This window comes from Sorex fumeus, unplaced genomic scaffold, assembly GCF_029834395.1.
Source record: "Sorex fumeus unplaced genomic scaffold, SorFum_2.1 ptg000129l, whole genome shotgun sequence".
Classification (NCBI taxonomy): domain Eukaryota; kingdom Metazoa; phylum Chordata; class Mammalia; order Eulipotyphla; family Soricidae; genus Sorex; species Sorex fumeus.
Genome location: NW_026606186.1, coordinates 1,549,626 through 1,621,714, shown reverse-complemented (window position 1 = coordinate 1,621,714; position 72,089 = coordinate 1,549,626). Strand labels below are relative to the sequence as shown.

The 72,089-nt window shown below is 39.7% G+C and overlaps 2 protein-coding genes and 1 pseudogene across 7 annotated transcripts; 2 read left to right on the top strand and 1 right to left on the bottom strand.

The window, feature by feature from the left end:
• Nucleotides 1–17,215: 17,215 nt before the first annotated feature.
• Nucleotides 17,216–26,687, bottom strand: CLDND1 (claudin domain containing 1). Of its 6 annotated transcripts, none has more exons than XM_056138534.1 (6): nucleotides 26,577–26,676; nucleotides 25,333–25,383; nucleotides 24,836–25,124; nucleotides 22,284–22,394; nucleotides 18,769–18,906; nucleotides 17,216–18,601 (listed from the first exon to the last, which is right to left on the bottom strand). In XM_056138534.1, exons 3-6 carry the CDS (start codon nucleotides 25,104–25,106, stop codon nucleotides 18,381–18,383), a joined length of 741 nt encoding a protein of 246 aa, XP_055994509.1. In that variant the 5' UTR covers nucleotides 25,107–25,124; nucleotides 25,333–25,383; nucleotides 26,577–26,676; the 3' UTR covers nucleotides 17,216–18,380. The 6 variants fall into 6 exon arrangements, with proteins under 6 accessions (XP_055994509.1, XP_055994505.1, XP_055994507.1 ...); XM_056138530.1 differs by having other exon boundaries at nucleotides 25,333–25,376; XM_056138532.1 differs by having other exon boundaries at nucleotides 25,333–25,398; nucleotides 26,577–26,659.
• A 1,634-nt stretch (nucleotides 26,688–28,321) lies between these two features.
• LOC130045707 (COX assembly mitochondrial protein 2 homolog) lies at nucleotides 28,322–29,532 on the top strand (annotated as a pseudogene).
• Nucleotides 29,533–39,420: 9,888 nt separating this feature from the next.
• On the top strand, nucleotides 39,421–40,515 carry GPR15 (G protein-coupled receptor 15). The gene has a single exon (XM_056138716.1). It carries the CDS (start codon nucleotides 39,421–39,423, stop codon nucleotides 40,513–40,515), a length of 1,095 nt encoding a protein of 364 aa, XP_055994691.1.
• Nucleotides 40,516–72,089: the final 31,574 nt, after the last annotated feature.

The window sequence follows — 72,089 nt, the reverse complement described above, 5'->3', positions numbered from 1 at the left end:
GCTGTGTCACCAGGATGACTCAGCAGCATGGCGCCTTGGACCTATCAGGTACAGCTTGACTGTGACTTTTCTCTGAGATTAAGATTGGTCGTGGAGCCTGGCCCTTTATAATGTGGAGGTGGTGTAGGTGGGTGTACCACTGGGCTCTCAAGCAGGGTGGGGTTTTGGCCTGGCCCATCCCAACAAAGCTCCAGTGATCCAGGTCTGGTGATCAGGTCTATCAGGTTCACCACAGTTTTAGTTTTTCTCCTCTAGCACAGCAGATAGGGCATTTGTCTTGCACACGGTCAACCCGGGTTCGATTCCTCCACCCCTTTCAGAGAATCCCGCAAGCTACCGAGAGTATCCGGCCCTCACAGCAGAGCCTGGTAAGCTCCCCTTGGTGTATTCACATGCCACAAACAGTAACAAGTCTCACAATGGAGACTTACTGGTGCCCGCTCGAGCAAATGGATGAACAATGAGACGACAGTGCTACAATCCCTCTCAATGTTCAGATTAGTATCTGTCTTCCTGCCATTCTCCTAAAGTCTTTTTACTCATTTAACAACACTTGTGTCTCAATATTTGCTTCGTGTATCTCTCATGCACTTCTTGGGTGTTAAGTCATGTTTTCCTCACTGATATCAAGGTTTTGCATAAGTTTGAGCTACACCCCTTACTCCTGATACTGACTTGGGTGGTCCTATCGTTCCAAAAATTCATGATTTTTTTCTAAGTCCTCCAGCTTGTCAGTGTGCATAGTAACCTCGTTATCTTTTGGATTTATGTTTTAACTTTCATTTCATTTCTGATCTGATTAGTTTGGATTTTCTCTACTTTTTTCCTTATTAGTCTCATTTATTCTTTCAAATACCAGCACCTGGTTTCATCTAACCTTTGCATTATTCTCTTGATTTCTATATCACTTATTTCTACTAAAATGTTTATTACTTCCTTTTACTTTCAGATTCATTTGTTGTACTTTTCTAGTTTTCAAAATGCGAGCATAGGTTGTTTGAGTTTTTTCTTCTTTCCAAATGCACACCTGGATTACTATCCCCCTTAGATATGCTTTCTATATGTCACATAAATTCTGATAGTTTATGTCATCTTCATTCTGTTCACTTCAAGTAATTTTGTTATTTATTCTTTTATTTCCTCTTTGATACATTAGCTATTTGGAAACTAATAATATATCGATTAGTTCTCAAGTGATAGAGCTTTTCCTGGCATTTTTATACTTAACTACTGACCAGTATGACAATAGTTGGAAATTATCATTTTCCACAGAAACTGAGTGTTGAAAATAGATAGATAACCTTTGGGGCAAACCATAATTCCCCAAAGGAGAGAGAGAGGGGGGAGGGGAAGTGGCTGCCATAGAGGTAGGAAGAGTGTAGGAAGCAGGACATTGGTGATGGAAAATGTATACTGGTGAAGGGACGTGTTCAAATATTATATGGCTGAAACCCAATCATGAATACCTTTCCTTTTTTTTTTTGAAAGACACGTATTTTATTTTATAATTTTATTTTTTATTTTTTTATTTTATAAAGTAGCATTGTAGAACTGTCCTCCCGTTCATCAATTTGCTCGAGCGGGCACCAGTAACGTCTCCATTGTGAGACTTGTTGTTACTGTTCTGGCATATCGAATATGCCACAGTTAGTTTGCCAGGCTCTGCCATGCAGGTGGGATATTCTTGGTACCTTGCCAGGCCCTCCGAGAGGGACGGAGGAATCAAACCCAGGTCAGCCACGTTCAAGGCAAAACACTCTACCTGCTGTGCTATTGTTCCAGTCCATTTTATAAAGTAGCTCACAAATATTTGATTACATATAATATTCAAATACCATTCCCACCACCATTACACCTTTCCACCACCATATTTTGGGTGTTTCCATCCTGAACCTAATCCTTGCCCCAAACAGAACTGAAATAATATAAAATTTCCCTCTAAGGTTGGTTGCCTCCTACTCTGAATCCCATCAAATATGGTCCGGTACTCTTGGAATATGAGTAGGGTGTGTCCTATGAAGTCCAGGAAAAAGATGAACATCTTTCTAAGTGTGTATCTCGCTATTTCTGTGATTCAATTTAAAAATAAATTAATTTTAAAAAAGAAGAGATGAAAAAATATTTGACCTCATGAAATTGTTGTCTACAAAGATATTTTACTTAACTCCTACTTTTGTGACGTTGAATTGTGTCCCTGCATATAGACTATCCTAAGAATATTCCTTGTGCACTGACAAACAATGTGTATTCAACTTTGGGGAGCAAATGATGGTATATGTGTCTCTTAATCCCAGTATCTGTTCCCAATGATAGGACAGTGATCTTAAAAGTCTCCCACTACTATTTTGTTGCTGGTGATGCTTATTAGCAGTTCTTTATAAACTTTCCCCTCCTTATTCAATGCACATATGTTGATAAGAACTAAGTCCTCTAGATATCTTGATTCCTTAACCAGTATATATTGGGATAGACAGAATGCAATGGAATACCAGTTTAATGAAAATGGATTAAATTGATAAAACTGACAAGGATGACAGACAATAATCTGTGTATATTTACTGAGGCTTCACAGGTAATTTCTTTAGAGATGATTGTTCTTCTCCTTAATCCTTATCATTTCCATTCAATGAATAGACTATAAATTCGATATATCTAATACCAACTCAGTCTGAACTCTGCGATATATATCCATCAAAGAAACCTAATTGATACTAATCAATTCTCCTACTAAATAATAATTTAGTAATCTAAATATGAATTTAGCCTTTTTATCACTTGATCACTTGATCCCCCGTTATTCATCGAATTACTTGAGCGGGTGCCAGTAATGTCTCATTCATCCCTGTTGCGTGCTAGCATTGCCCAACAGCATCTGTTCGTTCTAGAAACATGCAGAGCCTCACACCGATCATTTGGGGTCTTGACGAAGAAGTCTGACCATCTTGTAGGTGGGCGTTCACGCGATCTTTTGACGTCCTGTGGAATTCAGTCAGTAATGGCTCTAGTCCAGCGGTCATCTCTAAACCTCATTACGTGTCCAGCCCATCTGATTTTTGATGCCTTGGCAAATGAGACAGCATCCCTGATTCTTGAGCATTGACGGAGATCAGAACTCCGGATTCTATCTCTCATTTGAGTGAAGCGTGACATTCCAAGCATAGCTCTTTCGATTCCTCTTTGAGAGACCCAAATAGCGTTCTCATCCTGTTTTTGTAGGGCCCAGGTCTCTGAGGCATATGTTAATGCAGGAAGAACAGTAGAATCGAAGAGATGTGCTCAGAGCTGGAGGTTCTTCTTCCTCTTAGCTATTTCTTCAACGCTCTTGAAGGTGTTCCAACTCAGGTGCCAGGTCATTCGTCATGTTTACTTCTCGACCTAGGTATATATAACTGTTGCATTCGGAAACGGTGGTTCCACTGAGAGCGAATGGAGCATCAGGAACGAGGCTGTTTCTCATAAACATTGTCTTCGTAAGATTCAGCTATAGTCCGACCTTTCCACACTCAAGGTCAGAGTCGGTCAGCATTTGTGCTGCTTGGCTGATGTTTGGTGTTATTAGAACGATGCCATCAGCAAAGCGGAGGTGGTGTAGTTGCCGACCATCTATCTTCACTCCCATTTCTTCCCATTCCAGTCGTCGCATGATATTCTCGAGGGTGGCACTGAAGAGTTTTGGTGAAATGGTATCACCCTGCCGAACCCCTCTCTTGACATGGAGCTTTTTTATATTACAATTTAAATAAAGAATTGCTGAGCCTATTAAGACTGGTTTATATTTCTTGTTTCAGTGCTCTACTGAGATTGTAGACTGACATTTCAGTTACTCTAGACATGTTTAAAGCTGGCAATACTATATTTATAATTTTAATTACTGGGGAAATATTACTCCAGTAATACTCAGTCCTATTATTGTTCCCTATTACAAGGTTGAATTCTCAATTCACAAGCTACCCAGAGTTTGGTGGACTAAAAAATATTTATCTTTATATCGATCTACATGCATGTTACTGACCATTCATATAGAGATTATTCTTCAATAATAGTGTGCTAGTCCTCATGTTCTGTCTAAGTATAGTCCAGACAGATTGTTCTGAAATCTGTTTTGATTTTGTTGTATGTCAACTTTATTAGCACCCAATCTCACCATAGTTTCACTGATTCATAAATAATGCTAATTAAACATTGATGAAGCAAAATGTAAGATCTATAACTCATCAACTCTAGAAGTCATACTAAATAATAAAATATTTATTTAACAGGATAATATCATAACCACTATAGTATCTATAAATTCTTCACCTAGGTACCTATCCCAAGAATACTAATTCAAAAAACTGTATATGCACATTTATTAATTGCAGTATTATTTATAATAGTCAAAAATTGGAAACAACTCAAGTGTACAAGGAGAGATGAGATGAATAAAAGAAGTTGTGGCATATTTATATACAGTGGAATATTTCTTGGCTATAAAAAACTGAAGCTGGTTCTGGAGAGATAGTACATTGTTGAGGCCTTGGATTCAGTCAAACCCTGGTTGGATCCTCCACAATACATATGGTCCTATGAGCATCACCAGTAAAGATCCCTGAGTTAGAGCCAGAAGTAAACCCTGAGCACTGCTGAGTGTGGTGACAAAAAAAATAATAAACAAATAAAAGGAAAAATGAAATTTTACTTTATGCTTTATAGCATGGATGTACTGGAGGGTGTAAAAAACTAAACAAAATTAGTCATAAAAAGAGAGTCAATACTGGATGATAGTGATATATAAAGAAAGAAAACAAGGGAATAGACACTTCATATGGGAAAAGAGTCACTGACATGAAGGGAAGGGAAAGGTCCTACGTACTATGATGGAGGGATTTTGGCACTTTGGTGGTGAGTATAGTATGGTAACAAATATTCTAAAATACAAAAGAATTATACATATAAACTATTACAATTACTATCAACAACTAAAAATCAAATAAATAAATTAATAAGCAAAACATATTACTCATTTTTAAAGAAGAATATTGTGGAAAATTAACTTTTGAGCTATATACTCTATTTTTAAATTGTTTTATTGGGCAGAACATTTATAAAGTATGCTGGCGTTATAGTCAATTCCATTTGCTATAAGCAATAGAAAATCATCACTTAACATCATTAATAGATTCTCAGGAATTGTGTTTTAGCAACAAGACATATTGCGAAACCAATTTTACCACAGGCTGATATAAACAAAATGTCAGGTTCTGCAACATATTTCACGTTACAATTACATCCCTCAAATTTCTGAATAAAGATTCAAAACACTTGTAAGATTATGCAATTGTTTGTATTTACTCATTCATTTTCAGCCTATTCACGCTATCAACTGCCAAAACCTATGCAACTCAGGGTACCACAAAGGCACCAAGTCTGGAGAGGACATTCTTGCACCACACTCAAGGATACCACATTCACTCCAACCGGGACCATTTGGACCCATCAGAATCTCTTCTGCTTACCTCTGGTTTGTGGGAGGAGTAAACCACAACACTGAAAAAAACCCACAGACATGAAAAGAACATGCATACTCCACACACACAGAATCCCAGTCAGGATAAGTGGCTGTTCTCTGACCAATTATAACAAAAGAACATTGAAGAAAATGACATTTAGTGCCTGCTGAATGTTATTCTTATATTAATGTGAATTTGTTTCATTTCATTATCATCTCTCTGCATTACTGTATGTTTTGTTTTTGTTGGTGAATCATTATCAATCAATATCAATTCCAAGCATCAGGGACAACAAAAACTTGTTAGTCCTGTTTAAAGTAGCTCCTTTCATAAATGATAGAAAGCCAGATGCTAATGTGGGGAAAAGTATATTATGAAATTCATGGTAATGGGAGAAAGGAGTTATTATATACAGATAACACTCACAGATATGTATTCTTTGATACTCTTGTTAGAAGACGAAATAAATGACATGTAAAGGGAAAGTAAGGTTTGAAAAAATTTCAAAATTTCTATGAAGTGAATTAAACACCAGAACTTTTTGCTTTATCCTTTTTTTTTTTCTTCCTAGAGGCCACATCTTGCAGTGCTGGAACCCATCAGATCTACAACTGATACTACTCAGGGAACCACGTGGTACTGGAGCCCAAATTCAGGACCTTGCAAATGTTAGAATTAGACTCTTAAACTATCCCCTAGGATCCTACAGGAAAATTTTAAAGGGATGATTCCATACGTAGATATTTGTATGCATGCTAATTCTTCATAAAACTAGAGAAGGAGCATGATGAAAGAATTCTCTTTGAAGAAGGGACCACCAAGTAAAGGATGCCTCGGGGACTAACTGAGGATGGAAGATGTGTGCTGAAAGTAGACTATAGACCGAATATGATGGCCACTTAATACCTGCATTGCAGACCACAACACCCTAAAAGAGAGAGAGAGAGAGTAAAAGGGATTGCTCCTGATACAGATGTGTGTATGTGGGGGGGGGGGGGGACGTATGAGGGGTGGGTGGGCGGGAGGGATACTGAGAACATTGGTGGTGGAGAATGGGCACTGGTGGAGGGATGGGTCCTCGATCATTGTATGGCTGAAACATAAGCACGAAAGTTTGTAAGTCTGTAACTATATCTCACAGTAATTCATTAAAAAAAAAAAAGTGCAGTCTCCTGCCCCCGCGCCTGGTTATCCTCACCAGGGCCCTTGGAGGGGAGCAGGTTGAGCTTTCCTCCCCACCCCGACCAGGGTTCCAGCAGCCGAAGACCTCCAGGACCAGCCACCACCATGCTGAGACCACTCTCCGCACACCTGAAGGTATCGGCAGAGGAACAAAGGCAAGCAGGTCCCGGGGCTGAGATCTCCAAGCCTACTCGGATCGGGGCTGAGCATCCTCCACCCAGATCCTCTGAATTTCAGTAGGCAGGGGTCACACCCACCAACTGGCCCCCTGGCGCAGTGTAATCCCATCAACGGCCAAGACTCAGAGACTATAAAAACCAGCTCCCGGACATCTTATTATGACATCTTATTATCTCATTCCTACTTTGGACAAACTGGCAGGCTACCGAATGTAACCTGCCCACACGGCAGAGTCTGGCAAACTCGCCATGGTGTACCCAATATGCCAAATACCAGTAACAATGATGGGTCTCATTCTCCTAAAGAGCCTTGAATATAGCACTTTCTTAAAAATCTCAGGGCTAGGATGAAGGAGACATTACTGGGGCCTGCTCGAGGCAATCGACGAATAACAGGATGGTTGTGATTCGTGATTCGAAAAAAAAAAAGAATTCTCTTTGGCTATGAGAGTCTCATAGAAAGATTAGAGCATCTAAGGAAAGGATTCTAAGCTTGCTGCTGTGTCACCTACACAGAGTGTAGGTCAGCATGTTTTGAACAGATCTGGAACATGAAAGATTATTTAAATTTATTACAATTGAGGACAATGGATCGGGAAAAGTTACTGATCCCCGAAAGATATTTATAAACATCTCATGGGTGTTACCAAATGTTCTTCTGATCACAATATTTCTCTATACAGCATCAATATATTCCAGCATTAGAATTGAGATAAATATGTGCATAGATTTTATCTTTCCTGTCTAATGAACAATAAGAGCATGGATAATGATTGGGATATCTTTCATGAACACAAAGATAAAACTTCACATATCAAATTATGTCTGTTTTTAATTTTATTTTCAATCTTTATTTAAAGGTCATGATTTGCAGTACTGTTAGTAATAAAGTTCCAGGTATACATTGTTCCAATACTACACCCACCAGTGTCGAAGTCCACCACCAGTGTCATTCAACGTCCATCAACATCCAGTGCTGAAGTGTCAGCACTCCTCTATCAATGTCTCAAGGTCTTCTTCTAGCCATCCACTACTCCACCTTAGTACGGTCACTTCTGTAGGCAAACTTTCAGGGTCTGGAGCTACTGGTCATTTGAAATTGTCTTACTATGCTTATTCATATTCTACACACAAGAGATCATTGTGTTACTCTCTCTCTCTCTCTCTCTCTCTCTCTCTCTCTCTCTCTCTCTCTCTCCAGCATGAAGGTTTTCATTGGTGGAAGACCTGAACAGAAATAGTCAAGACAAAAGATGTTTATTATTTCTAACTTGAGAAATGCACATAAGACCAAGACCAGCAAAAAAACATCATCTGTGATATATACTTGTGAGAATGACTGGACAAGTAAAATAAGCATTGGAAAGAGTATGGGGAAATGGTAAATCTTATATACTACTGGGATAAATATACTACTGGAAAAAAAAGAATATTAATCCAGCTATTCAGGGAAACAGTATAGAGATTCTGTAAAACATTAAAAATGGCATTCCATATGATTTGGTCATCCTTACTGCAGAATCCTTTCAGATATTTACTGTAGCATTATTTACATCAACCAAGAGCTGACAACATCCTAAATGTTCACTAACTGATGGACTGATAAAGAAGGCATGGTATGTGTCTATAACTAAATATGATTCAGCAATAAAAAAAATGAAATCCTGCCACTGGGAACAATAGGTATAGATATAAAAGTTCTGCTTAGTGAAATAAGGCAGATGAAGAAATAAAAACACTATATATGTATATATATATATATTTTTTTTTCTTTATGTAGTGAAGGGTAAGGGGAGAAGAGATAGATGAGAAGCAATAGGGATAAGGGTCAAGGGATTCAAGTACATCGGTGGTGTTAAGGAATGATAGAGCGAAATACCCAAACCACAGAGTCAACAACACTGAAACCACTATATCCAAATGATAATAACCAAACTTAAAAGGTGTCTGTCAAGATGGCCAGCTAGGGTTGGGAGAAGGTGGGGGTGCAGGGGGCAGATTGGAGAGGGAACCTGGGGACTCTGGTGTAGGGAAGCTGACACTGGTGGTGGGATGGGTGATGGAACATTGTAGGTCAAAGACTCAACTATGAAAAACTTTGTAATTCACAGCGCTTTAATAAAACAAAATTTGGAAAAGCTTAAATAAAATCAACTTTTTTCTCCCTATGTATATGGAAAAACAAGCATGAAATAAAAATAAACTTTCAACGATAACACCACCAAGTGATTGTTAGAAGAGAGGTAGAAGGATAGTAAGCTACAGGGGCAGGATAAAGGGGATGTACATGTTGATTTTCAATCATGCACACTTTAAAACTGTGCAAGATTATATAGGTTTGCAATGCAATAATATTTCAATTTTTAAAAATGCACTTCAGAAAAAAATATTCCAAAATCAACAATAGTAAAAAACAGTTAAACATTTTGTGGTATAAAGATTTCAACTAAAAAAAAGACACAGTCACAAAAGTTTAAATAATTGAGTTAAATCGTGCAATGTAGCTTCAAAGAACAAAACCCACTTCCTCTTCTCGTCTGGAGAAGAGAGGAAAAAGTTTTATCTATAAATCTCAAATTTACCTGAAGCATCTATTTCTCTTCAAAGAATTATACTAGCTCTTGTCTAACAATTCTGTTTTTGATAAAATTTCTTGTATACATTTTGCAATGCTTTCTAATTCCAAGTATTATCACTCAAAAAACTAATTTCTTGAGACAATAGTATGAATGGAATGTAGGAGATGTTGGAGAGACATAGAGTAAACAGGTAATCCTGCCACAGAGATGGGGTGGGGTGGGGGGATGGGGTGGGAGGGTTACTGGATCATTGATGGTGGAGAATGGACACTGGTGGAGGGATGGGTACTCGAGCATTGTATAACTGAAACTCAAACACTAAAGTTTGTAAGTCTACAACTGTACCTCACGGTGTTTCACTAATAAAACAAACAAACAAACACTGTCCTCCCGTTGTTCATCGATTTGCTCAAGCAGGCCCAGTAACGACTCCATTTTGAGACTTGTTACTGTGTTTGGCATATTGAATACGTCACAGGTAGCTTGCCAGGCTTTGCCATGTGGGCAAGATACTCTCGGTAGCTTACAGGGCTGAGAGGGGCAGAGGAATCGAACCCGGCTCGGCCGGGCTGGCTGAGTGCAAGGCAAATGCCCTACCATTGTGCTATTGATAAAAATTAAATAAAAATAAATAAATAATTTAAAAATAATAAACAGGCAATAAATTCTAGTAGGGGGATAATATGCCTAATTATCAAGTATATGAGGTAGAAAGTTACAAAAGAAGGGCTGGCTACTCAGCGTCTTATATGAGTTCAGAAGACATAGACAAATGAGATGAGCTTTAAATGAGTCTATAAAGTTTCAAAACTCTGATTTCAAATTATAGATTCAGCTTTGAAAGTATAATTTTAGTGAAACTATACTCTTAGTGAAGTAATATGGGAAGGATTTGAACATGTGAAAAACAGTAGTATAAAGGCAGTGTAACAAGATGCACGGATCTAAGAAATTGCAAGCTATGTACAATTAGCAGTGAATTTCACGAAAGAGAGGCCTGGGCCTGTTGGCCAACTACAAAGCTAAGATGGAGGAGGAATGAGGGATGAGGAAAAAAAAATAAAGAGGGGAACTGAAAACATTGCAAAGGCAGGGCTAGCTAATGTTAGCCAATGAGACTAACTCCAGGCTATTTTAGGTTGTTTTTAAAGCAATGGGGAGGAATCTGACCTTTTTGAGTAACAGGTTGGTGTCATCAAATCATGCTTTTGTCAAAGTGGCAGATACGTACAACAGGTTCCAGAACGAACTGGCAGCAAAAAAAAAAACTAACAGCAAAGCTACTGCCAATATGCAGAGTAGAACAAGAGGTTTAGGGGGAAAATAAAGTATGAGGGTAGAATCAAAAACCCCTGGTAATTGGTTAGTTATATACATACAGAGATATCACAGATGATATCACACATGATGTTGCCCACTGAAAATTTAGCTGATGGGAAAAACATAACTAAAACAAGAACTGAAGAAATAAGAAGATGAATTTAAATCTGGGCATACTACTTTAGATATAATGAAGATACCCAAATAGAACTGCCTTGAAAAGCAATTGGAAATTTAGATCTAGAGCTTAGAAAAGAAAGTGTGGTCCGAGAAAAGGATTTAGTATGAAGTATTTGAACTCTTTTGAAGTTCTTTAAAAGGTGATTTCCTTTCACATCTTTAAATGTTTCTTTAAACCTAGAGCAACCAGAAAAGTACCATTCTGTGTGTGGGAAAGATAGGAGAGTGGTTAGGGTGCTTTCTTGCACACTGTTGACTTGGGTTGGATCCTCAGCACCCCATGTGGCACCCTGATCCCACCAGGAGTGACCCCTGTGTGAAAAGCCAGGAGTAAGCCCTGAACCAGGTGTGTCTTCAAAACAAAGAAAAACTAGTAGCATTTTGAGGCTAATTATAAGTACTCACCTCAAATAATGCACAGTGTTTGGACCTTCACTTATATTCCTGAAATCTGCTGCACTTAAATCCTGAAATCTCACCACTTACAATGATCCATTGAAATAAAATTATACGAAGGTGGTAGGACCTAAGAACAAGTCACAGCTTCCTGCTGTTTCCTAAGTGGCCCTGAATCCAATTTAAACAAGGAAGACCTATTTTTGATGCAACTAATTTTGAATCTCCAGTGTTTAGCAAAATCATTGAAAGATCCAAAATTTCACTCTAGAGCAATCTTGTTTGATAATCACACTAGCTTTACAAAAACCCTTCTACTTCAAATCAAAGGATAACTTAAGAGTCCATGTAATAAAGTCCTATTTTGAAATGACCCTTTCCTAGAAACTAGACCCAACCCTTACCCGATAAGGTAACAGCACCAGCTCCAATTCCAGATGAAGCATAGACACACACACACATAAACCACAATAGCTTCATCTCCCAAGTCACAGACCGGGGCTTCTTAAGCTTTTCATTTGTCTGGTCTTTCATAAGAGATTCAACATGGGGGTGTGGAGCGATAGCACAGCACGTAGGGCGTTTGCCTTGTAAGCGGCCGACCCGGGTTCGATTCCCAGCATCCCATATGGTCCCCTGAACACCACCAGGAGTAATTCCTGAGTGCAGAACCAGGAGTAACCCCTGTGCATCACTGGATGTGGCCCAAAAAGCAAGAGAGAGAGAGAGAGACAGAGACAGAGAGAGACAGAGAGAGAGAGAGATTCAACACGGAAGGTACCAACAGAAACACCTTTTTGTCATTGCATGCCCAGAAACCTGTACTGTTGCTATATTTTTTTTGCAATATGCCCAAATGGGGTCACAACCAGTTTAAGATACTAGAGCCTGAACACATAGGTCAGGTAAAGACTGACTCCCCCACACTCCTGTTTGCTAGTTGTCCTCCAAGTAACTTGCGTTTATTGAGTTCTTATGTTCCAGGATTTCTGTCTTCCTATAGGGCTGGAGCGATAGCAAAGCGGGTAGGGCGTTTGCCTTACAAGCGGCCAACATGGCTGACCCGAGTTCGATTCCTCCGCCCCTCTCGGAGAGCCCGGCAAGCTACCGAGAGTATTCGATATGCCAGACACAGTAACAACAAAGTCTCCAATGGAGACATTACTGGGCCCGCTCGAGCAAATCAATGATCAACGGGAGGGCCTTTACCTTTATTCAATCCTCTGAATAGTCTACTAGTCTACTGAGGCAAGTTCTTGTCCATCCTCAAGCTTTTCTGGCTTAGAGTAATCACTCATGTCTATTTCCTTCTTGGTTCTAACTAAAAGAATAGAAATACAGGGAACTGTTAAGCAGAAAGGAATCAAAGAATTCCCTTCATTTATGAAGGCCTAATCACTGCTAACTCCAGGGTGCATTATTGTACTGAAGAAAGCAGTAAGGAATTGAAGCCAAAAGCACCTCTCTACTATCACCAGTCGATTTTAAATCTTAGGCTCAACAGCAGAATAACTGCAGGCTAACTCTTGCAAAAAATACATGTAGAGTCAGCAGCGGTAAGATGGACAGAGGCTCATCTCATCTCAGAGACCCGTCTGCTGGAAATCGCAGGAGAGAAATGGTTTCTAGAAAGCAGGCACTGTGCCAGGCCTGTTTACTTGACAGAGTACACTGTTTCTAGCAATCTGCCAAGCAGGAAATCCTATTTTTTACTTTTCAAACTTGCTTATTTTTCCAGCATAGCCACCCCCACTGAAATTTCTTAGAAAGGATAAAACACTCCCAGTGACCTGGACATACTCTACACTGAAAATAACAGAATCTTAAGGGCATGAAGTTTTGTGATGCTTTCCAGGCAATTTCAACATGCAGCCTAGACTGAGAGTCATCATTTTGTAAGCCCAGAAACTCTAAGATCCTGTAAAAGCCTTTTCTGAGTGGCTATTTTATGCTCACAATTTATGTAATTCTTAAACTCTATGACACAGGTACAATATCCAGCATTTCACAGATGGGAAAAGCAGGGCTTGGAAAGCTATGTGATAGTCCTGGAATTACAAATTTAGTATGCTATTTATCTTCCAAGCTGAAATTTGAACCACTCTGATGTTTTATGGTACTTTTATCCTCAGATCATTTCAATCCACTAACATGATCCTTTTTTCCAAACAGTCCATTCCAATACTTATTGTTTTCACGATTTTTGTGATTTTTAGAGCCACATCTGGTGAGCTCAGGTATTACTCCGCATTCTCAGGTATTACTCCGCATTCTTTGCTCAGGGATCGGTCACTCCTAGTAGGGGGAGAGGGACCTTGTGGGGTCCCAGGGACTGAGTCTGGATTGGCTGCATGCAAGGCAAGCACCTTATCTGCCATATTCTCTAGCCCAAATACTCCTTTCCTGAAGAGAATGTAAAACTCTTTTTGTGAACTCTTAGGTGGAATACTTTAGTAGAAACTTGGAAAATGTGCCGGGAGCAATAAAAGTCATAGTTAAAAATTGTCAAGCAGCAAAAATCAAATTACCTCCCATTTTTACAGAAACATCTTTTACAGTTTGAGAGAGCCAAATGAAGTATCTTTTGTGACACTATGAAAACTACATAGCACCATCTATGCAGGTAAAGCTAAGACATGTGAAGAGAGGTACCACAGAGATTATGGGAACAAGAGACATGGTATGCTGGTGACCATATAAGTAACAATACAAGCTGGGTAGAGAAAAACAAAGCTGAAAGACAGGGAGAGGCTGCAAGGCTACAGCAGAGGTGAGGTAAAGTTCATATTCTGAGTCACTGAGTCAAATGAAAGGTTATAGGTTAGCCAGTAATTTTTTTATGAAGGTGGGGGTCCTGAGCCACACCCAATAGCACTCAGGTCTTGTACTCAGGGATCACTCCTGGTGGTTTAGGGGACCTTATGGAGTGCCAGGCTTTTAACAGGGTCAGTTGTGTGCCAGACATGTGCCTTACCCACTGTTACCTCAGGCTTATTCCTGGCTCTGTACTGAGATGTTTTAAAAGATGAAGATAAAACCAAAAAAATTATCTTCCTTTCATTTAACATCCTATTCAAGGAACATTTCTGGCAGTAGTCGGGGTAGCTATATGGTGCCAGGAGTCAAATCCAGGTCAGCTGAAGCCAGGCAAGCACCTTATCTATTATCTCTCCGGTCCTCATTTCAGTTTTAATAACCCTCTGCAAAGGTAAAAAGTATAAATTGAATGTTGCTTTCACATGCGTTCCAAGTATGGAGAGGTTCATGTCATATAATGATATTAATTTTACCAGTATAAATTTCAATACTGAGCAAATGACTCATAGCTTCTTCTACAGAGCAAGTAAGCAATCTTTCTTTGTACCTTAATATTTTCACACAGTGAATTTGAAGTACATTGCCATATATAATTCAACCCAAAGGAAAAACATCTCATTCTAATACTGTTGAAATACCTGAGCAACAGGAAGTAAAAAAAAAAACCTATACAGATGATTTCTTGTTTTCTCTTTTCAAGGTATGATTTATTATTCCCTTATGAGCGCAGGGCTCAAAGGTAGACAAAAGGACTCCACCCACCTGTGCCAAGCCAGAGTTGCAAGGAGCTTGCGAAATAACAACTGACATCTCTGAATCTGCACCCATGACCTATGATCTGGGAAATGTCAGGCACTGTTGTAAGTGGAAAAACCTTCATTGCGATGTTGACGTAAATTTGATGATGACAGTTTACCAAAGATGAAAGAAGGGCTTAGAAAGATGGACAGAGCTAGGACTACAAACCAACATGCTTTATAGGCTATTTTTTAGCTTTGAGGAAAAGTTGGCATCAGTTTAAACATAAAAGTTTAAATTTTCACATGCCACTCATACCATGTTATTGTCATTGACAATTACTGGATATGTAAGTTTCAACAGTACTAGTCTGCAGTGTAGTGGTATCTTTGGAACAGAAAAGCAAACTCTCAATTGATTTGTTGTATGCCATGCTACTTTTCACATTTGTGTCTCAATTCACCTGCATGTAATTGATTAACTCTCAATCCCCCAAGACACAATAATCTTCTTCTACCTTGGAACACATTACTATTAAATTCAAAATGCTAGCATATCATGGCCAAGGAAGCAGTGTTATTCGAATAAATAAACTCTTCTAGAATTATTCAACCATTTTTATCCTGTGACTTTATCTTTAATTACTATCCCAAAGCAATTTTGAAATAATTTCTTGCTTGAAAAGATGTAGACCTTTACATCATACAATGGAGGTTAGGAACCATTAAATTTTAAAATATACTTCATAAGTTCCCATAAAATTCATGTCCTAAAGGAATGAAAATATTTTACTTTGAGGGGTTATTTTCAAGTATAAAGTAGAAAAATAATACATTTTATGCTGATTTTGTTTTGGGTTTTTTATTTGGCCTACCACCCTTTTCAGAAACTCCCGCTCCACCTCCTGCCTCCCCCCACCCCATCCTGAAATCTACCTTCTTTAAGCAAATAAAACAGAAAGCACTCAGCCCCTCAACTGCACCCCTGGATTTCAGGACCCCAGGAAAGGAGTTGAAGGGTTATCCTCCACTTTGAGAAAAACTGACTTAATCCAAACCATGATTACATGGTTCGACCTTATTAGTTCATGAGAGAGCTGAAAAAGTTCTCATTGAATGAAAAATGACGTTTTCAAAACAAAACAAAAAAAAAATCTTCCCAGAAGAGGAAGGTCTGCGATGCAGCACACTTAAAATAGCAACCTCAGCACATATTCAGCACCAGGTTTATGATGCACCTTCCTAACAAGGATGCTGCTACTAAAACTGTTTCACAAACATCCAATCATCACAACCACAGGCAGCTGAGGTAACAGAAAACAAAATCACTACTCCTGGAACAAATCAGTGATGTTGGCCAATAATTTAAAAATCCCGTTTGCTGACCCGAGAGACAGTGTAAGGCATATGCCTTGCATGGCGCTGATTCACTCCCCAGTACCACCACACCATCTCCCAAGAATCACTGGGAGCAGTTCTGGAGAAGCCTCCCACCCCACCCCACCCCACCCCCACGACCCCTGGGACAGCTTAGGAAACCCCTGGCACTGTAGGGTCTGATGAGCACTGCATCGTCAGGCCCTCTGCATTGAACCACCAGGTTGGCGGAGAATTACTGGCAAGGGCCCTCAGGATGCATCTAAAACTCCCACCAAAATAAATGATAAACTAAATTCCATTCCTATTGTCTTGTTTGTTTCAAGAGAAAGTGTTGGTAAACAATAAAACTTCAGGAGTTAAGAACAGGTTGAAAACTAAGTGAGTCATTTCATAGGCAATTATATGCTGAGAGGAATAGTGACTTTGTACTACTCAGACACTGACATGATTATTTCCTTAATATTGAACACGTATCCAATCAGTAAGGGACTTTATAAAAAATTAGCCACATCCAGAGTGGTACATAAGAGTGTATGCAGGAACCATCATTGACAGTATTGTAATTCACAGTTCCTCATGTATTTGGCTGAGGCCAGGGCAGCACTGCATTGCATCCTCAGGCCCTTGTGCTGAACCTTTGGCCAGGAGAACTGCCTTGGTGGGGACTTCCCCCTGCCAATCCCCTGCCCCCTCTTTCTCCCCTCAGCACACTTGAAAAGTACAGCCCCATCCAGAGTTTGATTTTAAAACTCTGAAAATATTTCAAAATTCTGAAACTAAAAAGTTATTCTGATTTTCAACTGGGGGCAAGGGGTTCCAGAGTCCCGACTCTAAATATAAGGACAAGTCCACAAAGCAACAAAGCATTTTTCAAAGACAAAATAATCTCCACTCACAATCCTGTACTTCGTTATCCTAAGGTACTAAAGTTAAATGAACTCAATAAACAATATAGATCTCTTTTCATTTTTTATTTTTTAAAAAAGACAGATTTAGGACAGTGTAAGAAATTACTGTTACATTGTTTTAAAATCTGTCAAGTGCTATAGTAATGGAATAAATAAATAAGATTTCTTAAAAGTTCAATGTTTTATAGACGTTTATAAAAAAATGACTGAATTAGAAGACATTAAATAATTTTGATACAACCAGGAATGGATTCAGGCAAGGAAAGGCACATCATTTCACCACAAGAAATAAAGACCATAGTTGGAAGTTACTAACCAGCCAAAGCTTTAGATCTTGTGGTAGTTTTCCTAGCTCTGGAGCGTCATTATAGTGGAACTTTTTTTATGGTATTTAGCTGGAATAAACTGACAACAGTTGGGGAAGTACTCTGTGATCCATTGTACTCTTAAAAAAAGGGTGTTGGGGGTTTGGGGAAGAAGCACAGGGTCTGAAGAAGAAAGGAGAAAAACGCAAAATTATTTCGTGGTACTGAAAATTCAACTAAAATGGAGCTTTAAAAAAAAATGAAAACAAAGTTAATCCTCTTGTCCGGTTGAACTGGAATTCTTGTAATTACAAAATTAAAATTTCAAGTAATCACTGTTTTTTCACTTCCTTTCTTATAGACACAGTGGAGATAAACAGTTACCTTATTCCACTTCTGATGAAGCTACAAGTGAATACTTAAGGAAAAGATTCTTAGATAACTTCCTTATTTAATACAGCTCGAGTCTTTGAAAACAGAATAGCTGTGGCTGACTGGCTATCTATAATAATGAGGTGAACACAAAGTTTTGAACACTAGAAGAGGTTCCCAAAGAAACAAAATGTTGCCAGTTAAACAGATAGTTACATTAGTGAAAAACCTTAACAGACATAGAACATTTGGGTCAATTTCCACTATCAGTTCCTTTCACAACAATATGCCAAGTGTCATCCCATTTCTTTCAGTTTAGACTGAGCCAAGATTAGTTTGCAAGATGGAATCAATCCACATGTAACCATGTCAATTTTAGTCTAAGTAATAAAGGACTCAGTGTATATAAATAAACTGGATTTTCCAGGATAAAAGGGTTCACTCACAAAGTTTTAAAAACAATTTGGGCGGGAGATGAGTGAAAACATGAATATTAAAAAATAAAATAGACAACTGTGAAGCAAGCGGTTTCCTTCTCACGCCACACGATAGGCCTTCATTAACGTGTACTCTTTCCGATTGGTATGGGCGGCCCAGATGAAGAGAGCAGATGCCATAAACTGTAAGGGAGCTGACACACAAGCCAGGTAGAAGGACCATCCAAATTCCCCAGACACATTTTCCGGCAGCACTAGCTTCTGGTGGAGAAGTTCAATTCCAGCAACGTAACAACTAACTGCGCCCAGCGTACAAAGACCTTAAGATGAAGTTTGAAAAACAACAAAACAAAGCTGGGTAAGTATACGGTATGAGCAGTCTATATATTGGCTATAACAGGCAGTCACCTGTGAATATGTAAGAATCAACTCTTTGGTTCTTAAAGAGACAAGCAGACCCAAAAGTGGCCACAATGACAAGACTCACCTGCGAGGAGATGAAGAACGCCTGTGGCAATAGCAGGATACAAACTTCGGCAGATGCAAGCACAAAGTCCGATCAGAGCCCCAAAGAACATCAAACCCAGGCTAACGAAAGGTAAGAGAAACTGGCACCGCCAAAGATCTGGTTTTAAAAAAAAGGAGAGAGAAAAGGAAACGTTACCATGATTTCCAACAGTTTTCCTACAATATGGGAAGAAAGTGGATGATTTTATTAAGCATCCCACTTCAACTTAAAATTAACTTATTAGCAATGTATTAGTGTTTAGTAAACTAAACATCAAACTCTGGATGGGGCTGCACTTTTCAAGTGTGCTGAGGGGAGGAAGAGGGGGCAGGGAATTGACAGGGGGAGGTCCCCACCAAGGCAAATCTCCTGGCCAAAGGTTCAGCACAAAGGCCTGAGGATGCAATGCGATGCTGCCCGGGCCTCAGCCAAATATATGAGGAACTGTGAATTACAATACTGTCAATGATGGTTCCCGTATACACCCTGCGGGCACCACATGCTCCACTCAGACAGTCTGCTACTTCCCTCCACTATGGTCATTGTCACAAGGTCCCCTCCCACAACACCCTCCTTTCCTAAATTGTTTTCCTTCTGGTTTTTGGGCCACACCTGGCAGTGCTCAGGACTTACTCTTTGCTCTGTGCTCAGGGATCTGGAAGGGATCTGGGGACCATATGGAGTGCCAGGAATAGAACCTGGGTCAGTCACATGCAAGGCAAATGCCCTGCCCACTGTATTATCTCTCTGGCTCCCATGTTAAGTTCAGTTCTATAGACCAGTTCTTCAAGTTAGTTGACTTTGACCTTGGTTAGTCCCATGTTGTGTTTCTTTGCATCCCATATATATGACATCATTCTGTATCTGTCCCCCTCTTTAAAAAAAAAAATTCTATTATTGTATTGAATCACCATGAGTTACAAAGTTACAAAAATGCTCATGATTGAGTTTCAGGCATACAATATTCCAATCCTTACCTTCCAGCAATGAATCATTTCCCCCTGCCCCCTTGTCCTGCCTCCATCCCTGTCTTCATATGGAATACTACTCTCCAGTTTCATCCAAATTACATGATTTTATCTTTTCTACACCTAAGCAGTATTTGTGTGTGTATAGATATATATACAACTTATTTTTGGTTTGGGGATCACCTAGATGTGTGCTTGGGGCTTACTTCTAGTGGAGCTCAGGGGACGATATGTGGCACCTGGGATTAAAGCCAGGTTGGTTGGGTGCATTGCATACAAGGCAAACACATTACCCACTATATTTTCTCTCTCTGGCCCCTATAACACAATTTCTTAATCCAAGCAACTGTTCTTAAACAGCTGGGTTGTTTCCAAATCTTGGCTATTGTGAACAGTGCTGCAATGAACAAAGGAGCACAAACAGTCTTTTCAAAGGTTCTGGGGCCCTTCGGGTAGATGCCAGGAAACGGGGGTAGTATGGAAGCTCAAGTCTTAGTTTTCTAGGAAGTCTCCAAATTGTTTTCTAAAGAGACTGAACCAGGTGACCTTTACACCAACTATGGATGAGGGTATTTTTTCTTCACATCCACACCAGCACTGTTTCTGTTCTTTTTAATCTGTGCTGATCTCACTAACGTGAGATAACATCCCATTATTGTTTGAACTGTATTTCCCTGATAAGTGATGGAGAGTTTATCTGTTTATTTTCAATCTATCTCGTGGCCATCTGCATGTCTCCTTGAGAAAGTGTCTGCTCTCCCATTTTTTGATGAGATTCTATAACTTTTTTTGTTGTTGCTATATTTTACAAGTGCTTTATATAGCTTGGATATTAACCCTTTGTCAGATGAGTGGTAGGGAAATATTTCCTCGTATTCTGGGGAGTATCTCTTTAATTCTGGTTAATGAATCTTGAGCACTGTCAAGCCTATTTGATGCAATCCCATTTGTTATCTCTTCTTCTGTTTGCTTCAGTCACTGAAGATGCTAAACTCAATGTCATGAAGAGTGCTGCCTACCTTTCCCTCTAGATTGGGGCTGGTATAGAGGTCTTTTACCCATTTCTGAACTTTCTTGCTTTGGGGCAACAACACAACACTTGCTCAGGGATCATTCCATTGGTGCTTGGGGGACCATTTGCAGCATTGGGGATCAAATCCTGGTGTGTTCAGTTTACTCCTGGCTCTGCATTCAGGAATCACTCCTGGCAGTACTCAGGGAACCACACACGGCACCAAGTTTAAAAATGAGCCAACTGTGCGGAAGTGCCTTATCAGCCATGCTATCTCTCCGGTCCTGGTAGCAACTTTTAATGCTGGTGTTACTTTCCAGAAAAACTGAAGTCTTTTCACTTCCTTCCAAACTGTGGGTAATAAATTCCCTCCTATACACTTGTGATTTAAGACTGCATACCTGCCGTTTATTCACTATTTCCTCTCACGACATGGTCATTCTTCCAGACAAGCTCCAGCAACTCTCTCTATCATTGAACCTAGATCCAAATATGAGTATTTCCTGGGAAACCTGGGCCACTAAGGAACAGGAACACAATTCTACAAATAAAGACTTTCATTTGTTTTTGACATTTACACTCCTGTTACTGCCACCTAAGAAGGAACACTTTTTGGCAGGCCTACCTAATATTCAGTTGACTCAGAGTTAGCAATCAATTTTCTTTCACACTTCCCTGCATCAATTCAGGTTGAAGTGTTTAACTCATATAAAGGAATTTATTACTTATCCCTATTAAATTTACTCTCTATTTAATGGACTCGTTAATAACACCATTGGGGGCACTTAGATTTTGTCATACAATGCATTAGTAGTCTCACAATTTCATATTTGCAATCTGTTTAGTATGCACCTTCTAAAGTATATTAATAGGGATGGCGGGAGGGAAACTCAGGATGTCAATGGTGGGAAATGTGCAATGGTGAAGGGACAGGTGTTGGAACACTGAATGACTAAAACCAAATCATGAACAACTTTGTAACTGTGCATCTCATGGTGATTCATAAAAAAATAAAAGGTAAAGGTAAAGGCCCTCCCGTTGATCGTCGATTTGCTCGAGCGGGCCCAGTAACGTCTCCATTGGAGACTTTGTTGTTACTGTGTCTGGCATATCGAATACTCTCGGTAGCCTGCCAGGCTCTCTGAGAGGGGCGGAGGAATCGAACTCGGGTCGGCCATGTTGGCCGCTTGTAAGGCAAACGCCCTACCACAAAAAATAAAAATAAAATACATTTATTAACAGGACAAAAGTTCATTGGAATATGTGTAGAGATCTTATTTCAAGGTATATTATTTTATTCCCCAAACAGACTTCCAGAAAGGCAAATGAAATTCCACCCTTTTGGGGGCACCAAGAAGATGGTTTAAAAAGCTGGTGGGCCTGGATTCAATCCCTGACACTGGAGAGTCTCCCTGACCACTCCGCCGATACAGCACCAAATTTTTTAAATTTAAAAAAATTTTAAATTCTTCCTTTTCTCTCCCAAAATGTTCTGCTTGGATCAAAGTACTCACAGGTCCGAAGCAAATCAATCCCACTGTTATGGTTTCCAGGATCAACGAACTTCTCCATGAACTGTTCATTCAGTGTGAAACTAACGCATTTTGTGACCATATCAAAGGGCTCTGAAACAAAAATGACAATTCCTTATTTTAAACTGAAAGCACCCAATAAATATCTTTTAGTAATTACTCTCTAAAAGCGATAGCACAGCGGGTAGGGCGTTTGCCTTGCACGCAGCCAACATGGCCGACCCGAGTTCGATTCCTCCGCTCCTCTCGGAGAACCCAGCAAGCTACCGAGAGTATTCGATATGCCAGACACAGTAACAACAAAGTCTCCAATGGAGACGTTACTGGGCCCGCTCGAGCAAATCGATGATCAACGGGAGGGCCTTTACTTTTACTTTACTTAGTAATTACTCTCTAAAATATAAACTGACATAGAAGAATGTTTCCAAGAGAGTCAGCAAACTTTTTGGCCTTAAGACACAGGCAGGATTCATCAATTCAATGGAAGTAAGTAAGTGATTATCAGTGGCTGGTGGGGCTTAATACAGACAAAAGGAAGAAAACAAGTAAAATGATTAAGAATAGATATGTAAGAGGAGGTGGCACTGTAGCACTGTCCTCCGGTTGTTCACCGATTTTTCTCGAGTGGGCACCAGAAACGTCTCCACTGTGAGACCTGCTGTTACTGTTTTTGGCATATCAAATATGCCACAGGGAGCTTGCCAGGCTCTTTCGTGCAGGCGGGATACTCTTGGTAGCTCTCAGAGACGGATAGAGGATAGAACCCGGGTCAGCCGCATGCAAGGCTAACATCCTACCCGCTGTGCTTAAAAATTAAAAAGAACTTTGATCTCTCCACTCAGGTAAGGGCAATGTTATCCTCTAGCTCTCCAGATCATCAAGTTCTAGAGTAAGACATGCATCACTAGGAAATTGAAGAGGCGCTCCCTCCAAAATACAGTTAGAAGCCTGCCTTTGCTTAGTGCTATCACTTTGGTCTGAGTTATAAAAAATTCTCTCACCTGAATTATATAGGAGCCTAATAACTCATCTCCAGGCTTCTACTTAAGCTGGCTTTCAATATACACCAGCATCAACGTACGTAGCCAGATGATCTATCCTTTATAGACACCCCCGCCCCCCCGCCCCGCCACCAAACCCTCACATTCTCCAACCCAAACTCCAATTTATCACATCAAGGATCACTGTCACTGTCCTCCCGTTGTTCATCGATTTGCTCGAGCGGGCCCAGTAACATTGTGAGACTTGTTACTGTGTTTGGCATATCGAATACATCACAGGTAGCTTGCCAGGCTTTGTCGTGCGGGCTCAGCAGCTTGCCAGGCTCTCCGAGAGGGGTGGAGGAATCGAACTCGGGTAGGCCATGTTGGCCGCTTTTAAGGCAAATGCCCTACCTGCTGTGCTATAAAAACCAAAATCCTCACCATTTCTTGAGAGTAGCCCTATCATGTACCCTATTCCCTACTCCCAGGGTAACTGAATTTTTCAAAGCATGTGTCATCTTTTACATATTATAAAATTACTTATTCTACTTAGACTGTTACGGCTTATTGTCTACACTTTTTATTAGAATATTAGCTCCCCAGAAGTACTAATGTTTTGTTTCTAACCTGACTTCTTCCAACCTGGAACAGAGAAGAATGCAATAAATACTTGAGTGATAAATGTTTGGTGAAATTAAAATATGAAATACTCTGATACTTTCATAAGTTGAACTGAACATTTGACAGTGAATTTTAACCAACTTTTTCCTATATCCAAACTTCCTTTCCTCCATACCACTATCCTCTCCAGCAACTATCATCTTTTCGCTACATAGTTCAACTCTGCTGTGCTACAACTGAGCACTGTTCCCACCAAGAGGCCAAAAGAAACAACCACAAACAGAAACAAAGTTTTACCTACAAAGTTTTCCTATGATGTTTTTACTACACAAACATAAACTGCAAAAGTTTTTTTCTACTAAAAAAAAAATGTTCATTTGTAATGCTAAGAATGAACATAAAAGAAACGGGGCAATTTCTTGGGTTTTATTTTTGCACTGCATATTTTAACCTGCAAACTCTGTAAAATTCTTTTAACAGTTCCAACTATGCTCATGCTTCAATTCAGAACTGGTTAAATTATACCCTTAAAGGTGTAGGGGAAAGTGATAATATTTACTTAAACATGTAACACATAAAGACTGTCTACTGATTTTTTTGTACTAAATCTTGACTATCAATCCTTTTATCATTTAAAATCTTCCAATGTACTTTTGTAATTATCTTCTGTGCTAAGATTTAAAAAAAGAAGTTAATGAACAGATAAATAACTACAAAGATTTAAAATAGCTCCTGTGTAATAATTATTCGTCCAATCAATACTGAATACCATGGTAATTAATGGAAATTGGGAAGAGAAAATAGCACTGAGGGAAGGAAAGCAAGCATCCACAAGATGGCTTATACATAACTGGAACTTCATCCTTTATTACTGCATCAATAAAGGACCCAGAACTTTAAAATATCCTTTGGAAGGTGGGCTATACTAACCTGTAGGCTGGGACCTAGTAATACACCGTCTCCACAACCCCAGGGTGCCATTACATCGGAAAAGTGCATCATTGTATGTCTTTTCATCTGTCTCATCACTGTCAAAGTCATCCCACAGGCTTTTGTTCAATTCACTGAAATTTTCTTGAACTGGACCTCGATATTCATATTCATACCAGAAGTCTGTGCCAATGGAGGCTGCCATGTAGATGGTGGAAATGAGGCTAAGTACACAGGCAATTACAAACGCGGTTGCAAAACGGTTATCCATTCTGGCATTCAGACTGCTCTGTTTAAAAAGTCGAAGAAAGGAAGTTAGGCTTCTAGGACAAATCAAGATTATTTTGAAAGAAATATACCACCCTTTATTCCCCCATCCCTTGGCTCTTTAATGTATAATAAGAAATTTAAAAAAAAAAAAAAAGCAAGCACATAGTACTCAAATAAGTTCAAAACAAAACTTATTATCATGAAAGTACTTATGCATGCTCACATACCCAGGATGCTACGGAGACAGAGGTCTTGTTCTCTAGTCTATCACCTGCACACTAAAACAGACAACACTGAAATGGACATACACATTACAGGTACACACAGTAGACATGCCCAGTCAGCAGGGAACCGTGCACGGACTTTTCATTGCAGAAAGAATTCTGACCCAAGCTACTGGGCATTGGAGTGTCCCGGGTCTGAGCGTGACAAAGGCTTAGAAAGTCCATGCAAATCCACCTCCTGACTTTTAAATCTCCCAGGGCAGCTGAAGAGTCCAGAACTATTTGGGACACAGCTCAGGCTCTTTGCTAATTCCCGGTTAAGGTCGTACTAGGTGCACGGGGACCGGCAGAGAGAATAACAACCTATAATAATGCAAGTTAGCAATCCGCCCATCAATCCATGAATGCCCAAACGTCTTCATCCCCTGCTCCAGTCTTCACTACTCACTACTCCCCACTCCCCCGAGCCGCCCCTCCCTCTTTCCTTCTACTTTGGAACCTCCTTGCTACAAACTACACGATCCCTCCAACAACCTCAAAGGGAAAAAAAAAAAAAAAACCTCTGAATTAAAAAAAAAAAAAAGCACTAAAAAAAAAAAGTAAACACACCCAAGGCGTGGACTGGGTTCGGCGGCAGTTGTCAAGGGCCGCAGGAGAATGACTCAAGGCGGATCACGCTGAGTCAAACACTGCCAGTGGAGCCCGTGACCGCACCGAGCACCTTACAAACGCGCCCCAAAAACAGGTTCGCCAACGGGTTGCAGAGTTTGTGAAGAGGGGGAAGTGACTCAGGGACCCGAGCCGGGCGGTTAAGTACCGTGATGGACAGAACTCCCAGTGAAGTTGGGTCTGGATTTGGGTTCCTAGTACCCCCCCTTTCATGATAACTACTTGCAAATGACCTTTAAAAAAAATAAATAAATAAGGGAAGTGGGGTCCGGGGTCCCGACAAAACAGGAGCTGCGCGGCGCTCAGGCCGGACTCCCAGCCCGGTCACGTCCCCGGGCACCGGGAGGTCGGAGGCGCCCGCGGGCCGGGGCGGGGCAGCCTGCGCGGCGGCGGGCGAGGCCCCGGGGGCCCGGGCAGGCCCCTCCCCAGCCCACTCGGCGGAGGGCACGGCCCGGCCGCGCAGCCCCGCCGAGGGCACCCCGCTCCTAACCGCCTGCACCGCCGAGCGGGTACGCGCGGCGACCCCCCCCCCCCGCCCTCCCCGCCGAGTTCCGCCGACGCGGATCCCGCTCACTCACCGCCCATCCTCTTGCTCCCGCAGCTTCCCCCTCCAGCTCAGACCACGGCACCCTCCTCTCCCCGCGCCTCCTCTGACGCACTTCCCTGCAGAGCCCGCCCCCTCCATAACTCCCGCGCCTCCGCCTCCGCCTCCACCCCGGGCCCGGCCGAGGCGCCGCGCCGAGAGGGCTTGTGGGAGTTGTAGGCAGAGCAGAGGGAAAGCTGCGGGACGCGGAGGAGAGCATTGCCCAGCCCGCGCGCGGGGCATTGTGGGGTTTGTAGTCCGGGGCCTCGTGGTGGGGAGGTGAGGGGGGGTGGAAAGCCCGCGCCAACGGGAGCTCCAGGAGATGGGGTCTTCTGTTTGACCAGGGAAAGGGCCAAGCGTCCCCCTGGTTAAGGCGACCTGTCTTCCGTCATCGCTTTGTCATCTAGTATAGCTTATATTGGTCACATTTATAATATACGACTTTATAATTTGTAATATGTATATTATATATTTATATATCTTATATTGGGCTGGAGCGGTAGCACAGAGGTAGGGCGTATTTATATTATATTTATTATAATATATAATATATGGTTTATAATTTATGTATAATATAACATATAAAGTCGGGCAATTTCCCTGTCACGCATCCACATGTCTATGAAATACCTGAATTTCCATGTGGTTATATTTTGAAGGATTAACTTAGGTACTCGCCCACTGGAGAAGATAATCTTTCTGGATTCATTGCTCAGTTTTTACAAATTTGTAAAGGGCAAGCAGTATCTGTTTTGAACAGATGTTCCGAAAAGTTATTTGACCTACTGCCTCCTTTTCGGATTCTGCCCACTTTGGAATCTACTCATGTAGAATTGTATTATTGTTTGCATTTCGTGTGATTTATGGTTTTGGCTGCTTCGTCTTTATGACAAGTGAAAAGTTTTCTGTTGTAGTAAAATTTTCTTTAAAAAAAAAAACGGGGCTGGAGCAATAGCACAGTGGGTAAGGCGTTTGCCTTGCACGTGGCCGACCCAGGTTCAATTCCCAGCATCCCATATGGTCCCCCAAGCACTTCCAGGAGTAATTCCTGAGTGTATGAGCCAGGAGTAACCCCTGTGCAATGCCGGGTGTCACCCAAAAGAAAAAAAAAAACTACAGCTAGAAAAACTGCAGGAGAAATAGTACATGGTTTAAGGAGTGTGCCTTGCACGAGGTGAGATTCCCAGCATTATTTTGGATATGGTTCCTCAAGCTGGCCAGAATCTCAGAGCATAGAGCCAGGAGTAACCCTGAGCACTGTACCCCAAGTGGCCCAGAACCAAGAAAAATATGCATATTTTAATCTTAGAAAATTATTGGGACTGGAGAGATAGTATACTGAGAGGGCACTTGCCTTGCAGGAGGCCAATCCACATTCAGTCCCTGGCATGGCTTATGGTCCTCTGAGCCGGCCAGGAATGATCCCTGCACGCAGAGCCAGTAATGAGCCTTGAGTACAATCAGAAGTGGCCCCCAAAACAAAACAAAAGCAAAAAAGTACTCAATTCTAGTCAATATACCAAATATTTCAAAAAGCATGAATTAAAAAGTAGTAAGAAAAGACAATTTGGGGGAAGCGTTTGACTTAAGCAGATTGGACCTTGGAGGTTTCTGTGTAGGACAGAGGCAGCAAAATGGTTCCGAGTCTTTAGTTATGGTATAGAAATTAAGAGACAGGGCGGGGCCTCTTCCTTATGGTTTTATGGACCCACCATAAAACCATATGAGGTTTATGCAGATATGTATTATTACAAAGACAACTGCCTTAAGAACAGGTTTCTTTAACCCTAACCCATGCCCCAAGCCTGAGGACTTAATCCTGCCACAGAAGAAACTTGGGAACCCCAAGTTGATATTAAAATGTGACTCCACTGACAGATTGAAGGCTGTTTTCTGTTATCTGTTTTCTGTCTGTAGTTACCGTTCCTTCACCAGAATTGAAGAACAGCTGTTTATATCCAGTACATCAGAAAAGTAAGAAGATCGCCAAATATAAATATCCAAACTGTGACTGGATTTCCCTGTGCAATAGCTGATCAGCAAAACTTTGTCAGAGACACTTTCTCTTCAGTAGAGAAAGTAGTGGGGCACACAGGCACTTAATGTGCAATCTGAGTCCTTCGTGTATTTATGCACTATGGATATGTTGCCATTATTTGGCCTTGATTGGAAATCCCCTACCTTCACAATTACCTCTCCAGTAAAGTCACATATATCAGATTAGATTAAAGAGAAGTTTGAAAAAGGAAGCGAAATATGTCTTCTGAATTTACCAATAAGGGAACTGAGTCCAGGGAGGGTCGCAATTTCTCAAACTTAAACCTAGGATGAACTAATGTGCTTTCCAACTAACAATTCATTTTACCTCTTAAAATCTTGGTTTTCTTTTCTTCAAAATATGTATGTTTACAATAGCACTTATCTTACACGATCATCTTGAGGATTAAATGAATAAATACATATAAAATGCCCATGCCACAGTTTGGGGCATAGCTAACAATAACTTAATTATTAGTATTTGCACCTATTTGGTGTGCTATCGCTGATATGACTACTTAAGTAGAGTCAGCATGAAAAACTTTTGACAGTTCCATCCTTGGGCCGGGCCCGGCGAGTCAGCACTGAGCACATCACCCTGGCTTCGCTGTAGGCACCCGGTGGGGCTGCCGTCCAGGTTGTTCTGCTGGGCTCAGTCACCTCTTCCTAAAGGTGCATCCTTGCATCTATCTCCACACTTGCGCACTGAAGAGTGCAACATCTTGATAAACTTGCTTAAGGAATGTCACAAAAATCACAGCTTTCTGAAATTTTTTGGTCATTGCAATGATCTTGGTCAAGAGATGAGAAAATGCTTGAAGAAAGAGTACATGGAAAAGAGGATCAAGAACAGGGAGCATGGTAATGCGATGTGAAAGAGACTATTTAATTCTCCAGAAGATTCTGAAAAATAAATTGTATTTTCACTGAATGCCTTGACTGAGAGAAGACCTTAAAGCCTCTTGGTTGACAGCTGAAAGATTCTTATCTCATTTGGGCTCCAGAACCCTTTGCTTATCCATAGACGCAAACCAAGGAAAGATCCAGAAAAGCCTGGATTCTGACAATGTTGGCAGAGCTTGTGGTTCTCTCCAGCATACCTGACTTCCCACTTCCTCCCATTTCCCTCTATCAGGGAACATTGGAGTAACTTCTCTTCCTCAATAAAATAACTGATTTTAATCATACTCTGTTCTCTCAGACTTTTCTGGAATTAGGGCAGAACAGTCCCATTAAACTTCCCTTTTTGACAATGTGGGGGAAAAAAGTTCCATCCTTCTGCTTGCTGAAAATTAAGTCATTTATAGAGGAAGCTTGCCCTACTCACTTCAGCACGTTTATGAACTGCTGGGCTACTTTTAAAGGAAAGACTTCTCAGCACCAGATTTCAGGCATCTTCTCTTAGGAGAACCTAAAATAGTACCTCAGGCTGAACTCAAAGCCTATGTAAGTCTTCATGACTCAGAAGATGGATGCTTTGGGGAGGACCCGGCAAAAGAGGATGACCATTCTACCCATTAAGTCTACAGAATGCCTGGAAAATACAAGACACATATGATTCATCAGTTGAGCATGAACCTGAAAGTGTCTGCATGTAAGAGCTTGCAAACATCTTGACCTACTAAACACAGAGGATTGGAACTGCTGCAGTACATCCAAGCCCAGAATCACCAAATACATATCATGTATGTGCACATGTAAAGTTTTCTGATTTTCTCTGTATACTTGCTATGTTAATAGGTAAAATAAATTCTTACTAAGTTAACAAAATTAATTTCCTGCTTGTGTTCCTTATCAGTCGTTTGGGAAACAAAAGCTGGCCTATCACATTTTCCACAAATTTTAAAGCTGATTTAAAACCTTGGAGAGATTATAAAAAGCAAAGTTGAATTAGACCCATGGCTTAATTTGGTAAAGATCAATTTAGTTTCATCAGGAAGGTGTTATACTACATTTTAAATAAACCCCAAGGCTGAAAATCTAGATATTTGTTTTTTTGAATTTGGTAATATTTCAATGCTTACAGAAAAATTCTTTGTGCATAAATTTTCTTCAATACCAAATTCCTTTAAACACTTCAATTTTGTTTGTTTGGGGAACACACCAGAAAAGTACCTGAGTTGTGATCACACCTATAACTGTCACCCCAACTCACATGGGAGTTGGGGGCCACTGTACGTGGTGAAATCAAACCTGTCTCCTGCATACAAAATATGCGTTCCAATCCATAGAGCTGTTTCCTTGGCCCTATTTCTATTCTTTACTTGCACAGATTTTAGGGACTAGAATTGTTTAGTAAGATATACCTACATTATGTTTTCTCCCTTACTTTTGTCCTGGAGTCTGAACTTTGGGGTGTGAAAGGAGAAAAATAGAAATACATGCAACCTCTGGGTTCCAGTTGATAATCATCCTCAAAAAAATGTATAAATATTTTGATTTTCTTACACCAATCCAGTATGAACAATTATAAAACTCAATCAAGAACATGGCAAATAGAAAAACGTGTCAAAAGACAGTTCTTTCTTCTTAACAATACAGTTATCGAGTTGCACATATTTTTCAAGGATGGCAAATGGATGAGAAATTTTAATTGCCTTTTATTTTTAAGTAATTTATATGAGTCTTAAGCTTATGACCGAGGGATGGTCCAAGTGTCCTTATTTTACTCTAGTGTCACAAAATATCACTTGAAGCTCTAAAACTCGATGACTCAATTCTTTTTGTTAAAAAAGGTTTAGTTCCCAAATAAGATAATCATAGCTAAACTACTAAAGAGTCATTTAGAAAATCTATTAACCTACAGTTCCAGAAGGAAATGTACAAGAAGATAAGGGTAGAAATGAAAACAGACCAAAAAGAAAAAAAAAACAAACCCAAGTCTACAACATGCAGTCTGATAAGAAAAGGTTGCTATAGCAACATAGCCCTTTGGCTAGACTTCAAAGAAATTTAATTTTTTTCTTTTGCTTTGTGCCACACCCATCTCACTCCTGGCTCACACTCAAGGATAACTTCTGGTGGGGCTCGAAGGACCCTGTGGGGCATCAAGAGCTGAGCCTGGTTTGTCACAGATATGGCAAGTGCCCTACCCACTGTACCATCATTCTGACCCACCAAAAACTTTTATTTTAAGGAAAATTTGTAAATAATTCTTTGAAGTTAGCCAAACAGTAATAAAGCAAACTATACCATTTGTTTAAGCAATATAAGTTAAAATAGTTAGAACTGGAGAGATAGTACAAGTGATAACTTAGCATGCAGCCCCTTCAGCTGGCCTTGTCTCAATCCAGCAACACATATGGCCCGAGCATACTCAGGGATCATTCTTGAGCCAGAAACAGCCTCTGATCACCACTGGGTGTGGTTCAAAACCTCGCTTTCCTCCCACACCCTCCCCGCAAAAAGAATATACAACCTTTAGGAGTTGGAGAGAGAATGCCCAAACTAAGGCACTTAACCTAAGTGCAGCCGTGACTAGTTCTATACTTGGCACCACAGATGGGCCCTTTAGCACCACTGGGAGTGGCCCCAAAACACAGAGGTAGCTTCTTCTTTTCTTTTTTTTTTTTTTTTGTTGAATCACCATGAGATACAGTTACAAAGTTTTTATATTTGAGTTTCAGTCATACAATGATCAAACACCCATCACTCCACCAGTGCACATTTTCCACCACCAATATGCTCAGTATCCCCGCCCACCCCCACCCCCCCAATATCCCACCCGTCCTTCTGTCTCTATGGCAGACAAATTCCCCCACACTCTCTCTCCACTTTGGGGCATTATGGTTTGCAATATAGATACTGAGAGGCAATTACGTTTGGTCCTTTATCTACTTTCAGCACACATCTACATCTCCCATCCTGAACAATTCCTCCAACCATCATTGACTTAGTGATCCCTATGCTAGCTGCCTTCTCCCCCAGCTCAAGAGGCAAGAGCCAGCTTCTAAGCACTGCCAGGAGGTGTTTCTTGAAAAGAAAAATAAAATATGATAAAGTAAAACATTGATTCTAAACCTTAGTGTGTGTAAAAATCACTTGGTGGGGGAGGGCAGGGGACGGAGCTATAATACAGGGGTAAGGCACTTGCCTTGCACCAACTGCCCTGGGTTGGACTTCCGACACTGCATATAGTGGCTGAGCTCTGCCAGGAGTGATCCCTGAGTGCGGGAGTAAGCCCAGAGCACAGTGGGTTTGCACCACCCCAGCCTCCACTCCTCGAGATACGTATTCACTTTGGATGTTTAATTCTGCGGTTCTGAGTTTACTCCAAATGATCGTGATCCAAAGGATCTGAGAAATTTGGAAAGCTGCAACTTAGTAGGTGCCTTAGTAGTAGCCTGACATCCACAGCTGTAAAATAATGGCTTTGAAAAACTCGAACATTTAGAGGTGTGCTTGATTTTATCATATACAAATGTGGATTTATACTGATGCATACCTAGAACCTATGTAATATTATAATAGCACTGCATTGTCATTCCGTTGTTCGTTGATTTGCTCAAGCGGGCACTAGTAACATCTCCATTGTGAGACTTGTTGTTACTGTTAGTGGCATGTGAATATACCACGGGAAGATTGCCAGGCTCTGCCATGCGGGCGAGATACTCTCAGTAGCTTGCCGGGCTCTCCGAGAGGGACAGAGAAATCGAATCCGGGTAGGCCGCATGCAAACACCCTACTCACTCCATTCGTAATATTATAATACAATGTTAAGTTAATAACAAACTAATTAATTAGACAATAAATTTGAAAGTTTTTTTTTAAGGGGCTGGAGCGATAGCACAGTGGGTAGAGTGTTTGCCTTGCATGCGGCCGACCTGGGTTCGAGTTCCAGCATCCCATGTGGTCCCCTGAGCACCACCAGGAGTAATTCCTGAGTGAAGAGCCAGGAGTAACCCCTGTGCATTGCCGGGTGTGACTCAAAAAGAAAAAAAAAAAGACTTTGGTAGGTTAACTACTTTGTGCTCCAGGCTAGTAGAGAGATAGTGATTATCTGACTTCCAAGTTGTTCATCATCAGCTGAGGAGTTCAGACAACAAAATCCTAATTGTGAAGTGAGGTAATAAGTTCTTTATAAACAGCGTTGTAAAAATTCATAGAGAATCCAGAGATGGAAGCTCTGCTTCTACCAGAGAAGGGAGAGGAAAATTGAGTTTGTTTTGCTTTTGCTTTTTTACTTTGTTTAGGAAAACAATTAACAGGTGGGATGCATGCTGTGATTCAGTGATAATATATACATCCTACTCTTTTTTTGTCACCATCCTGTTTATACTACCTTTACATATGTTTATTACAGCCATTTTGCTCTTAAATTTCAGTCCATATGTATTGGTTATTTTATTGGTGATAGACTCAGGTTTATTATAAAAAGTATTCTAGTCTTAAAAACCACTGTTGCACTGAGCTTATTTATAACTACAGTCTTCCCTACTTTTTCTAGTCAACTTTTATTGTGGGTTTTATGATAGCTTTGCACTCTTTCTGTTATTAAATGTCTAGTACTATGTTATTCCCTCCCTCTCCTTATTTTTTGCTTAAAATATTTAATTTGCTTCTGATTGAGTGATAAGATACTGTTGATCCCTGGTGGACCTCTTGACCAATCCTCATGTTACAACATTCTACTATGAATTTCCATCTTCCAAAGTTACTATTTTGAAAAACCAAATTTGTTTTTATGTAGGAGTACTGCTATTTATTAAGCCACTGGTTAGCTGATTGAATTGTGCATGAACTCCACCTTACTTTTTTTTATTTTTTATAATTTTATTTATTGAATCACCGTGAGAGCAGTTTCAAAGTTTTTGGGTCTAAGTCTTGGTCATACAATAAAACACCCATACTTTCACCAGTGCCCATTCTCCACCCCGCAAAACCCCAGTATACCCCCATCCCACACCCTCCCCCTACCTATGGGGCAGATGATTTCCATATTACTCTCTCTACTTTGATCACATTCAATATTTTGACACCAGACCCACCATTATTATTTGAGATTTTACCCCAACACTCAGAACCTTTGCTGAAAAGGCAACAGTAGACAATTTGTTTTCTATTGCTGGTTATGAATAACATATGATGTCGCATGGCTGCAGTAGTGGCCATGCAATTTTAAAATTCCAAAATTTTAACACTTAAATCTGGAGGGATTTCTACCAAAACCTGCTGGGTTCCAAGGTTTGCTCCTGAGTCTTTGGGATCATGGCCGTTAAGCAGGTTGATCAGGAGCCAGAAAGGCCATTTGTGAGCCATGACTTGGGGTCTTGTTGGGGTGGGGAGGACAGGACTGGCTCCACCCCCATCCTGTGAGGCCCAAAATATCTCGTCACTGTGGGCCCAAACCTGACTGTCCAATGGCCTCTGAAGGATGATGGCCACCGAGCCACCAAGGGGAAGCAGGCGGAGGGACAACACCCTTTCCCCACTGAGATGGCCCGGCAACAGTAACCTACTGTGGGGTTCGACGCATTTCTGCCAAAAGCCGCTGGGTTTTGAGATTTGTTTCTGAGTCTCTGAGATCATGGCCGTTAAGCAGCTTGATCAGGAGCCAGAGAGGACATTCGTGGACGATGACTTGTGGTCTCATTGGGAGGGGGAGGACAGAACCGACTCCACCCCCATCCTGTGAGATCCAACAAGTTTCGTCACTGTGGGCCCAAGCCTGACTATCCAATGGCCTCTGGAGGATGATGGTCACCAAGCCGCCAAGGGGGAGCAGGCGAAGTGACAACACCCTTTCTCCCCTAGGATGGCCCAGCAACAGTAACCTACTGTGGGGTTTGATGCATTTCTGTCAAAAGCCACTGGGTTTCGAGATTTGTTTCTGAGTGTCTGAGATCATGTCCATTAAGCAGCTTGATCAGGAGCCAGAGAGGCCATTTGTGGGCGATGACTTGGGGTCTCGTTGGGGTGGGGAGGACAGGACCGGCTCCACCTCCATCCTGTGAGGCCCTGCGTGTCTCGTCACTGTGGGCCCAAACCTGACTGTCCAGTGGCCTCTGGAGGATGGCGGTCATCGGGTCACCAGGGGGAACAGGCCAAGGCACGAAACCTATTCCTACCTGGGTTGGCCCAGCACCAGTAACCTACTGCAGGGACCGGACGCATTTCTGCCAAAAGCCACTGGGTTTCGAGATTTGTTTCTGAGTTTCTGTGATCATGGCCATTAAGCAGTTCAATCAGGAACCAGAGAGGCCATACCTTCAATTATATACTGAGCCGGAAGTGGTTTGTGGGTGTGTTTCCCACATATCTAACTTTTGGCCGTTTACTTTCTTGGTAAACTTTGCCCCAAGTTTTTGGGGTCTGGCCAAAGGCACAGCAGCAATTTTGGGGTATCTGGAAGTCCGAAGGCGCCATCAGGCTGCTGGTGCACTCACCGCACAGGTACAGATTGACCTGCTGGCGGCACCATACCCCGGAAAACGAAATATTTTTATCTGCTGCTGCTTCAAAGTTTGCTTAGGAGTGTTTGGAATATAAATCAAAGGCTGGTGCACATATTTTTCATGCTGAAACCCCAGGTTCAATCTCCAGCATGAAACAGTCTCCTGGGTACTGCCAGAGCAACCACTAAGCTTTGGGCTCTGAATAGACCATGAGAATCACCCACTGATGCACCAAAAGAAATAGAAAGTTTGCTGAAAAAAATCAGATTTATTTGAGATAACCTGTATCAAAAGACCAGTTTTTTAATGTTACCAAAAAAAGGCCCGTAAGATAAATATACTTACATATTTTGCTATATGTTGTGAACATAAATTCTTTCATTGTTTTGTGTTGAATTCTTGAAACACCTAAAAGCATTTTTTCAAATATATTAGGATCTGAGTTAATCTTAACCTTCTCAAATACCAAAGACATTCTGATTGCAGAATGCAATATTCTAATCTCACAATTAAAGCATAAATTCATATCTAGATGTACGTATAATACTTTATAGCCAATTATATGTATTATATGTGATTTGAACCTTTTAATACATATACATATATACATAGTATTTATACATTGTTTACCTCTATCCTGGAGCGATAGCACAGCGGTAGGGCGTTCGCCTTACAAGCGGCCAACATGGCCGACCCGAGTTCGATTCCTCCGCCCCTCTCGGAGAGCTACCGAGAGTATTTGATATGCCAAACACAGTAACAACAAAGTCTCCAATGGAGACGTTACTGGGCCCGCTTGAGCAAATCGACGATCAACGGGAGGGCCTTTACCTTTACCTTTACCTCTATCAATCTTTGCAAGTAAATATTATGCTATTTCAAACTTTTTGACACAATGGATTCACTTAAATATTTAGGGATGCCTAGTGGGAAAAATTTCTAACCCAGAAATTCTGAGAGATTAATTAGTATCTCATCTGCATACTGCATTTCGTAACGAATGTGTCCCAGTGAATAGCCAGAGACACAGAATACAAAGGTCTAGGTCCACAAATCATCTTCCAAGTGATTTTTACTTGGGGCTTCCCTGATAAGAAGATCCATGACACTCCTTTATATACCTTCATGATCGTGATCTAGGTTTATACACCTGGGACTGAGATGACATCAACCCATATTAGGAAGAAGAGAGAAGGAGAGTGATACAAAAACAGGGCTGTTATTTTTGATATGTTAATATGAAAGAAATGTCAAGATTCAGCAGAAAAAAACAAAATAAGTACAAATATTTTCTTCTACACAATAGTATTTTCTTCTACACAATAGTAATGTAAACCTGAAACTGGAATTTTGGAGACTAAGTGAGATAGACGAAAGAAGAGTGTGAAAGAACTGTGAGCCACTTTAGTCGATAAAATCTGGAAATAAATGGGGTCATTTTCACAAGTTGCTCAATTTGATTATGGTCTTCTTATTTAACAGGGAATGCAGAGGGGCCAGGAAGAGAGCTCAAAATACTGGTGTGCATGCTTAGTACACAGATTTTAATTAACACCATGTATTTCCCTGGTTGTGTGCTCAGAGGTCACACCTCCAGGAGTGTGACCCTTGAGCACTGAGTAGGATCTCCCTTAAGCACTGGTATGGTCCGAAAAAAATATTTAAAGGGTGGGAACATTGAGGGGAAATGTTGGCATTCTATTTTTACATAACTTAATATAGCTATGTCTGTGACCAGGTCAATAATTCTAAAAGTGAAGCTCACTGATGTTTAGGGGTACTAATGAAAAGCCATATCAAAGCTACAAAAGCACTATGACAAAGATGAAGTGTGAAGAAAAAAAGATGAGAGGGAAGCTAGGCTCTAGTAAAAAAAAATTGTCTTGGCATAGAATGATTGCATTCATCTGGGGAACATACAAGTAACAAAATAGGAGACTAACACCCAAGAATAGCTGAGATAAGTTCCAGGAGGTTTACTTCATGGCTTGGAGGCCAGCTGCACATGCTAGGGGGAAAGGCAGCTCAGATAGACAAGGGAGCACCAAGTAAAGGGTGTTGGGCAGATACTCCCAGGATGGGAGTTTGCATGCTGAAAGTAGACTATAGACCGAACATAATTGCCACTCAATGCCTCTTTTGCAAACCACAGAACCCAAAAGGAGAGAGAGAACAAAAGGGATTGCCCTGCCACAGAGGCGAGGTGGGATGGAGGAGAATGGGGGAGTTGGAAGGATACTGGGATCATTGGTGGTGGCAAATGGGCACAGATGGAGGGATGGGTACTCGATCATTGTATAACTGAAACCCAAGCACAAAAATTTGTAAGTCTACAACTGTACCTCATGTTGTTTCACTAATAAACATTTTTTAAAAATTGTCTTGGGGGGATAATAGGGGTGTAGACCCAGATCAGGCATTTTAACATCCTTGTAATAAAAGGAAATTTTATTGGTTGACTTACAATTGCAGATAAAGGTGTAAAAATAGAAATTTGTGATTTTTTTATCCCATTGTTAGCATGCTACAATGAGTCTGGCAAACTCCCTGTGGCGTACCCAATATGCCAAATACCAATAACAATGATGGGTCTCATTCTCCTAAAGAGCTTTGAATATAATCTCAGGGCTAGGATGAAGGAGACATTACTGGGGCCTGCTAGAGGCAATCGATGAATAACAGGATGGTCGTGATTCGTGATTCGTTAGCATGCTACAAAAATAACAAAATGCTTACAATTTGACAAAATAATATATTTAAAACTCAATGCATTTGTCTTTGCAAATTATACTGGATCACATAAAAAGGGAGTTTTCCTAAACAAAATCATTTAATGCAATTTTTTGCTATATAAAATCATTAATTCAACTGTTTTCTATGAAAGACTAATTTTCTTCACATCACAACAATGTAAATTTTTAAGAGGCATCTTCAACATAATCACCTTTAAATTCTAAAATTAAAACAGCATTCTATATTTGAAATGAAGTCCAATTCTCAATTTTCGCTGTCAGAAAACAAAAATGCCTTTAAAGTAGAAAGAAAAGGTAATTCTTTTCATTACTGGGTTTGAAAAAATATATTAACACCTTGAAGAAAAAAAGGAAGAAAACTAAAACAGAAAAAAAAAAAAGAAAGCCCCTCAGTTTCATGGGCAAAAGAAAAATAAAGTAAACCACAACCACAGCCCCACACCAATCAGAGTGGCATTCTTCGTGCGCCCTTTCTGAGGATTGGTAGACAAGTTTTTAAATATGTTTTTATACTTATTCAAAGTTCTGTAACAGTGGGGTGGGGTGGGTGGAGGGAGATAGACACTATATAAAAGAAGCTGCCCTGAGGTTTCTAAGACTCACACCAAAATTTCCTTAATAAGGACACTTACTGATTTGCACCTGGTCTTTAGTGATGGACCAGCAAGAAACCACGGTGTATTTGGATTTGGATTATTACTATTCTCCAAGCCAGAATCCTGCAATCGTGGAGACCAGCAACCACGTTCCTTTCACCTCGATCTTGCTACCCATCTTCTACACAGCCTTGTTCGTGATGGGAGTGTTGGGAAACCTCAGCCTGGTGACTGCTTTGCATTTTAAACAGGGCAGCAAAAGACTGATTGACATCTTTATCATCAACCTGGCTGCCTCTGATTTCATTTTCCTTGTCACATTGCCTCTCTGGGTGGACAAAGAAGCGTCTTTGGGACAGTGGCGGACGGGCTCTTTCCTGTGCAAAGGCAGCTCCTACGTGATCTCAGTCAACATGCACTGCAGTGTCTTCTTGCTCACCTGCATGAGTGTTGACCGCTACCTGGCCATCATGTGTCCAGTTGTATCCAGGAAAATCCGAAGGAGAGAGTGTGCGTATGGAGTCTGTGTCATCATCTGGTTCATCTCCTTCCTCCTGGGGTTGCCTATTCTTCTGTCTCGAGAGCTCACCTTTCTTGGTGGCAAACCGTACTGTGCCGAGAAGAAGGCCTCTCCAATCAAACTGACCTGGGCCCTGGTGGCCTTAATTTTCACCTTCTTTGTTCCTTTAGTGAGTATTGTGACCTGCTACTGTTGTATCACAAGGAAGCTGTGCGTCCATTACCAGCAGTCAGGAAAGCATAACAAAAAACTGAGGAAATCAATAAAGATCATCTTGATTGTTGTGGCTGCCTTTGTCTTCTCCTGGCTACCCTTTAACACTTTCAAGCTCCTGGCCATTATCTCAGGGTTACAGAAAGAGCAGGAGCGCTACTTTTCCCCAGACTTTCTCAAGCTGGCCATGGAGGTGAGTGGGCCTCTGGCATTTGCCAACAGCTGTGTCAACCCTTTTATTTACTATATCTTTGACAGCTATACCCGCAGGGCCATTGTGCAGTGCTTGTGCCCTTGCCTGAAGAACCATGACTTTGGGAACAGCACCGAGACATCAGATAGTCACCTCACAAAGGTTTTCTCCAATTTGGTTCAAGCAGAAGATTTTGTCAGAAGGAGGAAGAGGTCTGTGTCCCTCTAAAAGGAACTTGACATTTAAAGCTCTTTTGATCTACTGGAGGTTTAATTTGTGTCAAGCAACAAAGAAACAGTAATGCAGCAACATGCTTCATAAATACTAGAGTTAATTTTGAAAGCAATGGATAGGAAAATCCTTTGTTTTGTGGATTCATCTAGGTCATGTGCTGTTTCTTTCAGCTGAGTGGCCTGTTTTGACCTTTTCCAATCAAGTTCAACATGCAACTTTAACTCCTCTGTGTCCTTGAACTCTGAGATTAAGACTCCTACTTGAACCAGTTCCTTCCTTCAAGATGATTAATGCATTTTTCAGGTCTTTTTCTTTTTGAGAAATATGATACCTTAATCCACACCACCCTTTGCATATTCAGCTTCAAAGTGGACTACCTACAAAGGATTCTGTTGGTTTTCATCTCTAAGAAATGTGCTAGCAAAGCAAGTAGTAGGAGTAGTAAGAATAATAATAAAACAACATACCTATGCACATTAACTGTTGTTTCCTGAGTTACAAAGTAAGGTTCTGACCTGGAATTGAAAGCTTTGTATGGTGATTCATCACCATTTTCCGATATTGTCTTTCATCCTATACCACGGACATTGACTTTGGATAGGCAAAAACTCATGGGAGATAAAATTTGCATTGTGTTCATGATTTGGTACTTTATCTGTCTTCTAGGGTATTCTAGAAAGTAAGTTTAGGGCAAAATTTGACTTTTTTTGCCCTTAAAGATATATTGGTAGCTGTGTAGCTCATTATAATGATGTAATAACTACTTTCAGTGGGGGCTTACTAGGCTCTTTTGTTTTCATTGCTTTTATAAATTAGTATATGCCTTTGCTTTAGTTACATGTTTTAATTATCCAGTTATCTTATCCTGTTATCAAATGAAAACATTTCTACTACTATAATTGGAAGTCATCAAATGCAAAGCTATACCCTCATGCAGATTATTGTCCTGTTTTAATTAAAATATTAATCCTGCACATTTCCTACATCATTATTTGATGAATGCATAGAAATAATCTCAAGAATTGATTCAGTGATAGAAGATACAAACTCTGAATTCAATTAAGTGAAATATCTATAATATTCATGGTATTGTATATACATACAATTTTCCCAAACTCAGAAACCTTCTTAAATTTCTTGAATTCCTTCACTTAATATTTATTGATCCAGTTTATATATATATAAACTGTATAAGCATATAAAATGTTTTTATATATATACATATATAATTTCTCTTTTTTTGTGGTTGTATTCTGGGTTGCTTAGGGCATATTTCTGGCTTTGCACTTAGGGATCACTCCTGACAGGGCTCAAGGGATTGTATGTGGTGCCAGGCAGAGAACCCCATCTATTACTGCAAGGCAAATACCCTAACCACTGTACTATCAGCCCAGTCCTATACATATATTCTTTTTAAAGTCTTTGAAATGAAAAACATGTAATTGCATCAACCTCCAAAGACTTTGTATCAGCAAGCAAATTATAGTAAATACCAGTTGATTCAAGAGAAAGAGGATCAAGCTTTTACTCTGTTTTTAATCAAAATAACTAGTATGTTACTTCTTAATATTAGCTTTAAAAATAAGATAAGGCTTAACATTACCTTTAGATACTTAGATCAAATTCATCTTAAATATCATTGACATTATTATGTATCTCAAATATTGGGGAAATCAACAAAGCACTACTATAAATCACAAGCGTCCTTGTCTTAGAAAAATTATATCTTCAAAATAGTAGCTCAACTAATAAGCTAGATTTTGTCATAAAATGAGAAAACCTTTGCCTTAATTTTTAATGTTGAGACATTAAACAGGTCATTTTAATATTTAATACCTAAATGCTAGTTGATAATATTATATCCATAGGGCCCTCAAATAGATTGCAGTATGATTTAATTATAACATTATCAAAGATACCTAATAAAAAAAGGGTAATTTTAAATAATGGGTAAAAATTAGATATAAATAATTGGTTTTCTATTACCAATTATTGAATTTTTCTTTAAAATTTTGTAACTAAAATATAAATTTTCCAACTAGATATCAAAAAAATCACATCTAATTTAACACATATTAAGACTGTCTTATTTCGATTTATTTCTTTTATTTTTTGTAAATATTTAAATAATGTCAAAAATATTGTACTTTTTTATGCTTTAAGTAATTATAGAAATATCCTAGTATCATTTTAAACTCATAATGTATCAGTGGTGAGAGGAAGTTAGACATAATTTTGTAGATCTTATATAATTCTGAAAGAAAAACTTTAAAATTTGACTAAGTTGCTATGTTATCATATCATTCATAGATTCTCTGTTATGAAATGTAATTTTCATAATGGCATTTAAAAGTTTATTATACACTTTATAATGCTCCATTTTGCTTTTTTTCTTGGCTTTTGGGCCACATCTGGTGATGATCAGGAATTACTCTTGACTCTGTGCTTAGGGTCACTGCTGATGGATTTAGGGGGACCATATAGGATGCCAGTAATCAAACCTGGGTCAACTGCAAGCAAAGCAAGTGCCCTACCCTCTGTACTATCTCTCTGGCCCCTCCATTTTGGATATTTTTAAAGCCATAATATTTTATCATGTTAACTTAAACAAGATTTAGTTAAATATGCATGTAGATGCAGATTTAGAGAGAATCACATACATTCAAAAAAATTTTATTATCTCAGTTAAATTACCCTGACAACTACTTTACTACAATCAGGGCAGTGGAAAATAAACAAAATAAGACGTTACCACAAGTTTCTAGAAAATATATCAATTTGAACCCTAACAAAATCAGGCTATGTCATCTAAGTTAGAAAAGCAAAATAAAATATTTAAAGTGTGATCATTGAAGTTTGATCTCTACTTTTCTCTCACTTGTTTAGACCATACAAAGTTACTGCCATAATTTTACTGATAAATATGAGGGGATAAGTAATCTCTCAAGACGTTCTAAGATAATTTTTCTATATCATGCCACTGAAAAGCTCCCCATTAAAGTTAGATTATAATGTAGTCTTGTAATCAATTTTAAGAAAATATGTTCAAGATACAGTCACAAACATATTTACTTCATTTGGTTCATATTAAAATATTATACTCACCTGGTATTTCCTTTTTGTCCGTTCTAGAATCACCTTTGAAGTGAATCTTAGTGAGAATAACTGTCTTTAAAGGAAGCTATGTGCGTGACTAAGAGTAGAGAGTTACTTGGGGTCACAAGTTAATAGATAAATTGATGCATAACTGTTGGGTATGATGGTAAGCTGAGTGAAAGAAATCTTTCTCTATTATTCATCTTGAATCTTCAAAATATTTTCAAGTCTTGTTTTAGATCTTAAGACAGAAATGACTTACCAAATGTGCAAACCACAGGGGGGTGGGGAAATCAGCTTCAATTTTCTACAGAGCTCATTCACAAAAGTCAAGCAATAGTAAATTTACAAATGTACTTCTAAAAGGGCTACTAGTGTACAAGATAAAGGCCTTCAGACAAGTGAGACAAAGAAGTACCTACCAGAAAAAAAAGAGGAGAATAAATCTACCAGAATATTAATGTGAACTGGTTTGCCCTCCTGAAGACTCCTGTTCTTATTTTAAATTATTTTCTTTGAGTTAACATTCTTTGTGTTTTACAAATCTATGAGTAAGAGTAAGTGACTTTGGGGCTGGAGTGATAGCACAGCGGATAGGGCATTTGCCTTGCACGCTGCCAACCCGGGGTCGATTCCCAGCATACCATATGGTCCCCCGTGCACTGCCAGGATTAATTCCTGAGTGCATGAGCCAGAAGTAACCCTGTGCAAAACTGGGTGTAACCCCAAAAAGAAAAAAAAAAGAGTAAGTTGTGTAAACACACAAAAAATAAAAAGGCCGGCGGCTCAAGGGAGCGGCAGCGGCCTATCTCTCCCGCCACCTGCGTTCGGTAGTCTCAGACCGTCCACTCCACGGGGGTCGATGGCGATGGTCAGGCGAAGGAAGGAAACGGGGGCCAGGCTGGTTGGTCTTAGCAGCAGTTTATTACATGGAAGAGATGTATGTCATGGAGGCCCCAGGATCTCTCAAGTACGTGCACCTTTGTTCTCTCAGCTTCTGTCCTCAGCCCCATCTTCCCAGGTTCTCTGATGCACGTGTCCCCCCAGAGAGCCCTGAAATCTCCCTTATATAGATCATAGTACCTCTAAAGGGCCCAATATAGTGATGTCATCAAAAGGAGTTAGAGAAAGAACATAGAGGCAAACCATACATTGTTTCTTTACATCCAAAGGCCAGTAATCCTTTTACAAGCTACAAACACTTGGATTAGCACAATAAAGACCAGTCTGCTAGAGCTTGGAATCTACATCTCCAAAATCAGCCAGCTTGGAGCCAGGCATCTACATCCCAAAGATCAGGCCTGGCTTAGCACCTGGGATCTGCATACCTAAGGCCAGCTAGGTTCCTGTGAGATAAGAGAAACTGACTCAATATACTGAAATCATTTACTGAAGGCAGTTTGAAGGGGAGAAAGTTCAGTCTCATCCAAGCTAGTCAGGACACACAGGAAAACTGCTTCTAGGATGCGTTTCTCCTCTCCTTGTCCAACCAACATATAAGCATACATAGTATTAATCATTTTGTATGGACACAGTAAGAAATACTTTGAGCTTATAGAATTGCTCTCCTAGGGCCATCTCGATCTCAGACTGCAGTGCTCAAGCCAGATATCTTTCCTATTCCTAGCAGCAGGGTCCTAGTCTCGTCATTACTTTTGGATCATGACAGCACTTGCCTATGATCAAACTCTTAACTTACAGTTAAGAATCGTGGCACCTTGGCCTGGCCCATCGCACTGCCAGGGTAGCACATAACTTACCGGCTTGCCCTGATTCCATCCAGTCCCACGTCGGGACCCTGCCCTTGGGGTGCTAGGAAGTGAGGGCAATTGAAGCTTAAGTTGAGAAGGCAGATGCCCAGGAGTGAATAATATTCAAAGCAAATCAATTCCTAAGTTACAAAGCATATTAGTTAATTGTCTTCCTGTATCTATACAAAAGGACATTGCATTAAACTATTCAAAAGACATGAGGAGAGGAGAAAGGCAATATTAACTTATAGTACAAGTTCAGTGTCCTAGAAGGATGAGACCTTACAAAGTGGTTGGGGAAAAGAGCATAGAAGTGGTTACAGACAGACAAAGTAATGGGAGTGACTCGGGAGCACTGTGATGGGTACAACCTGATAAACCTAAGCTCCCTGTACTCCAACAGTAAGTGACTTTTTGGACTGGACTTCACATACACGTGGTGGAAAAAAAAGAAAAAGAAAATAGCAGAGACCGAATTTGATACTGCAAGTGTAAAAATCTATCTTATGAGAAATTTTTATTTTTATCTCTGTCTTTTCCCTCATATAGTTACATTTCTTAAATGTATTTGATGAATAGTCATTGCATTCAAGTATTTACCTAGAGCATTACAAAAGAAAAGCTTACTTTAAATATCTAATGTGTCAAATAATAAGTTGGATGTTCTTATGACAAGTTAAATTAAAATGAAACACAAAGTCTTATGAGATTTTCATTCATCTATAGTGGCAAGGAGAGGAGGTGGTGGTAGGCACCAGAACTGGTGGAGCGGCATTCCAGGGGGTGGGCTCAGGTGGTTCCGGCAGCTTGCTGCTGGCAGGGCAACCCCATGGCCACTACTCCCCAGGATCAGCCCTCGCTGCCACTACATCCTATGTTGGAGGAAAGTCTCCCTCTGCTTCAGCTGCCTGGAGACCAGTGCTGCCTGGGGACAAGTGCTCCCTGACCAAGATGGGGATGAATGCTCCCTGACCACATTCTCCTGCCCAGACCACCCACACCACACACCATAGTCACCCTGACCCCTGCTGCTGCAGCCCCACTTCCAGGAGAACAACCTGACCCCACTGGGTGAGAGCACCGGCAGCCTGAGAATAATGTCTCAGGCTTCCTGACATCCCTCAGTCACCACTATTCCTCCATCGGTACTCCGTCAACTGGGGACCAAGTTTTCTGAGAAATTAAACTGCCAAAATTTAGGTATGAAGGAGCCATGTTCACAAACCACCTCTAGCTCCACCATAAAAGCTCATTTATTCGCCTTGCTCCAGAAACTCATAAATAAATCTCAAAAGAGATCAAAAAGCTGCAGTACATCTTGGACCCACGCATGGCTGAATCATCAGGGCACATCAGTGGGTTAGCCCAGTGCCCACCCAAACAGAACTCCTAGGAGCCACTTGCTCCCACAGACCAAAGTCACCACCATGCCCCTGGTCAGACTCCACCGTCTTGGGATGTACTTCACAGATATTAATCTGCTAAAAATTTGGGTATGTGGATTTTGTGACTGAAATCTGAAGGCTTTCTTGGAGTTGGGTTGGGCTAACTCTCCCCACTTCCCTGCACTTCCAGAAACCCTGGCAGTCATGTCCACACCCTGAAGCTGTCACCCAGTTAAAAAAAATCTACTCCAGTTGTACCTTCCCTTCAGCTAAAAGTACTGAAATTTACCTTCAGATAAAAATACTGAACTCCCTAAGCAAACACAATGACCTTTGAGTGCCTGTACTGCAAACCATAATTTTTTATACCGATGGATGCTTTCTAGATTTCATATTATAGTCACCCACTTACAAAAGGTCTCCCTAAATCCCCCCCCCGCTCCTAACACACACACAAACACAAACATGAGGTTTACAAATGCAGTTGATAAGCATCTATTGCATCTTATTGTTAATAGTCAGACTTAAGTACTTGACAGACTGCAAAAAGGAGAAAATAAAACAAAAAAAATATAGTAAATACAAATAAAGTGGCAGTATTAGTATAACTATATTAATAAATGTGATCAAAATATTATAAATGAAAATTCTTTCTTAAAATGTTTAGCAGGGCCAGAGAAACAATTCAGAACTCAAGACACTTGACTTGAATGTGGCTGACTTTGATTTCATCTCTGACACCACTATTATTCTAAGTACAGCTGGAAATGATCCCTGAGCAGAATCAGGAATGAACACTGAGCCCTGCCTGGTGTGTCCCCAAAACATAAATAAATAGTTGAACAAATAACCTGTTCCACGTTTACTCTATACAATGCACTATTCATTTCCAAAAGATTTAAAGAGGAATAAATAAATTATGTTTCCTTATGGAGTTTGCAATCCCTATGGCTATTTATTTTTTAATCAGAGAATAAAGTTGATATTTAGAAAGAGAATACAAATCAATAATTTTTTTATCTTTTTCAATATCTACAGAGAACCACATACTTCATCACAAATCACTTTATCTAGCAGCCAATTTTACATGGTCACAATTAAGTATTGTCACATTTATATGCATAAATGCTCACATTGAGATTCCGCATGAAAATGTTTTCCTGCATAATCTCAATGGATTCTTGAGTATAAACAATTATTCTAAGACATAAGCACACACATATTTTTTAATGGCAAACTAAAAAATGATATGCAAAGCAAATTTCTCAAACCTGGCCTAAGACAGTGATTTAATGAGATGCCCTCTCAAATGACCTCGATGTAGAGCAAAAACAAAACTGACAACTTTGGTGGAGAAGTGGAAAACGAGAAATGAAACTTCTTGTGGTTTCATGTTTAAAACAAAAAATCACAATATTTTAACTTCTCTAATTCAAATTTTAAAAACACTTTGCATGAAAGTATTCAGAATGAAGAATCACACATGTTTCCATTAAAATAACAGTACAATTTTACCTCTTAAACTTCTGAAGAATTAAATATTAGCTAGTCAGGTTGACCAGGATTAGAGGTGTCCAGTAGGGATAATATTTCTTGAACTTTTAATTGAGTGTAATTTAATTAAACTTTCTAGAGCAAACTTAAAAGCATGTATGTACAGCAGTTCTACTTTAGGATTTTACCCTACAATATAATTATGGGCAAAGATAATGTTCATGCATTTCTATTTTAGAATTTTTTGCAGAAGTATGAAAATGAAATACAAGGGATTGTCCTTAATCAAATGATCTACATTGTATAAGTACACTCTCCCAATTTGTCCCTAAATTTTCATTAACAGAGGATTAACTGAATAAATTAAGTTTTATATAAATTCTTACGATGGAAAACGGTGTCACCTTTAAAAATACTGCACCATAGCCACTCATTTAAAAAATCTTCACTATATATTAAGTACATACTAAATGGAACTAAGTAAAAAATGCATACCAAAAAAGTAGTAACTATAAAAACCATATGTTTGAAACTATTTCATTTAGGTAAGAATACCAAAATATTATATCCCTATAGACCAAAAATGTAAACTTTTCATCACTAGGAAGGGAACTTAAAGGATAATTTGTTTCAATTATCTATATTTTCCAAGAAGGTCATGTAGCACTGTAGCACTGTTCTCATCATTTGCTGGAGCGGGCCCAGTAACATTGTGAGACTTGTTGTTACTGTGTTTGGCTTATTGAATATGTCATGGGTAGCTTGCCAGGCTTTACTGAGCGGGGAACATACTCTTAGTAGCTTGCCGGGCTCTTCGAGAGGGGTGGAGAAATCACTCGGGTCGACCGACCGTGTGGGCTGCATGCAAGGCAAACACCCTGGGACTTGCTGTGCTATCACTCCAGCCCCTGCTATCGCTCCAGACCCAGGTCATGTATTAATTTGTAATAAGAAAAAGCTGGAGCGATAGCACAGCGGTAGGGCGTTTGCCTTCCACGCAGCCAACATGGCCGACCCAAGTTCAATTCCTCCACCCCTCTTGGAGAGCCCGGCAAGCTACCGAGAGTATCTCGCCCCCACGACAGAGCCTGGCAAGCTCCCCATGACGTATTCGATATTCCAAACACAGTAACAACAAGTCTCACAATGGAGATGTTACTGGGCCCGCTGGAGCAAATCGATGAATAACGGGAGGACCGTGACCGTGACCGTGACCATAAGAAAAAGTAAGTTAATTTTGGACATAAGATACAAATATAAGTCAAAATAAATACGTTGGAAAATATCTATTCTAAATTATAGGATGTCCATTAGTTCACTGTCACTGTGTTACTGACTACTGAGCAAGTATAACCTCTTGAGTCAGACCTTCTCTAGCAAACCTGAACCTTTTTGAGCAGGCCTTTCCATTATCTTTACATATTACTAAGAGTACTCATTACAAAAATGTCATGCACTTAACGCTGTATAATAGTGACAAGTGATTGGTCATTCATTCCAGTTATTCAGGCAAGACCCCTCATCTCCTCAGTACAGCAGCTGTTGCAACCTGCATGTGGCACTCATCTGTGATCTGTCTACCCATTCTAGAGCAAGTTCCCTGGAGGTAAAGGTAAAACCAGGTATTCACTTTTGTATGTCAATGTATATAATATATAATTCTTATCGTAGTAGCCTTGCTATATATGTTTCAGCCATGCATTACATTAAATTAACATCTGTATATACTGTGTACATGTTATCAGTGGAAGTCCTGTTTAATTCTCCTCCATGCTGTTTTATCCCTTTAAATCCTATTTATCCCTTCTGGCGTCAACTCGTTTAATACATCCATATCCTCATTCCATGTGAGACTCTCATTTATTAAACAAAACTAGATATTCTAGAAACATCATCCCAAGGACTCAGACCAAAATTATTTTTTATAAGTGTCACATAATCAAAAATAAATAAATAAATAAATAAATAAAATAAAAACTTTAACATTGAGCTGTGTTGCATGTAAAGAATGGACAATATTCTATTTTCCTCACTCTTATGCCCAATACCACATCAAAACCACCATGACAATGGTCCTCACAGGAAAACAGTACTATAATATATATGTACTAAATAAAAATTTCAACCGTTTTTCTTATTAGCATTACTTTTATGACAAGGAGTTTTGTTCTGGGATGTGTACAAAAAAATAGTGTTTCTATTTTCAAAGTCTTCATTTACATTTTCAGAAGTCATATTTGCATAAATTACTTTCTGATTTTAATAAGAATTAAAGCATAGTTATAAAAATAGGAATATCAAATCAGGAGCATTGTAAATTGCCCCAAACAGTAAAAAACTGATTTAGATTTACTTTAAGTGAGAGACAATATTTTCAGTGCAGCATTTTGTAGAAAATAGAATTTTGTAAGAGAGAGAGAAGAGAGTTAAGTGTTACAAAGCAAGATATATGGAGAAGATATGGAAATAGAGAATCCTTATACACTGTTGATGGAAATGTAGTTTGATTCAGCCCTTATAGAAAGCAGTATGAAAATTTCTCAAAAAATGAAAACAGGAATTCCATATGGTTCAGCTATCCCACTTCTAGGTATTTATCTGAAAAATAGAAAAATAATGTATACATATGTACATACATATAAATATGTGGATATAACAAAGAGTTGGTAAAAGACTAATTTGCTGAAAAATTAAAAGTGGAATATAAAATATAATATAATATATACACAAAGCTATAACAGATGAAATCCTGCTATTTACAATAGCATTGACTGAAGCTAGAAAGTATTATACTTAGTGAAACAAGTCAGAGAAAGACAAGATTGTATGGTTTTCCTAATTTCTACCCCATGTGTAATTTGACTCATATGTGGACTATAGAGAAAACAAACAGATGAACTATATAAAACAAAAACTTTAGGCTATGTAGGACTTTTAGTGGTGACCTAATATAGTATATACACAGGTTGATATTTAATTATATACACATAAAATATATATAATGTGATAATGAAAAGTGGCTTCAGTAAAAATGTTTTGAAAGTAAAATAATAAGGTTAATGATTAGTGACTCATACTCAAAGAGAAAAGGAAATAACTGTGGTCTCCAAGCACCACAGGTAGCAACCTCAAGAACTGAACTGGGAGTAACACCGTGGTTGTGGCTCAAAAATTTAAGAGAAAGAAGGGAAAGGGAAAGAGAGAAAGAAATGGAGAGCAAGTATAGAATTCAAGTATAAATTTTTACTTTGTTTTTAATCCCCAAGAACAGTGACTTCAGCTTACTTAGGGAAGATATGAAAATATAGTTGTTTGGGGAGTAAAGTAAGGCCCTCCCGTTGATCATTGATTTGCTCAAGTGGGCCCAGTAACGTCTCTATTGGAGACTTTGTTGTTACTGTGTTTGGCATATCCAATACATCACGGGTAGCTTGCCAGGCTCTGCCATGCGGGCGAGATACTCTCAGTGGCTTGCCGGGTTCTCCGAGAGGGGTGGAGGAATCGAACTCGGGTCGGCCATGTTGGCTGCGTGCAAGGCAAATGCCCTACCGCTGTGCTATGGCTGAGTGGTCTAAGGCGCCAGACTCAAGTTTGGGGAGGTTAATCAAAAAAGGGAAAATCTACTTTAAGTTTTAATTTGCTCTTATTTATATTTTTATGAATGCTTTGTTTATTCTCTTTTAGGGCAGTTACATTGGTTTGTAATATTGCATAAGTCTCAGGTGTATTGTTTTATTTTGTACACCTGTATAAAAAATGTTTCTTTTTAAAACTTCAAATTAAAAAAGTTCAAATAAATGTCACATATGGTATGAAATGCATTCTTTCTTCAAAAATAACTTCTCTAACATAAAAAATTAATGTCAGATACAGCCAAAGAGAAGGACCACATGGAGGGCGGGATCCACAGCTCCCGAAGGAAAAAAAAAAAACAGGTTCCAAAAAGAGCCGAGATCATCAGGAAGTCCCAGATGGGGTAGGTGCCGCATCCCACCTCCCCCAGATGGAACCCCGGTGACCAGAAGCCTCTACAAGCACAGCTCAAGTATGCGAACTAGGACTTTTCCTCAAAACCGCGCGGCCGCTTATGCAGCCGTGCAACATCTCTCTATAGAAAGTGATCAATGGGAAGTAAACCACCCAACGTTTCTCCCTGAAAATCAGAGTTAAGTTTGGAGCACGGCCACAGCCCCCAAAACACAAGGACTTAATGCAGAACCCAGCAGCTTGGAGCAGAAAAGTGAACGGACTATGCGTTAATCCAGGCCGTCATGTCTGCCCGGAGGGGAAAGGGTGTTGCTCCCTTCCGCCCTCCTCCCTCTGGAAAGAAAGATGGCGGCCACACGGGAGCCTTGTGGACAGCAGGTATGAGCTGGGGGTGTGGGGGCGACTAAAACCTCATGGGAAGAGGGGCGTTCCGGTCCGTCCTTCATGCCCTACCGAGGTCACCAGTTGCCCCCCACAAGCGGCTCTCTGGCACGGCCACGACTCCAGAGCACAGAAACCAATTTCTTAACTATCTGACTTTCAGTAGAAATACTTCCAGGGTCAATAAGTAAAATAGCAGAAATCCAAAACCAACATTTAATTCTTGAACCCAGCTGTAGAAAGCAAATCACTTCACAATGCTTTTTCAGCATGTCTGATTTGGGGGGGGGATAAACTCTAAATAATAGTGGTGAATCTTTTATTGAAACAATGAATCTAATCAAAGCAGATAGAGTGTTAACTAGAATTCATCTGCCTCACAGGGACTGGGAGGGGTGGGGGGTGGGGGGTGGGGTTTTATTGGGGTTCTTCATGGTAAAAAATAAGTATTGGTAAAGGGAAATGTGTTTGATATTTGCATGACTGAGACCTAAACCTGAAAGCTTTGTAACCTTTCCCACAGTGATTCAATAAATAAATAAAAAACAAATAAATAAATAAAAATTAATGTCAGCTAAATTTTAAATTTAATTTTTATGATTTAGTAACAATTTAGCTGACTCAACAAGGTTATTTTTTTCACATATTAATAACAAATTATTGATTGACCCAAGCTTTTCAAATGGAAAGTTTACTTGTCCATTAAGTCAAAGATCAGGCTAATTTTTATGTCAATTTTTAAACATTTCAACTTTACAATAAACTCAAATTAAAGTTGGTTGGATAGACTAGTTACATACACTAATAGTTTAACTATGAGTTTTTTTGTTTCAAATGCGTATTCTAAAATATTTGTAAAGAAGCAGAAATGCCTTCAGCTCCTATGCCAGGCTGAATCTCATGTCCGGGGCACCCCGGAGGGGAGCAAGTGAGCCCACTGCCTGCCCAAACAGAGCCCCAGCAGCTGAAAATCTCTAGAAACCAATTGCTGCCATGCTTACGGCCAATCTTCATAGGCTTGGATGAGCCTCATCCAGGAATGAGTCTTTTGAAAAACTCAGGTTTGCGGGTTCTGTGACCAAAATCTTCAGGGTCTCATAGAGTAGGGGATCGCAACCTCCACCCATGCCCCTGTTCTTCCGGGAGACTGGCAGCCATGCCCATAAATTGTCTCTGGTGCCATTAACAAACTATAATCCAGAGACTCATAAGTAAATCTCAGAAGAGATCAACAAGCTGCAGAGATGCTTCTGAACCCAAAGTCACCATCCAGTTAAAAAATTAACTCTAGCTCTATCACCCCATCCAAATTTTTAGAATTTCTGAAGTGGCATCTCATACTCTATACCACTGATATTCCAGGAGTAGCACACCACATTGGGTGGAATATAAAGTAGAAGGCAACCAATCTTGATTAAGAAAATATTAACACACAAGGTTTCACCTGTTACAAAATGTTAGTAATCTCTCGTACAAGGGTTTAATGGCTCCAGAGTGAGATACGGCAATCTTCATACACTTTATTCTAAGGAAATATCTTTTTAAATCATTTTAATGAATTATTCATAACAAACAATATAAAATAAATTATGTAGGGCGTGCTATTGGGGCAGGCTTGAGTGATGGTTGGGAAAAATTGGAAATAATGGTGCTGGGAAGATGTAATGGTGCTGGGATTTGTGTTGGAATATTGAGTGTAATAAATCATTGTTAACAACTTTATAAAAATAAAATTAAATCAAAATAAATAAAATATTTGCAGAGCAAATATCTAGAATATTGCGAACATTTCTGAACAAAAATTTGCTAAAATATAAGGAGTGGTACAAAGATCAATGACACAAAATTCAATAATCCCATCAAAACTGGAGAGTAGAAATGAATAAAGATTTCTTGGAAGAGGACAAATTGATGATGGTGAGTTGGCATATGAAAAAGTGCTCATCCTCACTTATTAAAAGGAAAATCCAAATCAAGTTGGTAATGAGATATCTTCTCACACCAGCAAGAAGGACATGAATCAAAAGACTAGAAGCAACCTATGTTGGTAGGGATGTAGTTAAAAGAGAACTCTCTTCCACTGTGAGTCTATCTCATTACAATGCTTTTTTAAAATGAGGACTAAGAATGAAATTTCTTTATTGAGTATTATGAGCTGAGACTGTTGAATGATTCATCTATATTATCACACTGTATTTTCCCTATCAACCAAACTGTGAAAACGGGTAAACAACTCCTCCACTTTGCTCTTTCTTTCCATAGAGGTGAGCCCTTCCAGTCAGTCTGAGATCTCTCCCCTCCTATCGCTCCTTCTAGAGGAACTCCTGTCTTATCCTGTCTTGATGTTTCTTTCCCTATAAAATAAAAGTAATTTGTGAAGAAATTTTTTTCCCTGGGACTATATAAAATGTTTTGTTTGTTTAGTTTGGGGATCACACCCACTTATGCTCAGGACTTCCCCTTAGCTCTGTGCTCAGGGATCACTCTTCGTAGAGCTCAGGAGACCATATGTGGTACCAGGGATTGAATCTGGGTCAGCAACTTGCAAGACAAACACTTTACCAACCTTACTAACCCTCTGGCCCAAACAACAAAAATTTTAGAGGATTCAAGAATCCCTTTAAGAGAAATGTTTTCTTGAAGATGTGTCCAACAGGGAGCATACTATACAATGGAATAACTGGTAATGTATGCACCTCTGTATTGTTAAAACAATTAACTAGGTATAGAATGGCTAAATTACCTGAGAAGTGTCCTGATGGGTTGGCTTAATAAAGTCCTCAGTGACACCTTAAGAAAAATAGAATAATTATTATAACTATCAAGGATGACTAATGTCATAGTTTCTTTAACTTTTTACATTTATTTCCAAACTTTCTCCAATTTCCCTGAAAAGATTTAATTCTTAATTAAAATTAGGAAAGCCGGGGACCGGAGCAATAGCACAGCGGGTAAGGTCTTTGCCTTGCATGCGGCCAACCTGGGTTCGATCTCCGGCATCCCACATGGTCCCCCGAGCATGACCAGGAGTAATTCCTGAATGGAGAGCCAAGACTAATCCCTGAGCATCACCGGGTGACCCAAAAAGCAATAAATAAATAAATAAATAAAATTAGAAATGCCTTAAAATAATGGAGTGAGAAAAAAATGTAAGAGTGAAGGCTTGAAATCAGACAAATTTGAGTTGGAAACTGCAACAAAAAAAATCACTAGTAAACTCTGTGTGACTGTCCAAACAAATTATTGATATTCTCATTTGCCTTGAACATGGCCAACCCAAATTCAATCTCCAGCATCCTATGTTCAGTCCCCCAAGCAGCACGATGTCATCAGCAAAGCAGAGGTGGTGTAGTTGCCAACCATCTATCTTCACTCCCATTCCTTCACATTCCAGTTGTCGCATGATGTTCTTGAGGGTGGCACTGAAGAGTTTTGGTGAAATAGTATCACCCTACCAAACCCGTCTCTTGACATAGATAATCACTTACTTGTAGAATGGTGAGATCCTGGTAGTGAATCCGTAATACAGCTCATGGAGGATCCTAATGTATTGACTTTGAATGCCCTGTTTGGCTAGGGCTTTGTTGACCGCTTTAGTCTCAACAGAATCAAAGGCCTTCTTTAAATCAATGAACATTAGGCAGAGCGGCATCTTGAACTCCTGAGAAACCTCAACGAGCTTGGTTATCATGTGGATATGGTCAATGGTGCTGAATCCTTTTCGGAACCTGGCTTGCTCGCATGGTTATCCTTCATCTAGTGTTCTGCCAATCCTATTCAGGTTGACTCGAGTGAACATCTTGTAAATAAATGATAGACAATAGGCAGATTGGGCGATAGTTGCCAATGTCGTGGATCTCATCCCTATGGTCCAATTTTTAAAAGCTTCTGGAAATACGTTTTTAGCAGTGTTGATTAACACAGAGAGTGTGTATATATATACACACACATATATAATCTTACAAAATTATATATGAAGAGAGAGGGAGGAATAGAAGGACCTAGTAAGCCATATGTATGAAGGTTTTTCTCTAAAGTCAGGAGAAATTGCTTCATATAGGCAAGAAGGTCTCTCTTGTAAAGCTAAAGTCTTTTTCGGCTTTGACATTTTTGACAACTTAAAGAGCAGAAGAAATCTATAAATATAGATCTTCAAGTGTTTGAAATATTCCATCAAACAAACCAAAAATTCAAAATATCATGAACACCTTGTGCTTGCTTTTATGTAGGAAAACTGAGAGCCCTTTTTCATGCTTATAATTTCATGCCTACAACACTGCCCTCTGCCCTCTGGAATAATTAACTGGTGTGTGGAGAGGGACTGTAGGAACTGAAAGAAAAGGGGTTGGAGGCAGGAAATAGTCCCTTCCATTATTTTTATTATGTTTCTTTTTTATTTTTTTCTTTTTGAGTCACGCGCGGTGATGCACAGGGAGGGGTTACTCCTAGCTCTGCACTCGGGAATTACTCCTGGCTGTGCTTGGAGACCATATGGGATGCTGGGAATCAAACCCGGTCTGCCACGTGCAAGGAAAACGCCCTACCCACTGTGCTATCACTCCAGCCCTCGTCTGTTTCCTTAGAGGGGGGAAAATTCTCCCTGGTAGTTTTATGTATCTCTTAGATCAGTCAGGTAAGAACCTAAATTGAATGGCTCTCAGGAAATGTTACAGCAAGTAGCCTAAAACCCTGAAGGAAATCTTATGGTCTCTAAATGGACTTCAGTTTTCCCCTGTAAAGGCACTGACCCAATGGGAGCCAGAAATGATTGTCTGGCCACGACCACTCCCTCTTGGGCAACACTGCCAGCAGTCACCAGTGGATCACTGCAGCCACTGAACCATCTTTACACGAAGGGTTTCTCCATCTTAACCCTAATTTCTCCTTAGCCGATTCTGGTTTTATGCATTTCTGCTTGCCAATAAGGTCAAAACAGTATTAATGAGTCTTTTTTAAAAAAAAATCAGTAACTGTTGTTTTTTCCTAAAAACACCATGCAAAATACTGAAAATGAGGAACTATAAGAAAACCCTCATGGTCTTGGAAATACCAAAAATGAATTTTTTAAAAAGACTTAGTTAAAAACAGGAAAAAAAATCAGTTTAATTTAATGTGCCAAATTTCAATCAGAAACTTGGCTCTTTGCATTTTAAAATATGGTAACTGCTTACAGTACTCCGTTTAATGTCGATATTATCATAACATCCATGGTAGATAGAATGAAGAGCTTATTTTTTTAATGTTTATAAAATGTAACATATACAGTGTGGTTGAAGAAATTGCCAAGATTATCTAATTCAAGCCACTCGTTTTTCAAATGAAGATATTTCTCTAAGATTTTATTTAGAAACCAGAAAACTTTGTTGTTGTTGTTGTTTAACATTCAGCTTGTACACATGGTACAATTTTATGCACTGTTAACAATATATTTTTTTCTTCTGATTGCTAGAGAGCCACTTCCTTGAATCCCCGAGTGCTCATTTATCATAACTTTCTGCTTGTCACCTTCTCTCATAGCTTTGGGGCCCAGTCCCCTTTCATTTTGCCTAGGAGGGTGCCCGGTGTTCGTTTTGAATACCTTTCTTACATAAAGGATCAATGACAGAAATGTAAATTTCCAGCTGTACTGGACATATGTGGTCTTCCCAGTCTCCATTCTTACCCAGCCTACACAACTGTAGTGGTTATGATAAAAGTTGAAGACACACCATGCCCTTGGAAAAGCCTTAATACGCCCTGGGCTTACATTCCATTCTATTCTCTGCCCACATGGTGAGCATGTGACCAGTCAGTCCGGCTTTCCGGAATGCTGGACAGCGACATTGCTTTCTCCTCCCTCAGCCCGACTGGAAACCACCTTCTGTATCAGCAAGGAAACTACTCTTAGAATAAAGTAAGCATTGTTTGTAGCGAAGAACACAGGAAGATAAAGCTACACAAAATCCACCCCCTCTCTACCCCAGACCCGAATTGGGCACAGATCAAACAATTCAGAAGTCCTCCCTACATTAGGAGTTAGCTAACATACACATTTCTTAAAACATGCTTGAATGGTGTTTTCTTTTACCCCAAATCTTATGGGACATCATATTCTTATCCACTGGTCCCTCAGCAAAGTTTTGTCAAATTCTCCTGTGCAGCCCTTTAGTTAATTATTACAGTTATTCCACAGAGGATCATTTTATAAAATATGGTCTGAGAAACAGTTTGCAAGGAGGAGTTAATAGTTAGGATTCTGAAAAGAAGCAAATTCATAAGCAAAGTTGCATTGAGACTTGGCTAATCCATCAAAGAATATTTGGGGTAGGCTCACAATATAATTTGCACGTTTCATTCTTAATCTTTTTCAAAATATATTCAGTAGGACAACCATGCCTGGCTCAAACTGTGGCAGACAGATTGACTTGTCTACTTATTATTTGGGACAAGTTTTAAATTTGCAAACAGAGAGTTAATATAGAGAAAAAGAGCAACTTCTGTTCTTCCCTTCTCTTACCATTCACCTACTCACCAACTGTTTCGGGAAAGGTGGGGTGAGTATAAGGCTGCCAGATTTAGTAGATACAAACCCAATGCCTAGTTAAATTTGAATTTCAAATGAATAACAAATAATTTTGGTACAAGTATGTCTTTAAATATTGCATGGAATATACATATCATATGATTCATTTAAATTGCAAATACAACTGAGCATCTTGTATTATTAACTGCCAACCATAAATGAGGGCAGGGAGGAGAGGTAAGAGTATTTATAATTCTTATTTTGCTAAGTGACTATTTTCTTCCGGTATAGTAGATAGAGATGGTGACTTATATGGGTCAATTTAAGGATTCTATGAATGCATCCTCTTAGGGGACCTCTCCAGTCACAATCCTTAGGACTTAAGTCATACTCTTCATTCCCTCCCCCAGTTGTAAACTGCCATGTTTGACACCAAATCCATAACTGGTAGACTCTCAACCTGTTATCTCCTACAATTCACTCCTGGTGAGTGAGAAGCAATCAGATATCATTATTTACACCCAGTACCAAATTCTAAATTGGCCAACAAGGCTCTAGACAGCTTTTGTATTTATATTTCCCAGAAGGAAATCAGCTTCAATCTCAATGGAAACAATCTGTATTAAAGTGTAGAAAAGCTCTTGCCTGCTGTTTTGATGTAGTATATGGTAACTTTCTCAAATGAAAAAGATCAGGAACCCAATTATGATTACCAATCACTCCTTGCAACAACATCTTTTAAAAAATCACACTAAGTCTTTGTATTCGGAAAATGTGCAGAAATTATGAAATAAGTTCCAGATATTATACTTATACAGTCTACATCCGGTGACTTAGCACTTGGAAATCTTACATTCATTTCATCTTGAAACCGTAATTTTAACATTCTGTTAGATATGTTTCTTTTCTGGGAAAGTTCTCACAACTTTTAATATAGCATACACTATGAATCTACGCTAAGAGGTTATACTTACAGCAGTCAACCCCAAATGTACCTAACTGTATAAATCTTTTCTTTTCTTCTTTTCTTCAATATATTTTAATAAAACTTGTTTTATGCTACAGTCTTTGAATATATTTCTCTAGTTTTAAGAGAAAAGAATTAAGAGAAGGAGAACGGGGGGCCACACCTGGTGGTGCTTGGGAGCTATTCCTAGCTCTGTGCTCTGGGGGTCACTCCCGTTGGAACTCAGGAGACCATGTGGGATCTAACTGGGGTCAGTCGCATACAAAGGATGAAAATCAATCCCTGTGTTATCACTCTGATACCAAGATCTTTGCAGTGATTAAGAATGAGTCCAGATCTGAATTCTGACTGTGACAATGTGTAAAGAGTAAGTTCTATGCCCCAGTTTCTTTAATGATAAGATATGAGATAGTAGTCACATCACAACATTGAGCTGCTATGGGAGTCATTTTGGTCAAATATGACACAAAATATTTGCTCTAAAAGTATCAGCTATCATTTATAGCAACAGTAATAGCACTAGCATTAATAGCAGAAGTAGTAGTGTTAGTAGTTCTGTGATAATCATAAAATTGTAAATGGTTTTCATTGTATTGGGACCTCTGTGTCATTTTTGCAAATTCATGTTTCTGATTTCACCGCTTTAAAAAAAATTTCCCATACATTTAAATATAGGGGGCTGGAGCAGTAGCACAGTTGGTAGGACCTTGCACACGGCTGACCTGGGTTCGATTCCTCCATCCCTCTCGGAGAGCACAGCAAGCTACCAAGAGTATCCCGCCTGCATGGCAGAGCCTGGCAAGCTCCCTGAGGCATTTTCGATATGCCAAAACCAGTAACAACAAGTCTCACAATGGAGACATTACTGGTGCCCACTCGAGCATATAGATGAACAGCAGGGAGGATAGTGCTACAGTGCTATATTTAAATATGGCAAAGTTAATGAAAATGCCTCTGTAGCCCTTTAAATACTAGGATAATTTTATATACGTTCATATTTTACTGGGCTGGAGCGATAGCACAGTGGGTAGTGTGATTGCCTTGCATGCAGCCAACCTGGGTTCGATTCCTCTGCCCCTCTCAAAGAGGATGGCAAGCTACTGAGAGTACCTCCCCCACACAGCAAAGCCTGGCAATCTCCCTGTGACATATTTTATATGCCAAAAAAGTAACAAGTCTCACAATTTGTTGTAAGATGTTACTGGTGCCTGCTCACACAAATTGATGAACAATGGGTGGACAGTGCTACAGTGCTACAGTGCCTATTTTACTACATAAAATTAAAATTTTAATATTATTTTCACAGTTTGATTATATGTAAATATCCACTATCTTTATAGTTATCATTAGATAAATTTTAGAGGAAGAAGTATGCTGGAATATGAAGAGTAAATGATGTTATGCAGATACTGAGAGGCCATCATATTTGGTACAGTATCTATATAGCAAACCATAATGCCCAAAAGTAGAGAGAGAGGCAGAAGAAAATTTTCTGCCACAGAAGCAGGGAGTAGGGTTGGGTAGGGGTGGCAGGAGAGATACTGAGGGCATTGGTGGTGGAAAATGTGCACTGGTGGACGAATGAGTGTTTAATCATTGTATGACTGAAACTCAATCATGAAAGCTTTATAGTGGTATCCCACAGCGATTCAATTTTTTTAATGATATTATGATTATGAAATACCAACTATTCTATTTTATCGGTCATGGTCCTCCCGTTATTCATCAATTTGCTAGAGTGGGCCCAGTAATGTCTCCATTGTGAGACTTGTTGTTACTGAGTTTGGCATATCGAATACAGGCTTTGCCATGTGGGCGAGATACTCTAGGTAGCTTGCCAGGCTCTCCGAGAGGGGCGGAAGAATCGAACCCGGCTCTGCCAGGCCGGCTGCACGCAAGGCAAATACCACTGTGCTATAGCTCCAGCCCTCTCTTGGTAGCCTCCCGGGCTCTTTGAGAGGGGCAGAGGAATCGAACCCGGCTCAGCTGGACTGGCTGTGCGCAAGGCAAATGCCCTACCGCTGTGCTATTGCTCCTGTGCAATCCTTTTTTATTTGTCTGAAGCCATAATTTTATGAAGGCATAAAAGAAGCTCACAGGTTATAAAATCAATACCCATAAGTCCATGGCTTTCTTATATACAAATAATAAAAGAGAAGAAAGAGATATTGGAAAAACAATCCTGTTCACAATTGTGCCTCAGAAAATTAAGTACCTCAGAATCAGCTTAACTAAAGAGTTGAAGGACCTGTACAAATAAAACTACAAAACACTGCTTCAGGAAATAAAAGAGGGTACGAGTAAATGGAGATTCATCCCCTGTTCATGGTTCAAAAGGATTAATATCATCAAAATGGCAATACTCCTCAGAGCATCGTACAGATTCAATGCGGTCCTTATAAGGATACTCATGACATTTTTCGAAGAAATAGACAAAACATTTCTGAGATTCATATGGCACAATAACCCCCCAGGAATAGCTAAAGCAATCCTTGGGGAAAAGAAGATGGAAGGCACCAGCATCCCTAACTTCTAACTGTACAACAAAGCAATGGTAATTAAAACAATATGTTATTGGAATGGAGACATACCCACAGATCATGGAGTAGAGTTGAATATACCGAAACAGACCCTCAAATATATGATCACTTAATCTTTGACAAAGGAGCAAGAAATGTGAAGTGGAGCAAGGAAAGCCTCTTAAACAAGTGCTGCTGAGAAAACTGGACATTTACAGGCAAAACATAAACTCAGACCTATATCTAATGGCAGGCACAAAAGTCAGATTGAAATGGGTTAAAGTCTTCAATACCAGACCTGAATTCATAAGGTACATGGAGGAAAATGTAGACAAAATCCTCCAGGATATTGAAGCTAAAGGAATCTTTAAAGATGAAACAGCACTGATCAAGCAAGTGGAAGCAAAGGTGAACAAACTGGACTAAGCTAAGAAGCTTTTGCACCTCAAAAGAAACAGTGACCTAGGTACAGAGACAGCCCAAGGAATAGGAAAAAGTATTTACCCAATATCCATCAGATAAGGGGTTAAGATCCAAGATATATAAAGAACTGGTAGAACTTTATAAGCAAAAAGAACTCCAACCCCACCAAAAAATGGGGAATAGAAGTGAACAAAAACTTTCTCAAAGAAGAAATACAAGTGGCCAAAAGGCACATTTTAAAAAATGTTCTACACATTAAGAATATGGGGAAAATGTACACTGGTGGAGGGATGGGTGTTGGAACACTGTATGTATGAAACAGGACCATGAACAGCTTTGTAACTGTGTATCTCATGGTGATTTGATAATTTTTTTTCAATTAAAAAATTTTTAAAAAAAGAAAAAAATGTTCTACATCACTAATCATCAGGGACATGTAAATCAAAAAAAAATTAGATATCACCTTACAACACAGAGACTGACACACAGCAAAAATAAAAAGAAAAACCAATGTTGGCATGGATGCAAGGAGAAAGGAACTCACATTCACTGTTGGTGGGAATGTCAACTGGTCCAGCATTTTTTGAAAACAATATGGGCATTCCTCAGAAAACTAGAAATTGAGCTTCCATATGACTCAGCAATACCACTGAGAATGGCAGGAGAGATACTGGGAGAGGGTAGTTGGGATCGAGAAGGGACCATTATGACAACAATGGGTTGGAAGAGATAGCTCTGGATGGTAAATGTGTGCTGAAAGTGGGCAAAGGGCCAAACACGGTGGCCTCTAGGTATCTGTTTTGCAAACCATAATGCCCAAAGAGAGAGAGAGAGTGAGAGAGAGAGAGAGAGAGAGAGAGGGAGAGAGAGTTAGAGGCAGAGAGAGAAAGAGAAAGTGAAGAATTAAAGTGCCTACCATAGAGGCAGATTAGGGGGTGGGGTGGCAGGAAGGATACGGGAGGTATGGGATATGGGAAATGTACACTGATGACTGGATGCTTGTTGAAACATTGTATAACTGGAACTCGATCATGAAAGCTCTGTAACTATCTTATAGTGATTTAATAAATCTTAAATAAATAAGAGAAGCACACAATTTGCATCAACGTTTTTGGCATTTTTTTTTTCAATGAACTTTTGAGTAGTATTTCACTAGAGTATAAGACTCTGAAAAGGCAGAGAAACACTAAAACATTAAGTCCAATCAACACACTATGAGAACATTGTGTGAGTGACTACATTTGTATTCCTCCTCTATTTTTTGGAGGGGAGCATGCCAGCAAAAGTGAATCCTTGATGAGCTGGTAAAAAGCACCAGACAGATGTTGAGTTCTGAGAATTCTTGAGACTTTGAGTACCAAATCTATTTAAAGATTCAAAACATTTTATTTGTAAGTAAGCAAGCATGAAGAGACTCTATCTTCTTGTAATCTCCATTTCCAACCCCCATCCTCATTCCCCACTTTGATGTTTTGCCCTCTCTTTCAACCCTAAGAGATTTTCTCATGTTCTGTGTGTTTAGTGTTAAACTAGAAGTAGTTACAGATGGGGATTGGAAAAGAGAGAGAAAATAGCAGGTCCCCTGAGAATTCTTCTGAGGTTTATCTTTCCCAAGTGTCCTCTCTTCTCGGTAGAAAAATCAACAACTGTCCTACTTTGGACAAACTGGCAGGCTACCGAATGTAACCTGCCCACACGGCAGAGTCTGGCAAACTCCCCGTGGCATACCCAATATGCCAAATACCAGTAACAATGATGGGTCTCATTCTCCTAACTCTGAAAGAGCCTTGAATATGGCACTTTTCTAAAAATCTCAGGGCTAGGACGAAGGAGATGTTACTGGGGCCTGCTCGAGGCAATCGACGAAAAACAGGAAGGTCGTGATCGTGATCGTGATCTTCCTTCTGGAAGGAGTCTCCAAGGTTATTGTGTTGACTGGAAAATGATGATTATCTGACCATGTCACATTGAAAAGACCATCATCAAGGAACAACTAACCTCTGATGAGAGTCTTACCCACTTTTAGAGATAATTCTCTCCTGGTCTGCCCACAAAATTAATTTCTTCTAACTTACTTTTCCATTTTGAGACTTGTTGTTATACGGGAGGACAGTGCTACAGTGCTTCCTTTTTCAATGAGCCCTGCTGTAGCCCCTTGCCCGAGCCTGAGAGCAAGATGGTTTTTTTTTTTTTATGTAGGAATACTGCTATTTATTCAGCCACTGATTAGGCTGATTGAATTTTGCATGAACTCCACACAAGATGGGTTTTTATTGAGACATGAGTCCTCCATCTTCTCAGGTTGCTAGTCTTGCAATAAATGTCTTGCATCAACTGTTGTCTCCTACATATTGGTTTTCAAGGTGCAACTACCTAAATGTAAGTTTGTTAACAGAAATTGGCGTACCCAACCAGGAGCCAGCCTTGGCATTCAGTCAGGTTAAACTCCCTGGTTTCATGGACCAGAGGATCTGCCTAAGCAGCCTAAGGCAAACTGAAATAGACAATTTCCCTCTGTGTATAGGGGGAGAGTGTTCAGATCCCCAGTAGCTTCTGAGCTCCTGTTTCATCTTGATACCCTCTGACACTCTACACTATGATGCCAGCTTCCCTAGTACTATGTTGATGGAGAGCAACAGTTTTGAAAATTGTTGCGGAATTCAAAGACTATGACTCAAAGTCCTAAGTGTGCTTGACCAAAAGTCCCCTGTGCCAGGGCTGGAGCAATAGCACAGTGGGTAGGGCATTTGCCTTGTACGCGGCCGACCCGGGTTCGATTCCCAGCATCCCATATGGTCCCCCGAGCACCACCAGGAGTCATTCCTGAGTGCAAAGCCAGGAGTAACCCCTGAGCATCGCCAGGTGTGACCCAAAAAGAAAAAAAGAAAAAAAGTCCCCTGTGCCATAATTTGGGCATTTTTTAGTTTGGGACCCTACACTGAGGTGAAGTGTATGACAAGCTACTCAAACTATTGGGGTTCTTGACAAAATGTGGATTTTTGCCATTTGAGATATTCAGAACCTTTGAAGCATTTATAGACAAATTAACAAGACTCTGTGACTATTATCTGTGGGGAATTAGGCTTCACACTTTCTAAATACCGTAACAGGTTTAAATTATGGGTACTGAATTAAGAAAAAAAATAAAGATTTTCTAGTGTAGCACTGTTTAGTCTATGTATGTGCTAAGGTTTGAGGAATGTTTCCTTAAATGAATCTCTAAATGTCTATGCTATCTGATATAGAATTGTGTCCAAAATATCTGATAAATGAGATGAACAACTCTAAGTCCAGGTATTTGTATTATTGCATAAGAACTTCTCTAGAAGGAGTCTTGGTGAATGGTGCTAAGAAGAATAGGCACTATTGTCCCTGATAGGAAAGCCCGGGAAGAAAAAGATGAAAAGAACTCAAATCTTCTGAAAAGTTTGAATCCTTTTCTTCCTCCTGTACGTGTCCCTACATGCTTCTTAACTCTGCAGCAACCCCATTACTATCTGTATCAGCCTTCTCAACTATCTGGCAACAGTCTTCCTGCCAGATGAGGTTAAATGTTGACCAACTCCCTCCTCAACACCAGGGAGGGTTTGGGATGGTGATGTTAGGAAACTGAGATCTTACGGGTTTAAAAAAGTCTGAATGTTTCATAAAATCTAAGTGAATAGAAATGAGTACCAGGAGAACAAAACAAATGTTTATGCTGAAATGAAGCATAGAAATAAGAAAAATGAAGCATTTTGTTAGATAAATTCTGTCTCATGGAAAATTGGTTGTTTCTAAAACAGGAAGGAAACAAGATAAGACAGAATGCTAAGAAAGACATTTAAAGTAACATTTGACCTTAGAACTAGACCAGATGTCTAAGACTTTGCCTCTTGCCTCTAAATTATGTTTTCAAAGATTACTTTTAAAGATGCAAACCCAAAGTATATAGAAAACTTTTTTTTCCATATGAGCTGTATAATGACTCACTATAGCATAGCACTGTAGCACAGTCCTCCCGTTGTTCATCGATTAGCTCGAGTGGGCCCACTAACATCTCCATTTTATGAGACTTGTTACTGTGTTTAGCATATTGAATACGTCACGGGTAGCTTGCCAGGCTTTACCATGCTGGTGAGATACTCTCGGTAGCTTGCCGGGCTCTCCGAGAAGGGCGGAGGAATCTAATAGGCTTGGCCGGGCTGGCTGCGTGCAAGGCAAACACCTTACCGCTGTGCTATCGCAAAGCCTGGCAAGCTACCCGTGACATATTCATTTGAATATATGCCAAACACAGTAACAAGTCTCAAAATGGAGATGTTACTGGGCCCGCTGGAGCAAATCAATGAACAACAGGAGGACAGTGTTTGTTCTCACTATAGCATAATCTTTAAAAACACTTAAAGCTTGGTGAGAAATAACATCCTAGCTACTTATCTTGCAACTATACAAAGTTAATTTTCACTAACTTTTTTTTCTGATTTTTGGGTTATACTCAGTGATGCTCAGGGGTTACTTCTGGCTCCACCGTCAAGAATTACTCCTAGTGGTTTTCAGGAGACCATATGGAATGCCAGGGATTGAACCCGGGTTGGAAGCATACAAAGCAAACACCCTGCCTGCTGTTCTATTGCTCCAACCACAAGTATCACTAACATTGAGTCAGACAATTAGATTGAACATGGAAGTCTAACTAGATACAAAAAGAAGAAAGGGAGAACAAAGTCTTTTTAAAATGTAAACTCTTAGGAAGTCTTTCTTAATTTTTAGTGTTCACTGGGAATCGCAAAGTGAGTGAAGAATCAAGATGAAATATATGTGCAGGAAAATTGTGTGAGGAGAGCAGAAAGATAAAAGAAATGTAGGCCATTTTGTTTGCAAAGAAACTGCCCATAAACTCATCTCCAAAAGAATATGAAACTGCTTAGTCATCCCAGGTACACTGATGGGAAAGTTGCATAGAAGACCATCAATCATAATGAGCCTAAAAGATAACACAGAAGGATCAATTAGCACTCACCAGAACAGTAGATCCTCAGACAATGATGTTTTGTGTGTGAGAGATATAACAATCATCACAAATTGAGTCTTATTGATCTAAGTTTTGGTCATTCCATTTGCCTTTGTGTTGTAACAAACAATATAAAGTAAATTTGTGTCTGCAAGGGGCCCGGATGGGGTGGTGAGTAGGAAACTGGGGACACTGGAAAGTCACACTAGTGGTGGGATTGGCTGTGACACTGATGCTGGAAATTTTAATCCTAAAACTGTATTATGAACACAGTATTACTGAATCAAAGTATTAAAATATGTAGCACTGTCTGTAGCACTGTCCTCCTGTTGTTCATCGATTTGCTCTAGCGGACACCAGTAACGTCTCCATTGTGAGACTTGTTGTTACTGTTTTTGGCATATCGAATACACCAAGGGGAGTTTGCCAGGCTCTGCCGTGTAGGCAGGATACTCTCGGTAACTTGCTGGGTTCTCCGAGAGGGATGGAGGAATCGAACCCAGGTTGTCTGTGTGTAAGGTAAACGCCCTACCGGTTGTGAAGAAAATGTAGAAGGTACAGGATACACCTTGTCTTTATTTGTTTTTTTGGTTTTGTTTTGTTTGTTTGTTTGTTTGTTTTAATTTTGCGTTTTGGGTCACACCCCACGATGTACAGGGGTTACTCCTGGCTCTGCACTCAGGAATTACTCCTGGCTCCTGGCAGTGTTTGGGGGACCATATGGGATGCTGGGAATCAAGCCTAGGTCTGCGGTTTGCAAGGCAAATGCCCTACACGCTGTGCTATCACTCCAGCCTCCAGGATATACTTTGAATAATACTTTTTCAAATTATTTTCTTATGAAATAAAAATAATAGTTATAAAATTTTTAAAAAGGAATAAAATGAGGGAGTAAAAGTTAATGAGTGGAGTATTACATAAAGAAAGGGAAAACAATGTAATTTTCTGAAAGATATAACAATTATAGGAACCCAGTAAGAGGACGTATGTGTACATAAAATAATTGGACAAGTTTTAGAATATTTTGACATTTTCACTGTTGATAAGTACAATGTTAAGTACAATGTTATCCTTTAATTTAATGTTTACAAAACATCAGCATAAATAAAAATAACTCTATTTGAAGTCCAACCTGTTTGCACAATTAAAGTTAGTTTCTTTGGAAGATGAATCCTTTTCCCAAATAGCTGCTTTTTAATACTGATTATAGGAATCAACCAGTTTCTCTAATAATTCTCTAATACTTTTTTATACATTTCATTTGACCCACTTGAAGTAGTACATTGAATTTTGAAACCCCAAAAGAATACTCATGGAATATGATGATTGCTGACTAGACAAGCTCAAACTGCTATTGCTTTATCCCTGTCTAGAAAATAGACCTATAAGAACAATAATAAACTTTAAAGAAAGCAAATCCTTTTTCCCTTTTGTACCACATAATAAAAATAAAAATATTTATTCATAGCAAGCTTTAAACATCTAGATTTGGATTCCATTTGGAATTCTTCAGTCACATATTTTTCTCCTATTATTTAAGAATTATTTTGCTCCATATTTCATTTCAAGAACTTAAAACCAGAATTTGTGTGATTTTTAAAAATTCTTATTAGAAATATAGCACTGGCTGGAGCGATAGCACAGCGGGTAGGGCATTTGCCTTGCACGCAGCCAGCAAGGTCAACCCAAGTTCGATTCCTCTGCCCCTCTTGGAGAGCCTGGCAAGCTACCGAGAGTATCTCGCCCACACGGCAAATCCAGGCTAGCTACCCGTGACATATTTGATATGCCAAACACAGTAACAACAAAGTCTCACAAAGGAGACGTTCCTGGACCCACTCGAGAAAAACAGCACAGGAGGAAACACAGCACTAGTTATGCAAGCATCATTGAAACAAAATTTACCTCTGGAAGAAAAGGAAAAAAGCAAACATTAAAGCAAAAGAAAAAATCATTCTAATGTTATACTTGCTGATTAGAGGACAACTAGAGTAAGGAGAACACTAAAGACATAGCTAAGACTGTCCTCACTCTCTTCCACTATTCAAATTACTTTGTCATTGTACATAATCATGCAGAATCTTATCTTAAAGGGGAAGATCACAGTTACTATAGCACAGTCTTTTTATTCAAACTAAAATTCATACTGTGGTAGTGATTGTTTTTTAAGTTAAATAAAATCTAGAAAGTCAAATAAGATACATATGGAGAAAACTAAGAAGGAAGCCAATGTTTCTATTCCTGGAAAATTTCTGGAGACATTTTTTTTTTTGAAAATTGTTTTTGTTCAGGGTTGAGGTTAGCCTGAACATTGCGTGCCATTCTTGAAGGGTCCTATGGGCTGACTCATTTGTTTTATCTTTTCTTATGAAAAACAGATGTAGCAGCCATAACTGCAAAGCAAAGGGTGGCTTGGTGACTGATCTCTTTACTAAACTGGGGGGAGCAGTCACACGCAATGTTCAGAACCTCCCCACTCCCAGAAACCCTCACAGCTTTGCAGAAAAGGGGTTATTTTTATCAGAGAGGACTGGCAGTAACTGAAAGCACAAACATAAAGACAGAATAAATGTCTTCCTGAAAGGTATATCAACAGCCACAAGTGTTTAGTATTAGCCCAGTTACATTCCAGTTGTTTCAAGTGACTATTGACAATTAAAGCAAGATTAATTTCTCTTCAGAATTTTTAAAATTCTTTCCCTCTCTGGGGCTGTTTAGAAAATAGTACAATAGTTAGGGTGCATGCTTTGCACATGTCCGGCCAGGGTTCGATCCCTAGTAACATATCATCTCCTACCAGTCCACAACACTCCTCAGCATACCAAGTGCAGCCCTGAATGCCCCCAGTGCCCAGCAGGACATCCTTGGGTCTTTGCATTGAATCCAGGCCTCATGAGGCTCCTGGGCTCTGTAAGTGTCATTTGAGAGCCCTCCCAGTCCTCTCTCCAAATAATGCCTTTAAATGTATCACTTCACTTTTAACTGTTCAAAGAACCTTTAGATTTTTTTTTTTGTATTTCTTTTTTTTTTTTATATATATATATATTTTTTATTTTTTTTTTTAAAGTTGTAGATTTACAATTTTTTGTGCTTTGGTTTCAATTATACAATGATCAGATACCCATCCCTCCACCAGTGCCCATTTTCCACCACCATGGATAATATCCCTCCCACCCCCATCCCCCCATCCCCCCTGTCTCTGTGGCAGGGCAATCCCCTGTGTTCTCTCTCTCCTTTTGGGTGTTGTGGTCTGCAAAAGAGGCATTGAGTGGCAAACATGTTCAGTCCATAGTCTACTTTCGACATGCATCTCCCCTCCTGGGAGGATCCTCCAAACATCCTTTATTTGGTGCTCCCTTCTCTATCTGAACTGCCCTTTCCTCTAGGATACCCGGCTGGCCTCTAAGTTATGGAGTAATCCTCCTGGTGCTGATCTCAGCTATTCTTGGGTATTAATCTCATACTTTGTTACTTTATATCCCCCAGATGAATGCAATCTTTCTATGTCTATCCCTCTCTTTCTGACTCATTTCGCTTAGCATGATACTTTCCATATTGTACCACTTGTATGTAAATTTCATGACTTCATCTTTTCTAAGAGCTACATAGTACTCCATTGTGTAGATGTACCAAAGTTTCTTTAACCAGTCATCTGTTCTTGGGCATTCAGGTTTCTTCCAGTTTCTGGCTATTGTAAAGAGTGCTGCAATGAACAAACAAGTGCAGATGTCACTTCGACTATACATTTTTGCCTCTCTGGGATATATTCCCAGGAGTGGTATTGCTGGGTCAAATGGGAGCTCAATTTCTAATTTTTTGAGAATCGTCCATACTGTTTTCCAGAAGGGCTGAACCAGTGGACATTCCCACCAACAGTGAAGGAGTGTCCCTTTCTCGCCACATCCACGCCAGCATCGGTTGCTTTTGTTCTTTTGAATGTGGGCCAGTCTCTGAGGTGTGAGATGGTATCTCATTGTGGTTTTGATCTGCATCTCCCTGATGATTAATGATGTAGAGCATTTTCTCATGTGCTTTTTTGCCATTCGGATTTCTTCTTTGAGAAAGTTTCT

Excerpts from the sequence above, each read along its gene's own strand:
- CLDND1 (XM_056138530.1), bottom strand. Across the intron at positions 22,395-24,835 it reads TACTAGGTCCCAGCCTACAG|AGCCCTTTGATATGGTCACA; the intron begins GTTAGTATAGCC and ends TTTTTGTTTCAG. Across the intron at positions 18,602-18,768 it reads CGTTCTTCATCTCCTCGCAG|GTCTTTGTACGCTGGGCGCA; the intron begins GTGAGTCTTGTC and ends CTTCATCTTAAG.
- GPR15 (XM_056138716.1), top strand. The coding sequence starts at position 39,421 with ATGGACCAGCAAGAAACCACGGTGTATTTGGATTTGGATTATTACTAT.